The sequence below is a fragment of the Harpia harpyja genome, chromosome 2 (genome assembly GCF_026419915.1).
Source record: "Harpia harpyja isolate bHarHar1 chromosome 2, bHarHar1 primary haplotype, whole genome shotgun sequence".
Classification (NCBI taxonomy): domain Eukaryota; kingdom Metazoa; phylum Chordata; class Aves; order Accipitriformes; family Accipitridae; genus Harpia; species Harpia harpyja.
This window is the reverse complement of record NC_068941.1, coordinates 891,678-952,625: the sequence shown is the minus strand read 5'-3', so window position 1 is coordinate 952,625 and position 60,948 is coordinate 891,678. Positions and strand designations below refer to the sequence as shown.

General features: G+C 45.5%; 2 long non-coding RNA genes across 3 annotated transcripts; both read left to right on the top strand.

Moving 5' to 3' along the window:
- The first annotated feature begins 403 nt into the window (after positions 1–403).
- On the top strand, positions 404–27,469 carry LOC128139092 (uncharacterized). 2 transcript variants are annotated; one of them, XR_008234215.1, is made up of 4 exons: positions 404–571; positions 2,208–2,260; positions 2,360–2,522; positions 27,333–27,469. It is a non-coding gene; the product is annotated as an uncharacterized LOC128139092 (long non-coding RNA). The 2 variants fall into 2 exon arrangements; XR_008234216.1 differs by lacking the exon at positions 27,333–27,469 and adding an exon at positions 21,416–21,907.
- A 29,496-nt stretch (positions 27,470–56,965) lies between these two features.
- LOC128152454 (uncharacterized) lies at positions 56,966–58,722 on the top strand. Its single transcript, XR_008238659.1, has 3 exons — positions 56,966–57,142; positions 58,161–58,277; positions 58,638–58,722. It is a non-coding gene; the product is annotated as an uncharacterized LOC128152454 (long non-coding RNA).
- Positions 58,723–60,948: the final 2,226 nt, after the last annotated feature.

Below are 60,948 nucleotides of genomic sequence, written 5' to 3'. Positions count from 1 at the left end.
AAGTGCATTCTTTCTGCCTCTGCAGACCTGCTGACAGTTCCTGACGCCTTCTCCCTCCTTCTCAGCTGTTTGGCAGGCTGGGTACGTCCTTCTCCTTCGTGTACCGCAGGGCTTTGGAGAGCTACCCAGAGTAATTGTGTTCATAGTAAGAACTCAGCAGGCTCAGCTTTAAGAAACTTTCTCGTGTTCTCGCCTTTCCAGGATGTATCTGAAACCTGTCCCTGAATGGTTCGTTCCTGTTTTACTTACTTTCTGCCTTCCTTTCCATATGGCTTTTCTGCTTCCTTTTTTTCCTCTTTATCCAAGTGTGCTATTAGCGAAATTAATAGTTTAGGAAAGCCGCGCAGAGAAAATGCATTCCAATAAAAGATCCTTAGACATAGTTCTTTTGACAGCAGGGGCAAGACCCAGATTGTACTGTTGGCTATATTGAGGATGCAGCAGAGGATACCCCTTCAGCAGGCAGCAGGGTCACATTAGGTACGCAGGGAAACGCGGCATAATAAAACACCTTGTGGAGCAGTGCTGTGCTGAGAAGAGCTCGGCTGGCCAATACTCGGGAGATGGCTCGGTGAGTCTCACATGTAACAGGGTCACAGGGGGACCGAGAATTCAGATAGTAAAGTTTCCCCAAAACAAAATCTTAAAGAGACCACAAAGGTGATATGTGGTGGCTTGCTCAAAAGGGAAATAATTTATAGGCTGTCGATATTTCTGTTCTGTGGTGGAAGAACAGTGCAATTTCTAGCTGACCTGTATCAGCTGTGCTAAAAATAGGAAAGTGTCCTGTTTTGGTCAACTTAGTGTACTTGGAAGATAAAATCTCTGAACCAGACTAGTAGACTAAGCCAAGAAGAATGAAATCTACATGGTGGCAATCTTTTTTCCTCACAAGTGTCCCACTGGCTTTCCTCTTTGCAATGCTCACTTTGAGAATGAGGGAGATAATATATGTTTATGCAGACACATGCATTTAAAGGAATAAGAATACAGCTGCCTCGTTAATTCATTCAGGTGAGCAAACTCTGAACGTTGTGAGGAGCCTCTCGCTGCCACTGTGAAACTAAGCTGGGGAAATCATGTTCCTGCCAGCTCCCGCTGAGAAATGAAGAAACTCATTGTTTGCTGGAGTGGCGGCTCACTTCCGTCAAGCCTAATACTGCTTAGAAAGTTGCTATCAAGTTAAAACCTTAATTAGTCTTAACTGTCCATCGAATCATTAGCTCACTGAGAACATTACACCTGTAAAAACCACTTTGTTCACTTTGTTTCTGAAACCTCTACAATTTAAATGTAATCCCAAGTGCTTCAAAGAGTTCAGTCAGAAGGAATGGGAGCTGACAGAGCTTTTTTTTTTTTTTTTAAAAGAAGCTTTAATTGGCTGTTAAGTTGAAGCTTTGATAGGAGAAATGTTATAGGTTAAATTAATAGGGAAAATTGAGAAACAATTAGGGCAGCTTTAAATTAATTACTTACACTATATATTTTGAACCTATTGAACCTATTGAACAATTGTGTTGTATGCATAAGGGATTGAAATTAGCCATCTGTGCAAGATAGATTTGACCTAAATTGACCTTCTTGGGTAAGAAAGTAGCTTGCCCTAATTCCTATGCTGTATGCCTAATTCTACTGTACATAAGCTTAATTGGAAGCAAAGATGAACCTGCCTGAGAGGGTCCGTACTTTCCTGTTGAAACTAAAATCACCTGTGCAGACAAAGGTAGGGAAGGCTTTCCAAGAGATGGCTGAGGAGATCACAAATGAGCTAAACAGTTTCTCGTTAACCCTAACTGTGCCCTGCTGAGTTCCATTCTCCTACTGTCAGCAGTGTACCTGTACAATGCCCTATTCGGGGGCACGAGGTATCACCCCATAACTACCGTTTAGCTTCTGCTGTTTGAGGACAACCTAGGAAGGGACAGCAAGTTTATTTGAACTAAGTGGTATGGGCTCTTTAATCGCCATAGAGTCTTTTTACACCCTGCTCCGTTCTGCTGTGTATTTTTCAGGGAGCAACGGGGGGGCGGGGGGGGGGGCAAATCACTTGGAAGAAGAATTATGCAAACAAAATATCTCAAATGCTCGTGACAAAATGGGAGCAAAAAAAGTTGTTCAATTTTGAAACCAAAAGGGTGAAAATATTCTTGGTGCCGATTTTTTAGGCACTGAAACATTCCCCCGCCCCTACTTTTTTCTGTTTGTAGGAGGCCCATCCCAGAAGTGCTCCGGCTGGCCAAGAGGAGTCTCCTCGCAGCAGGTGGGTGGTAAGAGGACCCGAAGACTTCCCCAAAGGCAGGGGCATCCCTCTCCCGTGCGAGCATCCTTTCCCCGAGCTCATGCTTGGCTCTCCCTCCAGGTGTCAGTCTGGCACTGTGCTATCCGCCCAGCAGTCGGGTGTCCTCGCCAGCCCCGGGAGCTGCCTCTTCATCGGCTTCCTAATTAACAAAGAACCGATACCGGCGCTGGGGATCTCATCCCGGCAGTGCCGTCTCTTGCAGACCTGTAGCAGTGCCCATCAGGTCAGTGCTGGCATTTCTGAAGTAGCTGTGGTGCGGTGTTTGGTCCCTTTCTTCTGAAGTGCCTGGGGAAACACCTTCTCCTGACAGTTTTTGTTCGTGGGGAACTGGCTTTTCACATGTTTGTTGCAAGCAAAGACATGGGAGGTGCCCCGGGACTCCTTTTCCCACTATTGGAATCTGCTGCCATGGGAGGATCTGGCTTCCTCCGAGTCTTCCAGAAAAGGCAGTTTAGTGCCCAGGAATGAAATCTGTTACTAGTCTGACCTTAATTGAGAATGTACATTTGGGAATGTTGGTCGAAGGTATGGGGTGTCTTCCTCTGCGTTGTGCTTACAGCTGTGTCGGTGTACAGCTCACTTTTTCTTTGCCTGTGATTAAAAACAATTGTGTTTTCCCAGGGGACGGGAAGAAGGAGGTCTATTTCAGAATGCTGTGTTCAGGAGTGTGTTTCGATGCAAAGCATGTGAATAACATACAGGCACTGGTTTATGACCATAGAGACCATGTATTTATTTATGTGCATGCAGCACTTTTGGTTCTGTATCAGTGTGCAAAAAAAGCTTGCAAAGGGCCATGTATAGAATACCTGTTTACTGACAGTTACGTGAGGAGGTACAGATATTTAAAGCCCCCTGTCATGTAAAACGGAGAGACCCTGTCTCATCCTTTCTTGGAAGTAGCCAAAGCATCTGTGAGATTACCTACTTTATGTTGATATGCAGTGGAGTTACATGTAAGAAAGTAAGGTTCATAGCTTTGTGGAAGTCAAAGAGTTTTTGAAAGAGGGGGTGTGTGTGTAAGAATAAAAATCCCAGGACACCCCAGATCCACAAACTCCCTTCATGAGAGAGCATAAGGCACGCCAGTACCTTGTGTTTGATAATTAGAGTGACCTTAATACTAAGAAAGCTTGATTTCAAGGCCCTTTTCCTTGAAGATACATCTTTCTTCCTCGCACTGTCCCCGCTAGGATTTTTGTGGTGAAGTTCTTCGTGGTTTCCCGTAGCGCGCTCCTCAGCATAGAGCCTGAGCGGCTTCCAGGAGCACCCGAAACAGAACGCCTGACATCTGCCGTGGGGGGTTCAGGCTCTCTTTCCTCTCCCCGTGGAGAGGTGCATGTGCGATGTGTGCACTGAAGTGACTTGGTTTGGTAGGGCTCTTCGTTCTTTTTTTGTTTTGGTTTTTTTTTTTTGGCGGTTTTGTTTTCTGATTCAATCCCTTTGGCTTTCAGCTCCGGCTTCTGAATCTCAGCATCTGTCAGTGGTGCGATAAATTCTCTTTGGTGATAAGAGAACAGCTGCCAATAGCAAGAGCAAGGATGGCATTTGGGCTTTTTCCTGCCATGCGAGAGCTTACAGTCAGCAAAAATGCACTGTGCGCACAATGGAAGAAGGCACCTCTTCTGCCCAGCCTACTATTTTTTTTTTCCAATTTAGCAGCATCTTTTTCCCTCCATATTAAGCAGATGCACATGAACAATTGTGCAGCATAATAGAGTCCTGAACCTAAAGAACTGGAATTAATTGGCAAATGGCTTTTTTCTGGATAGGTTCTGAAGGTGAAAGTGGTGAGGGGACAAAAAAGCCATTTTTTTGAGAAACTAGGGGATTTTCAGGAAAAGAAAGAAGCGTCTGGAAAGCTGTTTAATCATGTGGGATGGTGTTTCCTAGCGCAACAACGTGCTCCCGGTGGAATTGGCAGGGAAAAAAATGAACTCCTTTCTGTGGATTCTTGACGTTTACGAGCATAGGGTTTAGGTTTGTTGGTGTTTTTTTCATATTTGAAGGTCTCTCGAACTCCAGCTTGCCTATAAAATTTTATCAGAGCTGGAATCCATGCTATGACAGAAGGCATTTCGAGACACACTCTTTTGACCACAGAGGTTGTGTTTCTCTAGTTGTGGTGAGTTTAGTTGATTTATTTGTAATGAGGGTGGAACTCCAGGAATTGTGGACAGCTTTGGTCGATACGGTAATTTCACTCTTGGACAACTGTGTGGGTTTCCGACTTTGCTGAGGAAGGAACCACACCATGCCTGTGGAAGACTGCGTCTCCCCTTGCCTGGTCGAAGTCTGATAGCCAATTTCCCAAAAGGGGGATCATGTTTCTAAGACACTGTTAAGTGTCAAAATAGCCTTTCTGTAAAGTAGTTGTCCAGTTGTAGTTTACACGACTGTAATTTCTTGAGTGGTTTCTCAATAGAGCATGAGAGAGAAGAGAGGCTGGACTTTCAGTTATGTTTAAGCATGTTTTGAGCTGTGCTGACACTCAGAATGATTTCTCGGTATCAGAAGGATTAGGTGCCCTTTCCTACACTTTTGTTGTAAATCCATACTGTTGCTGGCTGACCTCAGTAGGTATTTGAATGTCATTGTAAATGTGACAAGAGACACACGTTCTCATTTGGTTCTGATGAGGATTTGTATGCCTCAATCGATTTGACCTTTTTCAAAATCCTTTCCAAACTTTTAATGTGTTCTTAAATTTGATCTGTGACGTGCTGCTTTCATCCCAAACAAGCCCTGGGTCCTCGGCCTTTGGGATCATCTCGCTGTAGTTACTTTTGTCTTGTCTTTTCTTCATCTGCCAAGGTGAGTGTGTGTAAATCACGATTTTTTTCCTGACTGTGTTGCTAAATGCCAAAATCTCCGCTGCTAGCAGTGGTATAGTTTGAGAATTGGAGGTGTGAAAATAAAGGCTTGCCTTGCCTCCAAAAATGCTTTGGGACGGAAAGATCTGGGAAACAGGGAGGAAACAATTGTCTCGTTTCACTGACTGCGCTGTGGATATTGTTGCCTATATGCCAGGATTAGGTTTTTCCCCTTGCTCGTTAGTTTGTCTTAGGGGATTTTAGGTTTTCCTCCCTTAACTTGATTACTAAAATTGGAATCCCGTGATCTTCCAAAGGTACACAGTTCTCCTTCCCTCTCTCGTCCTCGTTGCCTGTCTAGCTTCTTTAAGTCATCGAGACCTTGAAGTGCAAAGATGTATGGAGAAGACAATGTATTAGGGAGCGCTGGGAAGTCAGTGAAGAATGAAGTACAGTATAACTAGCAAAATGCTGCCGTTGTTTTTAATGTATTATTTTGTAATGTCTTTTGTTTGTCTACTTTTTATGCCAGTAGCTGCCCCAGGCCCATCTTGATATGAGGCTGGGAGCCATAGAATGCTTCTTTTCAGCAATTATTTGGGCTAGAAACTCTCTGTGGAGGCTGGTATCCTGCTTTCCTGCCTAATTTTCCCCTTTTTTTTAGTCAAACTATTTGCCCGTTTCATCAGTTAATTCTACATATTTGAGCTACTGTGTTAATTTTTTTTTTTTTATTAGTTATCAAGCATTAAGCAAGGTCCATACAAGATCATTTCACAATCTTACAAGCATTGGTTAGAATTTTTCTCTGTTCTCCAGTTGCATCTTCCTTGCCATTTCCTTTGGTTCACAAAGCATGCTTCATACCGTATCTTGTCGGTCATACGAGACTCGTCAGCATATCCCAAAAGCGGCTGCAGAGCACTTGAATTTGACCAGCCTTGAGAACTCTGTTACGCTTCTGCCCCTTTTTCTGTGACCTTGGAATAAAGATAATACAGTTTCTTCTTGTGATGCCGTACGACGGTAAAATGAGGCAGTGATTGGACTCCCTATTTGTGACAAATTAGCCATAAGGAGTTAGAGTTCTGTTACTCTTGCCCAAAGCCCATCTTTATTCTTCTTCATGTTTTCCTACAGCCTGCAAAACTGACGGATGCCTTCTGACGGTATTCCTGCCTTCGGAGTGACTGGTGGATTGAAAGCTTTTTGCTCCGCTACAGACGTATCGCTCTTTTGCTACTATTTTGTCAGCTTCTGCTGCGTCACTAGGAAGTGATGGTACAAACATTTGAAGTGTGCCTCTTCCCCTTCTAACATCTTTTGATTGTCGTAGACGTGCTGAATGATATGAGTTATGAAAGCTTACAGCTAACCAGCTGATCTGTGCTGCCGGGGAGGGATTTTGAGTGGTAATCGGAGTGCAGCATGGATGGATAGTGCGGAGCGATAGGAAGTGAGCAGAGCTCAACAGCTCTCTTGCTTGTCCTACGGCCATGTGTCATGGAGAACAGTCAGGCTTGGCTATTACGGGTGTTTCTGGCAAGTTAGGATTTTTTCCGGCAGCCTTGCAAGGAGTTGAACAGGCACAGATGCTTTCTCCTGACGAGAGCTGGAAGTTTGAAGGGCAGCTGAATTTGCTAATGTTCGTGCTTTGATACAGAGTGTGGGAAATGTTCATGAGGCATGAGGCAGAACAGCTTGCTCTATTGCTGCTGTATTGACTCTGCAGTGCTGACAGTAGTTAAAAAAATGGCTTTTGTACATAAGCTTAGTTAATATATAGAACTTGGAAGACAGCTAGGAACAGCTATGGGCAATGGCCACGGTCTCTCTCTGTCTCTCTCTTTTTAATAGAGTCGCTTCCCTGCCCAGAAAGGCACTTTAATTTTCAATCACTTTAGTATCATTAGAAAAGGCTGACATTTTGGGAACATTTGTACAGTGTAAGTATGAATAACAGTATCCATGCTTTGTCATACAAGGGGATGCGCAATTAGGTCAGGGTTATTTTCCCGATTGTTAGCAATGGTGACATTTTTGTTTCAAGTATAAAACATGGTGTCCTTTTTGCTGAAGAGTTAGTCCAAAGCAAAGGCTCAGCTGGGGTCTTTTAAAACCAAGACCTGCTGGATGGGCTGTGCTCTCTTGGGTCCCCAGGACATACTTGTGTTGAACTTCCCAGAGGAATTCTCTGCTGTGGTAGGAGAGCCATTGTAACAGCTGTTGAGTGAGTTCTGTCTGTTCTCTGCTTGGAAGAACAGGTAACTCTACCAACTGTGAGAAGACTGGCTTGGCATTACAGGGCAAAGACCAAACAGAAAACGGTTGCCACCTCTGATCTGGGGACCCGCCAGACTGCTTGTATTCAGGTGGTCCAGTCTGCGCTCATTCTCACACCCCCGAGCTGCCTTTTGGTACCCAGAAGCCATGTTGGCGGTTCAGGGAGCGAGACCTCTTAGTTCCTGCCTGGCCTTGTTGGCTGTGCTGCTGCAGAAGGGAAAAGCTCATGAAAACTGGGATCCTTCCTGTGGAGTACCAAAGGTTGTCCTTACACCGTGCAGATGGGTGAATGGGAGAAGAGACAGCGGTTTTGATTTTTTTTGTGTAGCCTCAGAGTGTTCATCCTTGTGTCCTCCAAGTGAAGACATGCATCAACTCGTGGAATTGGACGCCAAATACCCATGGAATTGCTGAAAGAATATTTATCAGCGTTTCTCTCCACACCGTCTTTCAAAAAAAAAAAAAAACCAAAAAAACCCGACCTGCAGCCTCATTATTATTTCAGTGTAACTTCTGACATGAGGGGATCAAGCAATTACCTCCTTTTTGAATGTCAATCTCAGACTGTCAGCGTGAAGAGACCAACTGGGGTTGTATGTAAGAGCAAGTTTCTGGGCATGCTATGTGAGGGGCACTGGTGAGTTTCTTTCAGGCTGCTGAAATGTTTGTTTTTTTTTTTTTTTTTTGTCCTGATGGACTAGTAAATTATTACGATGTGGACTTGTCAAACAGGCTTGCCAGGTTTTCAGCAGTCATCCCAAGTGGACTGCCTAAAAAAGGGCTGGCACTGCATCACATGGAATGACCAATGATATGTCATATATTTTTAATGGGCAAAATGTTTTAATAAACATTCTCCTTCCTAAAACAGTGGATTTTAAAATAGGTTTTAGCCTTGAGCCATGTAGCTACCCAGCTGTGAATTTTATAAGGCAACAATCTCCACATCATTAGATGTTATGACTGATACACCAGCAATTGCAATAGTAAGTATTTCCACACATGAAAAAAGTTTCCGTTAACAGTTAAAGGAAGTATGGCTCTACTTGGAAGATTTTCTCAGCTCAAAATTAAAGGCATTTTCTAAAATTATGGAGACAGGCACGTATTGTCTTTTAGTGAACTGCAAGTATCTGTTTATTCAAGCCATGCAGATTTTTGCACCTGACAGCTTTAGTCACATTGCCTGGTACTTTTGAAAATCAAAATTATTTTTCTTTTTGTGCGATATCTGCATATTCGGCCAATCGAAATTCAGCTGAAATGTTGCACAAAGAGGCTGATTAGACCCTAGCTTTATCTACCACCGTTGTACTGGTTCATTGGAAAAGCCTGCTTGGTCTTTTGTTTCTAGGTTACAACAGTTATCTTGTTTTATTTAGAAGCATGTGGGACCAAATCTTGCGTTGAAAGATGATCCTGAGAGCCCTCTTTGGACAACCCAAGTCCCTCCTCTGAAATGACTGCTGTGCAGTGGTCAGTAAATCATGTAGCCATTTTGAGACCTGTTCTCCTCAGCCTAAACCTGCTACCAAGTTGAACACTGTTCCTCTCCAAAACGGCTCACCTCTTACTATGTCTTACACGTCGCTGAACTACAGAGAGTGAAATCACAGTGTCTTCGTGCCTGAAAGACAGAGTTAGTAGAGCTGAGGTTCTGCTTTATCTTGTACTTTCTTGCATCCTCTGTGAACTGTAATGGTCCTTTACACATGGGCTAAGAGTTAAAAAAGTTGAAGTGTTGTTTCTTAGCTTTTTGCTTTTTGTAGTGCGATGGAACAGATGTATTTTCTGTGATTGTTTTTAATTATTTAAGTTCACTGCTGGGGCGTTCATTTACTTCACAGAAGATCACCTTTTTTTCAAACAGAAGGCATTCTGTTACAATTCCAATAGTCATTCAGAAATTCTCCACAAAGTGATTCTTTTAATATTTTACAATTATTCTCAAGTTGCAGAAGGCGGCAACAGGCTTTCCATCCTGTTTCTATAGGACAGAAAGAGAAGCACAAACATTGCTTGAAAAATCTGACCAGAATTAATTTCAGAGCAGTGTTCATCTTTTACAGAGCGCATAGTTTCATTCACCATTGGCACTGCCAGCTAACTAATGAAGTGGATCTATAGGTATATTGAACAGTATAATTGTTTAGTTGCATAATGTCAGTTTTTTCTTTTGGTGTCAGTAAAAGTTACTTGCATTTCTAGCTATGCAGGAAGAAACTTTTCATTACTGGTCACACGGTGATTTGTTTTACCGGCAGTTAGGTATTCCAGATAGTTAGATTTTTCTTTTCAGGTTTGTTATGTCTCTATTTTTGGTGGCTAGACTGAATAAAGAGATCTTACTTTCACAAGTAGGAATGTTTGCTCTGTGAGTATCAGTTCTTACAGAACAAGTTATCTGTCATGAAGACTCACACTGCTCCATCTTTGCCCCTATGAACGGGGCAACTCTGATGACACATTGCTTTCTATCTGAGGGGTTCAAATATACAAGCACTGAATAACAGCTTTGGGGAGTGGGCTCCTAGAGGGAACACTGTGACCAGTCTGTGTTACAGCAGTTGCTTGGTACGGTCATGCTCACGTGAAGAAACGTACCTTTAGCTCAGTGTCTCAAAACAATTCTGAAAGAAGCTAAACCAGAAGAGCCTGGAAGAGAAGTTGTTTGAAAATGTATCGTGCAGATTCACTTCTTTATTGCATTTAGACGGATGGTGGCCTCCCTTCCAGAGGTGAATGAGTTGCTGTTAATCCATAGTTTTGGCATTTTCTATTTCTGGCAGTGATGACCAGACAGAAAAGAGACCAGGGATCCTGAGTGCTAGCTTCTGTAAGGCCAAATAGCAAACAGGAGCCTCTCTTCCACTGGGCTTTGAGTCCAAAAGACGAACGACGACAAGAGCATTCGAAGAGCCCCATTAAAAGACGTGAGAGACAAAGTCAGTGAATTGGGTCCCCGCTCAGGAGAAGACGGTTCATTTCACCCGCTGGTCTCATGCTGCCCTTAACAAAGGTGTGAAAATAACTTTGCCTTATGCTGTGGTACAGGGGAAGACTTTGCAAAAGCATGTCGGCATGTGCCTGTTGGTTTCGGGTTCTTTTTCAGGTAATTATTGTTTCTCGTATTTCAGAGGTAGTGACAGCACCTCCACAGACCTCAAGCAGTGTGGTCTCTAAAGCCCTCCCGGGGATTCATGCGGCCTTATCACCTGAAATCATGAGACAGCTTAGCGCTTTATAGGACTGGATTTGGTTTTAAAGGACTGGATTTGGTACTGACCAGCATAAAGCCTTCCTGCAGGTTCTCTCTTACGATGGGATCTTGTTTCTTGCCACTTGCCAGGTTTCACTCAGTCCCATACCGCTCCTCTCCCCGTTCCTCGTGTGATGTCTGTAAGGAATAGTTAGTTAAATGGCAAATAAATCTGATTACTCTTAGATGAAAAAACGAGTCTGGTAAGTTGCCACTTGTTTTTGCTTTGATGGCTGTGTCTATTAGGCAGTGATTTCTAGCACTTTCTTCTTGCTGCTGTCACCCCTCATAAACTCTATTCCCAGGGGCCTGACAAACTTGCATGGCACTCGCGAGCAGTGTGGCCTCTCTGCCGCAGGAGGGTATTCCTGCCCCGGCTGCCTGGCCTTGCTGTGTTCCCCCTCTGGAGCTTTGGGCCCGGGGAAGAGCTGAAGAGCCGGTTGCTGTGCCCTGGCATTGCATGGAGGGCTCCAGCGGCTGGTGGGGGAGCACGGCATCCCAGCGGTGGGGAGCGAGCGGGCAGCGGTGGGGAGGAGAGGCTGTGCTTTTCCTTCTGCCGTGTTAATGCCGAAACCAGCTTGGGGGTGGAGGCGGAGAGGGAAGGGGCAGCATGGCGGGCGAGACAGAGGGTGACGTCCCTGCGTGTGTCGTTGTGCGGTCAAACATCCCTATGGGTTGAGGAGACCCATTTGGTCTTGAAGACAAGGGCAGAGGGACCCCGTGGTTTGGTAAGTGTTTGTAAGCGACCGTCTCTTCCTCCCTAGCACGTAAAGTAGGGATGGCTGAATTCACTTACTCCCTGGAGGAAGAAGGGCTGTGCAGGCGCCTCTTCTACCTTCCGTTTTACGGCGTGTGAATACCCAAGTTCCAGGGTGAAAGCGGGGTGGCATATGCTTCCTAGCGCACTGTTTTGATACCAGGAGGGGAGCACTGCAAACCGTAGCACAATATTTGCACAGCCTGTGCGTGGATTCAGTTAAGTCTTGAAAGACTTTGTGGGTTATGACATTCCCCTAAATGTGCTGAGCTTTCTTTAACCTTTCATAAAACATTGTGATCTTTATGGACTGTATCATATTGTGCAGTAATGTGCTTTATTGTCCACAGAATAAGCTTTTCTTAAAGATAATTGGAAAGCTGGAAATGGCTGCTATCGGCTGATTTTTTTTTTTAATACATTATTTCTGAAATGGGCCTGGTGTAATAATGACCCTATCTGTTCAAGATTTAAGATTTGTCTTGGCAGAGAAAATTGATCCATTTCACCTTTGTCTAATGGAAAATTTTATCTGGGATTATCTGTTTATGTAAATGAATGTTCCTCTGAAAAGAGAACTTGAGGGGGCTGTAAATCTCAGTGACACTTTAGTTTCATGGGGGGAAAATTGGAAAGGATTCTAGTATTTATCTGACTGAAATTGGTTATAAAAACAAAATTATCTTCATGTACCTGCTGCATCTGATGTTTCTTGGAATTTCATTACCTTTTTGAATAATGCAACGTTACACTATATACAGGATTCTCTGTGATTAGCCCCGAAATTGTTGGGGGGTCGCTTCCTAGCGTTATAATTATCAGGAAAAGGCCGCCTGTTTGGGGCAGCGGGATTCTGATTCAGTGCCCTAATGGGTACCAATTAGCACAGCCACATTATTCATAGCGCTCTGTGTAGAGCAGTGAAAATATACTGCATGACTTTTTTCCCCTTACGAGTTGTTTGGTTTTTGTTTGTTGTTTTGTTTTTTTGTTTTTTTTTAAACCAAGGAGTGAATCTAATTACAGGGGAAAATGTCTCTGGCTAATCAGCTTTTGTTTACAGTTTGCAGAGCAGGACTGTGAATGTAGCATTTAAACTAATATTTTAAACATCATCTTTAAAAGCAGTTTCACTGTTAAAGAGACAGACTAGGGTTTTTTTTGCCAAATTTCCTCTTGAGATCTAGATGACACAGAACCGACCAGGCTAGATTCTTGCTGGAGTAGCCATCGCGAAACGCAACGTTTGGCCTCTGCGTGCTAGCGGCAAACACGGTGGTCTAACATAACTGCTGTAAATACTCCCTCTTTTCTGACACGCGGTGGGACTCGCAATGAATAGAGAGCTGAGTTGATTTTGTACCTATTGTTGTATTAAAAAAGGCACTACACAAGAGGATGCAACTTTTTTGGTTATTTAAAATTAAATGAGATCAAAACCCCATGTATTTTCACATGAAGCAAAGCTACTTTGTAGATATCTAATCCTTGCTACCTTTGGCAAACCAGAAAGGATTTTGATGGTACAATGACACGTTAGTGTCAATTGTACATGCCCAGAGGGAGCAGAAGAACACACGCTAGACATAAACATGCATTTAACGTGGGAAACTTCTGGTTGCTCTCGCTTACGATCAAATTGCTGCTTTCCTGGAGTGGAGGAAAAGCAGTTTGTATCTTCAAGCCATGAAAGAAATGACATGTACTTCAGAGTACTCTTCAAGGTATGAAACAGTGCCCTGTATTTTTACACCTAATTAAGTGGCCTAGTTTTCAAGCGTCTTTCAGAGCTGCTGGTTGCTCAGAGGCTTCAGAGATCAACCCCCTCGTCTAGCTGCCCAAGTGAAAGACAGGAGCCTAACTTTGGAGCCTCATGATCTGAGTCTTCCTAGGCTGATTTCAATGAGAGTTGGGCCAAAGGCTTTAATGAAGAGGGGATTTCCCCTCTGCTGTTAGAAATCATAGGTGTAATTGGTGCCGTACTGAGGTGCATCAAGACTTCTTCAGTCGTCCAGCCGAGCATGGCAATTAGTACTAAAAATAATGGGGGGGGGGGGGGGGAAAGTATTAAAAAAGGAAAGTCAGCACTTTAACCATGGCTTTCACTCTGTGCTATCTGGGAGATTTCTCTTGAATCTTCCGTGTCTTAATGTTGCTTAATTTTATTTCCATAAAACTTCAGGCAGCAATGTTCCCTCCCCAAGTTCTTTACTTTTGTGACTTTCTGCTCCACATTTCAGGCAGTCATTTCAGCTGGAAATATACATTATTACCAGCTCATTAAATCCAAAATAAATGAAGTGGAAAATTACAGAACTCCATGGATTACAGTGCACCCAACTCAAAATAGAAGTGTGTGATTAAAAACAAAATGGTCTGCATTTTAAAAATGGATTAATAGTTTTGGGCCCAGCTGGCAAAATATCATATGAAATGTGTTTTCAGAGTTGGACTAATGTAAATTAAATCTTACTGAGGGTGCTCAAGGTGGGCCTTTACAACTGCAGGACTTCCCAGTATATACAGTCTAGAAAAAAAAAGGAAAAGATATATTTGTAGTGTAAAGGAATGTAATATGAGGAAGCCACTTGAAAAATGTAGCTCAGTAATGATGGTGGCACCGTGCACTAAGAAGTACACACAGAGATGATTGTGAATCAGCCTGCTCGAGTGTGAAAGGGGGGCAAGTGTGTAGCAAGGCAGGGCTGGTCCTGGAAAACGCACTGTCCGAATCAAACTGCCGGGAAACAAAATCTGTGGCATAGCCTTACCTGCCAATATGGGAAGTGATCGGGTGATCTGTGTAACTCAGAAGGTCTCACAAAAGCTGTTGTGGACCCCCACGGCGAGCTGGGGTCAGGACTGCGGGGGGGTACTTTTCCCTTGAAGCGTGACTATGCACAGGGCTCAGTGCCTCTGAGCAGAGACACAGGGTGTGCAATCAGTTTGTAGAGAAAAAAAAAAAACCCAAACATCTACGCCATGCCTGGTGCTACTTCCCTGACACTGAAGCGTTTAGATACTGCAGTCCCAGACATTGTAGAAAAACCTTAACGAGTCCAGAGGTCACAATCCTCTGTATATCTGCTCACATGCTTGGCTTTGTGCAGGGTGGAGCATTTAAAGCTAATACGGGAGCCCAGCTGAAAGTTGAGGGAGGACAACACTTTCCTTTGCCTCTGTTAAAATGTAAATGCCCATCTAGTTCTTTGCAAAACTGGAGCATGGTTAGGCTCTGAACCCTTATTTGTTTTCTTTGAATTTAACAATAATCATAACAATGAAAAATAACAAACTCCTAGGCAAAAGCCCTGGGTCTTGCGAACAGTTTGGTAGACAGCACTAACAGCCCAGCATTCCATACTAACATACAGATAAATTAACTCCTCCTTTCAGATGAAGTAGTTTGAAAGAAGCAGCGTATGTGTGAGTATATGTGTATGCAGAAAAGGTTTCTTTAATTTTCTCTATTTGACTTGTTTCTCCTGGTTTTGGTCCGGTTTCACTAGAGCTTAAGCAAAATGAAACTGGATGAGTGGTGAAACAGTTCTTTTACATCTTCTGTGTGTCACTGTTTAATAGTGAAGAAGAGAGTGAGGAATGGGGAAATGTGAGAAGACAGGTAGCTGTTTTGCAGCACAATTAAAACTGGAGCTCGATTTTCTTGTGGCATTTCACCAGATCTTCCAGGCTTCGTAAAGTATTCCCAGGTTTGGGTAAACCTTATCGTTCCTGGTAAGGTGCAGAAAAAGAGACTACTTTACCAAGTCTGGAATAAAGTATATTAAACACTAAAGTAAAAACAAAGATCATATAGTTAAAACCTCCGCAGGATTTTTTTTCTGCTTTGTCCTGCAACAAATGTATGTCGGTGTTTAAATGCTGCTGTGAGGCTGTGCTTTGTGTTAGAGCTTGAGCTGGAGAAACAGGTTTTTGACAGCGCAGAGTGGGCAGTATTGCAGACTCAGAATTTGGGGTTTCCTTACTTCTGTTGAATTTAATATTTACCTGGCTTCTGCAGCAGAACACAGTAAACTCGCATCTCTGCCTCTCTTCTCTGCAACCTCGAAGAGCTGTTACACACAATGGAGAAAGGAAGGAAAAAAAAAAAGGTGGACCATCTGTAGATGCAGATGGGGATTTGTGGACGGTGTACAAGTTGCAGTCACAGAGTAAGCAGAGATGCCCAAAATATGTCATCCAAATTGACCAATCAGGCTGGTAAGGGGAACATTAGCCTGTTTGGATGCGTGGTCTTACAGGCCCTCCCCAGCAACTGTGCAGCTTGCGCAGGCAGTCAGGCACTCCATCAGCTTTTCTTTCCCGCTGCTGCTCAGCAGCCGGAAATCAGAGCTGCTTTTACCTGTCAGCTTAGCTCAAACCTCCTAAGATTAGCAAGCTTCATTTTGCTTTTTTCAGAACATGTTGCAAGAAACCTCTTCTTTTCCTTTTTACTTGTGTTGGTTTTTTTAAGGGATGATGCTAGATCTTTTACAATATTTGTATGCTCTGAGATGTAGTTTGATTACCAAGTGTTGTTGTGACGCTGCAGTTAGTGAATGGATTGTGTTTTGTTTGGCCAGGGGACAGTTAGATTTCCTTGAATTACTTAGATTGCTTTTCCGTTCTGAAAGGCGACAAAAACCCCACAACCCTTCATTTGTTGGGGAAATTAATTCTGAGGGGAAGAGATACCCTGTGTCTGTCGTATTCTTGGGAAAGACACTCTTAAGTTGGAAGATGTAAGCTTTCCTGTATACCAAATCAGTTGAATATTCTGACCTTATTGGATGCCAAGTTAACCTTTTTTTGCTTTCACTTCAAAAAGCGCTCATCACACCCAGTCTGTTTTGCATAGAAAGTTTTTATTTCTCTTGAGCGTTCCAGGTACGTGCTGTCCTGCTTCAGGAGAGGGAAGAGCCTTGCACAGCTCTGCAGTGCTGGGAGGCGATGGTTTGGCAATGCTTTCTCTCAAAACACGTTCAACTGGTGCTGAAGGGGCAGGTTGCTTTCCTGCACACTGAAGGGCTAGTATGGGTAGACAGAAGTTGGGTAAGAGGAAGAGTTAACTGCTGGAGTATGAGTTGCCTATATCAGGAGAACCTCAGTGAGAGTGATGAGCTCATGGAGTGGTCTCTCAGGTGGAAATTTTGCTATCAGGACCTTTTAAAACCTGAGCAGTACTCCAGGGTACTTCCCATGAGGATCAGGCCTGGGCTGGCAAGAAGATGGAAATTCATCCCTTAGCTCGTCTTGCTTGCAATGGCTTATGCTCATGTAAAAAAAGACAACCTGCGTTCACTTGTCGGATAATCTGTGGAAGCCATCGAGTGTTAAACACCCAGGACGGAAGGTGGCACGAGGCTTGTAACATGTGAAGAGCGCTGTCCGGGACTGTTAGTCAGTTGCTGCGTCAAAGTATGCGTCAGTTCATCAACTATAGCCAAACCTGATCGCTGACCCATCAGCTCTGCCGTGAGGTATCTAAATCTACTTCAGTGGATTAGCTCTAGACTTACATCAGCATAAATGAGATGGCAGTTTTTCTAAGCAGGCCATAAAACGCAGCGAGTTGTACAGCTAGTCCAATACATTGTTCGTTGCCAAGTCCCCGAGAGGTTTTTAGGGTGTCTGAGTATCTGATATCTTTCCTAGTGAACTCCGGAGATCAGTAAAAGAAACGGTGTGGAGAGGAGGGCGGAAAGGCAGGAGAGGGGAGAGGTGCGGACTGCTTTTGCTGGTTTTCCTCAGAAACCGTGGGCAGGCACTTGGCAAATGCAGCTGTAAAGAAGCAGCAAGGGGAGGTTTGGCCACAGGCTGGGGTTCCCTCAGAACAACTTTTCTTCAGATGCGGGTTGAGATTCAAACACCCGTGACTGCTGTTCAAAAGGTCCATTTGGATTTTCAGATCTCAACTAACAGAAATCACGGCTCAGGCGCCTGCATGGCGTGCCGAGACTGTACTTAGGCATACTGCATTTGTTTGCCCAAGTATCCAAAGCCAGTTTTTATTTCACAGAGGGCAGTTGTGACCGTGGCAGTTCAGCCTTGCAAACATTTTCTCCGTTTGTATTTCATGCCACTTTTTCTTTTAAATGGGCCTGGTGTTTTGTGAGCTGTAAAGAGTCTCTGAGCCTGCTTGTGCAGGACTGCAGAGCAACAAGCCTCCTTGTAATGCCTTTCAGGATGGCTCCATTTATATTAATTGTGTCACTAAAAATATTCCCTTTTACTTAGGGGAGCGTAGTCTGCCTCACAAATCATCCAGATAAGAAGAACTGTATCCATAGCAGGTAGCATTTTCTTGAGGGTGTGAAATTTTTCTCTGGCAGCTTTAAAATAACACCCACTCTTCACTCTCTTGCAGGAGCTGGTGCAGAAAGCTGGTGCATGTTACTGTCTAGCTCCCATGTTTGACAGCAGAAGCGACTGCATTTCTGTGGTTAGAAACAAAACTGTGATTGTGGCCCAGAGTCAGTCAAAGCTTTATCCTTAAGTAATATAATAGGAGTGAAAAGAGTAACTCGGGTACCGCTGCGCTTGGTGAAATATGTCACAATGATACCAGTGCGTTTGGTTATGTTAGTGTTACTTCTTGTCTGTTAACTAAGCCCACTGAAAATGCAAGGGCCATGACTGAAACGTGTAGCGGGGTTACAAAAGCTAAGCTTTCGCTTCAGCTTAGCAAGCGTTTTGCGTGTGGGATATCAGTGGCTGACAGCCATGGGGAGGTGCTGTCTGGATCAGTGTCTCTCCTGATCGCCCAGCCTCCTAGTAGGGAAACGGAGGCAGCGAGGTGAGGGGACTGATGGAGGGTGCCCAGTGAGGGCTGGTGCTGGCAGAGCCGTACCCGACCCTTGGGGCTGCCAGTTCACGGCAGCAGCTTTTTGCTTTCCTGGACATTTTTCCATCGTCACGGGACCCGCGATTCCCAAGAGGGCTGGCGCAGCCGCCGAGCCGTCTTGCCTGGCCCCCCCGCATGGCACTTTGACCGCCCAGCTGTGGTTTGGCCCTGCTGTCTGTTCTTCACCCGCTGACTTCAAGTGGAGGTTCTTCCTCCCGGCCTTGCTCTGTTTCCAGCTCCCCGCACTCAGTATGCGTCTTCACCGCTCCCTCCAACCTCTGGCTTTGGGCCCCGTTCTGCGTTCGGTGACAGGCTGTAGAGCAGTACCCGTGCCGACAGGCTGCATCAGCCTCTGGGTGTTGCTCTCCCCTCCCGCTCTTTCCTCCTTCTTTGCTACTCACTCCACCTTCCCCGACTCTGCGCTTTCCCCCCTGCCTACTCCGAATCCCTCCTCCTCTTCCTCCCTCCACCCCTCCCTCACCCAACGAAGTCTTAAGTTCTTCCCGCTTGTAATTTGTCGCTAATCAGCTGTCAGTGTTGGAGCAATGATGAGAGGTTCATCTCTTGCTGAGGGTAATGGCCTTAAAAGTCACAGAGTCAATGTCAATGGGATCGCTCCAATTCAATCAGAGACCTGAATGAGAAATGGCCCCCGCTGACATTAGCACTCATTTTGAGCCCAAGCATCTGGGCCCTAGTAAATAACCATCAGTGGGTGGGTCCGGGGGACAGGTCATTAGCCCCACGAAAAATAAATATCGTTTCCCTTGATGGCTGCGAGTAATTTAGCTCAGACGAGGAAATTTCACCCTAGATTAAGTATGATGAGCCAATATCAGTCAGAGGAGGCCAAACAGTGAGAGCTTGATGAGATAGAGGGAAATTTATATGCAGCTGGCTGAATGCAAGATGAGTTTAAAGAAATGATGTTCTCTTCCACTCTTTAGCCATGTGCAATGCCAGGCAGCGCGTTCCCTGCCACTGACACCCCCTCCCCACGCTCCTGGGGGCTCCCCCGGCCCGTGGGCACGCATTCGTGCGCTGCACGGCCCATCCGCGGCCATCCCCACCCCCTCCACCAGCACCAGACTCCGCTTTGAAACAACGGGCTCTCGCTCTGACAGCTTTCGCCTGCGATGCCTCGGAGTCAGAGCAGCGGCGGCAGCGGCCAGCAGCTTCCAGAGAGCAGCTTGCCATGTCCGCGGGCTTGCACTCAAGTCACAGCCGCGGCCAGCCCTGCCTATCCGAAAACGGTGAGGGGCCTTGATTGCTCTCGAGGCCCTCAAGACCCATCGCCCGCTCCCTTTCTCTTACGCAAGGAACGTAATAAGCCTCGCCCTGTATGTTTGCTCTGCGTGCTTGGTTTTTTTTTTTGGTTACATATTTAACCCATCAATCTAGTACACGATATGCTTGATGGCTATTAATTCCACCTCCCCCCCCAGCCCCTCTTTACTGGGAGCACACATTGGGAATCACGTTTTATGTCTGCTGGAAACAGTAAGCAGGCAGCTTCTCTCTCCCTCATTGGCCCAGCTTTATATCCTAAAGCTGCGGCTGGAGGCTGGGGTCTGTCCCCCGTTTGTGCTCTGAATACAAATCAGGCACGCTGTAGTAACCACTTCGGCTCTCCCTCTTTGTCAGGTCTTTCAAACGGACCCCATGGGTGACTCGGACAGGAGCGTGGGATGAACCCGATGAGCTGGGGTGCCAGAGGAAAACTGAAGCAGGCCGAGAGCAGACAGAAATCAACAGAAACCACGTGGAGAAGTAGGTTATTTTAGCGTAGGCATGAAGGAGGGAACTGCGAATGGAAGGAAGCAAGAGGCCTTGCTACAGCTAGTGCATGCTTTGGCTGTCTCTTGGGAGGCCAATTTCTTGGTGTTAGAGCTCATTAATTGTGCTAAGAACAGAAGTCGGACTAGTTACGTGGGAGACCCGAGCGGCTTTGTCCTTTATTTCTACCTACCTGGTGCATTTCCTTGTGCCTGAGTATTTGTCTCACCTCGCTTACGTTCTCTGTTGCCCCAGTACAATATATCAGCCACGAAAGACCAGGCAGTTAGCAGGTTTGACAGAGGGAAAAAAAAAAAAAAAAAAAGGTTGAAATCTGCTGGGAATGCAGTTGTTCTTTTAGAGAATGTTCCTATTAGAAGCTAGCGATTTCTTTCTACCAGCTCACCCATTTGCACACTGTACTCGCAAGTAATGACAAAGCACGATTATCCCATATCTCTGTGAACCTATTCTGTCATTGTGCTTGAGTTCACCACAAGCAGCTTCTAGTGGGTCACTTAGTGATCAGCAGCAGATGTGTATCACTTACGGCAATTTTAATTTTTTTATTTTTGTTTTTAAAACAGTGCTAACGGTTCATATATGTCAGCCTTTTTTTTATGCCTGACTGAGCAGAAGCAAAAATATCTTTGTAAATATTCTGCCCTCCCTTGCAAAATCTGTGCTGAAGGCTGAGTCTTGCCGTTGTGCTGAAGGGCTACCCAAACTATGCAGAGCAAGAGACTGAAGTGCCAGAATAACTACACGAGGCATTTAACATTTCTCCTGGCCTGATAACATCTGACCAGCATCTCAGAAGTATTCCTTCTCCAAAGTAAATCCTGTGCAGGTATGGTCCGCGGAGTTACGATAGTTTCTTCAAAACAAAGGTCTGGCCAGGACAGAGGGTCTGAACCCGAGAAAAGAGCGGAAGGCAAAGCTTGTACACAGGGGCACTCCGTTTCCAGCCACCCTGGTTTTGAACAGTCTTTGGATTACATCCCCGATGCCCAGGAGATGCAGCAAGCATAGCCAAATTATGGGGCTACCGAGTCCCTCGGGACCAGCTGCTTACTCAGCTTTCCTGTGAAACAGCAGCGTTCACCGGGAGCTGACAATATCTCCCCCTTTGGAGCGTGTTCCCCTCCTGAGCTCACCTCTCCCCTTGACTTCCAGCTTCACAGGTTAGGCCTTTCTTGGCACCCGAAGGTTTCCTTGCAATTTGCAGGGGGACGGGAGGCTGATGCCCCTCCTCCAGGATAATGGCGAGAGAGTGCTTACTCACTCTGTGTGAGCTCTGAGCTAGAGGTGGAATTACTGAGGCCGTACCAGAAAGCTGTGTAAAAGGAAGGAGGACGTGTTTGGCCTTTGGCTGGTTTTACAGGTGAGAACGTTTTGGCTGCTGTACGGTTTAAAATGTCCTAGCCCTGTGGAGGATGCTCAAGAGAAATAGGAGCTGGACTGGGAATGCCACAGGACTTCTATCGTGTCATTTACATCTCTCAGGGTTTCAACGCTCCATGTCTGAGGCTAGAAAACCCCATATATGACTGTCAAACGTTTACATAATTCGCTTCATGCAGAGGAGTATCAAAGAGAGTTTTGTGGTAGCTGGCTCTATCTCCCATTCTTATGTCTTCTGCTTCCCACAGGTCATTCTTGTGGAGGAACATCCCAGCTCACACAGCAGAGCCGTTGTGGATTTTTAAGGTTGTTTAGATGCGCGCATGGTCTTGTTAGGGCTGGCGTAAAGTCGCATTCTTAACGACGGAAGGAGTCTTTACCTGACTCGTGGCAACTTCTGTGGGGAGCAATTGAAATGTGTTTGGTTTGTTAATTTATTCCAGTTTACGACATGTTACTTTTTGATAAAAAATGGAATCAAGTATTTCGTTCTGGAAAATGTTCTGAGATCTTAGCTTTTTATCCCAAATCAAGGTAAAAAACTATCAATCTATCTGTCTGTCTATCTGACTATTTTTATATAAACTTTTTTTTTAATATTGGAAATTCCTGAGTAATGAAAATTCGGAATTTTCACTTTTTCTGCTTCTTTCCTGGTGATAGGATATTGTTAGCTGAAGAGAGAGGCTGCTTATAGTGCAGGGAGCAGAGGTGATTTTTCCGTCAAGGTGAGGCAGTATAGCCAACAGAAATAAATGCAGTGACTGACCTAGCACCTGTTTTTAAAGGTGTGGAAATCTTTGTATCTTTCTACCAGCAAATGGAGCTGACGAGTCAGTCCCAGAACATAGAGGGTGTGATTTTAACATACAGAGATTCTTCCTGATGAAGTGACTGTGAGCCTCTCTTCTCTCTAATGCTTGTTTTGCATGTTCTTTTCCTCTGTCTCTTGAACTTGTCTTGGTCTTAATGTAGCAGGGCTGCAGGTTCTGTTGCTATCACAGTAAAAAAAAAAAAAAAAAAAAAAAGGCAATAATAATTTTATGTGTAGTTTATACAGAATAGCTTTTCCTTTCTCTCCTCCCTGTTTTGAAAAAATCAGTTGGCAGGACTTGTTGGGCCTAGGCATGGATCCCTTTGGAGGGTGATGATCTGTTTGGAACTACTGACAACAACTGTATTTGTGTCTAAGAACCAGTGCCTGGGGTGGGTCGTAGTTTTGTGGCCTGTCCAGCAGTCAGGAGCACTGCAGCGGAGGTAGAGAGATGTGTCTGTCGGCTCTTAGCGAGGCCAGAATTGTACTTTCTGTACAGTGGGATACATATAGCAGAATTTGGAGCTCTTTGCTGCATTTTCCTACAACAAATGGTCTTTTCCTTATTATTGCCTTTTTCTGGGGTGTTTCAATCTTAAATTTTTTTTTTTTCTTGTGCATTAAGCTACAGCATACCCTGCTGGGTAGTGTGGGCTGAATTCTGGCCTAACATAAGCAGGTGTAAAGTTAGCAGAGTTATAGCCGCTTAGGCTAAACCTGACTTTGGCCCTGTGCCTGCCCTGCTCCCTTGCCAAAGCAGAAGCCGCCATTCCTGGTTTTTTATCTCAGCCCCCCCGCACCCCCCCCCCCCCCTTCCTGGTCTGTGATCATTCTCTACCATGCAGTTATCTGTCTCCTGGTCTCTTGTGTTGGTACACAAGCAAATTGATGAGCAAACCATTGACAAAGTCCTGATGGTAGAGGGGCTGATGATGAAGTGGGGGCCATTATAGCAGGTATTGTGCGCATTCTACCAGCTGACACCAAACTTCCCGTCTAATGCCAGTTGCCTTCTATCATCTGGTAAACGGATTGGATGCAGGCTTCTCCCAATTAAAGCCAGTGAGGTCATATACTTCCTAATTACAGGCTAGCCCATTGTGTCTAAATGTGACAGGCATGTGCTTGGAAAATTGCTTTTAATGCCTAAATAAACATGATGAACTAAATGGCAGATTTGAATCGTAATTGAAAGTGCTCAGCCTCTTGAATTTTGCACTGACTTTCTGATAGCCACTTGTACTGCCGACCACCCCCATTTGACGATGCTTTGTTCTTGGCATAGCAATGCTATTATGTCGCCTGTGAGCCCTCGCCCTTTCCCTTTCTCTGGGACATTAGAGTTTTACAAACATATGCAGCAGGATTGCACAATGGAGAGCAATACATCCCTCCTAGAAGAGGAGAAAAGGATTGCGGAAAGAGAGACAGATTGAGTTTACACCAACAGCAAGAGTGGGTGAGGGAGTAGGTCTAGGACAATGCAAGTATGACGGTACAACACGGGGCGGTTAAATAGAAGAAACTCGGAGTATTCCTAAGAAATCACAAGTGACTGCCGTCACCATCCGGGCTGGGAGATGTCTTCACGTGGGCAAATTCTGCTCCCAGGTACTTGGGGAGAAATCTGGACTGTTTCCAAACAGCAAAACCAGTCACTTTTAATTGAGACCACAAACTAAATGTTGCCCTCCTGTGCTAAAACTTTGAACGGGAGAGGATAAGATCTGTGTAGATATTCAGGAGCAATCTTTTGGGGATACATATATATATATATATATATAAAATAATATACTTAATGCTGGACCAAAGGCAATTTATGTGTTGCATTTTATCTGACACCAAAGGCAAAATGCTCAGTTTCCCAGGCAGCTTGCTATTGCTTGCATATGTATTAGTTTCTATTGGTAGTATTCCCTGCAGGATTATCTAAACTGGCTAAAGCCTCGCTTCCTATTTTCCTGTGTTTTATAATGGTTGGCAATATTCAGTGCTCACTAACAGTCACAAATGCCTGCTGTGCCTGGCTCTGCTCTGCTTCTACTCCATTCGTTCCCTAGGGCTAAGTCTGTGTCTGAAGCTTTGAATCCGAGTAAAGCAGCTGGGATTATCTGTGAAAATCAATAACGTTCCTAATGGTGTCCAGAATAGATGGTGCCTCTGCAGAACGAATATGGAGAAGTTGTGACCGTAGTCACAACTTGTTCTCTAGCTCTTGTGATCTCGGGTCATGATTCAGCCAGTTGCTTAGGTGCGTGCCAGGCTTTAGCGTGATGGCCAACGTGCTTGAGGCTGGGCCTGTGATGGTGTACTCTCCTAACGTACAACCTGAACTCTTTAAACCGGTTTAGATTGACATCCCACAAAGTGCTGTAGCTTTAGCTTGAAGGCGGCATGCAGTCTTGTTGGGTCCTTCCGAACCCAGGGATCCCAAAGTCCTTCCTGGCGCCCAGATGCAGGCAAGCGCTCTGCCCAGGTACGTGTCAGAAGGGGAGCTGAATGTACGTTTGTCTCCCGCCCTGTTTTTCCAGAAACATCTCTCGCTTAGCGTGCAGATGCCACCAATGACCTCAACAGAATCGCGCAGGTACCTTGAGTTAAACCTGAGCAGAAGGATTTTCTCACAGCAGGACGGGGGAAAAGTTTTGGGGTTCTAAAGCGAGGAATAGCTGAGAGCCAAGAGTTTCTGTTAGGTCAAAGCCCCATAAAAAAATCAGGACTTTATATAAGGAGTGTTGACTGTGGCTTGTATCACTCATTTCCAGTGTCCGATTGTCACGTGAGCCTTCACTATTATGCCCTATTTGCTGGCTGCACATATTTGCTGGCTTTAAAGCAATATATAATCTAATCAAGCCTTCTGTTGTTCAGAAGTAAGCAGCCTTCCCATTGGGAGTGGGGAGGTGATGTTTTTAAATCAGTGGAGCTGGTAATGGGCATGGTGAAGTCTGTGGTGAAGTGAAGACCGGGTCCCAAGATGGCTCAAGCAAGGAATATCGCTTACTCTGTTTGAAATGCTGTGGCGAGGTAGCATCTGGTAGATCCTGTTTTAGGATGCCCTAGTATACGGATACAGCGTAAGTATGTGCATAACTTGTGAGATTGCAAGCAGCTCTCTTCAAATCGGTGCTTGAGGTTATATGCCAGCATAAGCACCCAGCTGGACTGAGACTTATCTTGACAGGTATTTTCCTGTAGAACAGATCAGCATATTTGCCTCGTGCTTCGTTGCCTGAATCTTTTAATGCTGCCCGATCAGAGAGTGCTGTCTTCCTGCCCCGTCATAGGGATGAGCTCTCTGATGCAGGGCCAAAACGATTCCCTTTGCAAGCTGTATTTTATCTTTTGAACTGACAGGTGTCAAACTTACGATGGTGTCAAGACAGATGTGAAGTGCTTGGGGCTCGCAGTAATATATTGTGCCCTGTTGTTTTATGTTGATAGCACGCTGGTACAATTTACGTCAGCTATTCTGTCTTACCTTGAACTGTAAGGCACAGCAGCTGTTTACTTTAGATTTACAGCACTGTAACTGTTTAGGCTATGCTTTCGACAAGCGTGCCCATATTTCATGGTGCTCTGCATCCTCTTGGACTCCGGTAGACCAATCTCATGGACTGATGATGAGAGACTTGGCAAGCAGCAGGTAGCTTGAGATAGTCAGAGAAGGGGTCAACTCTGAAGATGTGGTATAAACTGGTGTTGAAGTAAAATGTTTGTTCTCTCCAACCAGCCACCTATTTTCATGACACTTGCAGGAGCTTAACTGTCTTAAAGAATGTCAGTGTTCTTTCAGATTTCGTTACAGTAGACTAGTATGCGCAAAAGTTATCGGAGAAGTTGAAGGTTCAGAGTCTGAAGGTTTTTTGTTTTCTTTTTCCCATGGGAAACCAGATTAAAAGTTAGAAGTGTGAATAAAATATGGGGGCATTCGTAGCGAAGCTAGGTGGGAGCTGATGTTGAATCCGAGCTGTAGTTGAATACGTTGCTGAATCTGAGCCTTAGATCAGGTGTGCTGAAGCATGAAATGAAGGCTTTATTACCCCAAGATGTGTGCTACATACTGGCATGGGAGAAGGGCTGTTTGTTGCAGCTCTGCAGAGGATTTCTGTCCTTTGCAAATGATGTGACATCAACGCTGTTCATTTGGCACAAGGTAAGGACATTAGAGGAAAAAACAGGTTTTGCCAGTAAGGGCTTCATTCCTAGGGTGTAGATTTAATAGCACCAGCCAATCCATTTTAAATGACCTGGCTGCTGCAGGCACAGGGTTTTCTGGGAGAGGAGGAATGCTCAGGCAGCCAAAATAACAGCTTTGATCTCTCTCTCTCTAACTTTTTGTAAGGCTAGGTGAGTGCCATGCAAATGCAGGATGCTCCTGTCCATGGTGGTGGTATTTCTCTTAGCCAGAATGAAATTAAGATTTCTCTGAGAACATTGGAGGTAAATCTCCTGCTCTGCTGCAGACTCCTTGTGTGAGCTTGGGTTAGTCACTTAGGTCAAAATCCTCAGATGTATTTGCACATTGACTTCCAAGTGATTTTCTGTGGGAGATAGAGGCTGAAGCGTCTTTGTCAGTCTGGGTCCTACTCTTTCTGGCTTCACTGACGCTGTTTTCCCTGCCGTACTTGAAATGTACCCAGGCGAACCGGCTCCTGTCTGTGAGAATGGTGTTTTCCTCCCTCATCAGGGTGTTGTGACGATAAACACAGCAATGATTGCGAAGTGCTTACTTGATAATAGGAGCCATATAACTGCCTGACATGGATAAGCTGCTCTTTTGTGCATGTGTCTGGTAAGGAAAAGTGTTATTTATCCTTGCAGCATCCTCGGAGAATCAAGAGCTCCCTCTGGGCTTCACCTGACGCCTTTAGGCTGATTACTGCCAGCCCTGCAGTCTTTCCTTACCTTATTCCCACACACAATAACCCACCCGTTATCTCTTTTCCTCACTAGAATTTATTTACAGTGGCCACCACCTCCTCTGCTGCATCATGTGTAGTACCATTCTTTCTATCTCTGCAGAGCCCTATTGCACAAAAGCGAGTTTATGGCTGGAATTTGCTGTTTCTTTTCTGTACAGATGGTCACTCTGAGCCCCACTTGACCTCTCAAGTACAGGCTCTGGACTCAAAAGCAGGAATTAGCAGGCTTCATCTTCTCCTTCGCAACAAACTGTGAAGAGCTTCAGCAGGAGGTTGGCTTCGGGGAGAGGCAATGTATCGGAACACATTGCAAAAGACACTTCATGCAAGAAAACATGGGTAAGTAAATGAATTACTGTTTTTCTGCCTGTAGCTGGAACTTGCTTTCCAGCAGGCTTGGAGGGCCTGAAGACCACTGCTGAAAAAGAGAACTCCCTCGGGTGTCTCATGCAAATGTTTTCATTCACCAGGGTCCCTTTCTCCTTGAGTGGGCGAGGTGTGGCAGTCGTTCAGTCTGTTTCACTCTGCCCTGCCTGCCCCTTCCGAGTCTGTCCCTGAGAGCCCCTTACCTGGGGTGGGTGGAACAGTGGATAGCACTTGTTGTGACTCTTTGGTTCACGCCAGCAATGAACGGTGGCGATGGACATGGTGGTGATGAAATGCTGATGGAATGGGTAGCACTTGCACCTCCGGACTAAACGACGAAAGCAAGCGGCTACAGTTTTAGCAGTAAAGGCAAAACTTGGCCTGTGTATAACAGCAGACTCTTGTGCAGGGAGTTGAGATGAGTTGTCTGTAAAGTCTTCTGGCACTGTATGTGTTTGAGACTGGACTCAACGGCTTGGAGCGTACCTGCATAGTGGCACATAAAACTCATTATTGACATCACCATCGGTGTGTGGATGCTGGAAGAGGGTCTACGTGATATTAATTCTACCTAATTAGCGTAAGGCTACATTACAGTTTGGTACTCATCTGCTTTGTTTCCGCATTTTCTCCTGTATGGGATCTTTCTTTTCGAAATGCTTTCACATACTGGAGTAAATAAATTTGTCTTATGTTTATCACCCTGTGCGCATGTGCATATGTGTTGTTTGTTCCGTTACCTATTTTGGGCTTGCTACAGAACACGGTAAGTTTACTCTGTCCTTTGAGGGGAGTGATTTCAAACAGCCGGTGCAAAGTTAAAGTACGTGCTCTTGAGTATCAGTGATGCTTTTGGCATCTGGAAAGCTAGGACAAGGTCAACAAGTGTAAAAAGTCTTCAGGTGGCCTAAGGAAGCACAGCCACTTGATATTCCTCGTTGCTTCTTGTTCCCTTTGACTCCTTCTGCGTCACAACTTTTGTTTTGTTTTGTTTTTGTTTTGTTTTGGGTTTTTTTCAGTGCAGAAGGTAGCATTTAAAACAGATGACCTCCTGGGCGTTTTTATAAAAATAGTCTTTATAGTCACCGTTATATATTGCAGCCCTAGTTCTGTGCTGGTGGAACCAGTTCAGAGTCAATTTCTGTTTGCTTTGTTTGTTTGTTTATCTTCTATCATCATAGCAGAGTTTTGGATCTTGCAATATCTGCTTTTCCTCCTCCTGCTTGATGATAGTGTAAAAGCAGCTGTGCACCTCAGCAAATCTTAATCAGCTCCAAGTTTTGAAAGTAATGGGTCAGAGCCTGCTGTCAGTTTTAGGGCATATAGTTCCAGTGACAACTTTATGGCTTGCTCGTCACTAGAAACAGAAAGGTTTCAAATAGGTGTGGGTGTAAACCCCAAATTTGACAAGTTTCCCTGTAAACCTCCAGGCTGGATTCTGGAATCGGATACAAACGTTTTACTAAAACTGTACCTGCCGTTTTCCCCAGGCCAAGATTTTACCTAAGCAGGTGCTACGCAAAATCTGAGGGTTTCAACGCTTGGTCCGACAGCCAGCAGCTTTCTCAAAATGCAGGTTATCAAACATAGAAGCCAGCAGCCAGTATGGAGAAAAGCATACTGCGGAAGTCAAAAGGTTTCAGATGAGACATTCTTAAATTTAAAGTGTCACTACCAGCAAGAGAGAATGGTAGTGCTGTCTGTGTGTGTCAGGTTTAGGAAGAGAACGCCTGTCTCCTGAATTGCTGTCCAATGTAACAGCGAGATCATCCTGTTTTTGAAATGATGGCATTTTAATCAATTGGAAAAGGCAGCTTGAGCTGGCAAAGTTCCTCTTCTTTCTCCCCCTTTTTTTCTCCCCTTTCCAACACTCATTCAGTGCAGCTAAACTGTGGCCAGAAAGATTTTGCAGAGAGCAGTTCCAACAATATTCTCTCCAGAACTGAGACACCCTCCGCTCCTTATTTCTGCCAGCAGCAAATTTTTAGGAGTGATTTATAAAGTCCCGGGCCTGGGGGCTTTGTAATGGAAATGCTGACAGACCCTTAACTGTAGCATTGTGAAATGCAATGCTGTAATACAATGAATAATATTCATGAATCTGCCATAATGCTGCATATTATCACTCATTACCATTGTAAGAAAGGGGTGATTAAACTAATAGTTACTGAGAGACATTTCTGGTGACAGGAGGCAATGATTAGAATGAACTGACTTCAATATACATTTAGAACTGGGAATAATGGGATGTGGCAGGAAGCCAATAAGTGAACATGGCCCACAGCTCTGATCAATGAATTACTTTTTTTCCGCTTTACAGCAGTACATGGTGTTTAATGAAAAATCAATAGCCCCCTGTAATTCAAAACCGTAATCAATCGTTTGACCTGAAGCTTTCCCTTTTTTTCTTTTTTCCTTTCCCCGCCTCCCCTACCGGGGAAGATGTCTTCGGCTGACGACGCAGTTCAATTGCAAGGCGCAGTACTTGATGAGGCTCGCGGAAGGAACCTGAGACAGGTCTGCTGCCATCTGTACCAGCTGCAACGTGTATATTTATATGGAAAATGTGGGGATGGACTCGGTCAGATGTTGCTGCAGGCTCGCCATCCTTCTGCCACAGCCGAGATCGGAAGGTGAAATGAGACCTCTTTGCTCCTGCTTTACTCTCTCATTGCTAGCCGCAGGGAGTTTTATGGCAATCGGTCCTGTTCAGATCGGGCATGAAGGCATCTGTGGCCCAAGGCAAGTTGAGAATGGTTGGCCCCTTTCTTCAGGCTGCAGCGGCTCCTGCAACCCGAGTCGAGAAACACTTTTGCTGCCCCAGGCAGCTGCCTTCCCTGCCTGTGTGAGAGACAGCCTGTGTCTGCCCCTGCAGCTGGTCAGAAGAACTCTCTAGTTAGCAAACCGGCCCTCCGGAGAGTTCTGTTGGGGTGTCCCCCAGGTCCTTTCAAAACTGCAGATGATAGTTCGTAGGTGTTCAGTGATGCTGCAAGCATTGCACTGTTCCTCAAAGGGAAGGTCTTCCCACCAGGAAATACTCGGGCAAAGTAGGTCCTTTGGATTCAGCGGAGCTCTGTCAGTTGACGCCATTGGATCTGACCTGTTAAACCTTTGCTTTATGTAGGCGTGAATTAATTCGGCTTTGTTTTGAGCACAGCGACAGAGGCACAAGTGAGAGAAAAATAACGCAATTGAGTGTCTTTCTCTCAGAAAAGTCAGAGCCATGCTTTTGGCATGTAGGTAGATGATGTCGTCAGTGCCTTAGGCCTCCTGTGCCTGTCAAGGCTGTCAGAGGGGTTTATTTTTAACAACAGGGGCAGGGAGGAACTCGGTGTCGGAAATAGGTGGGAAATCCACCTGGGCCATTAGTGCCTGTTGACTTAGGAAGAAAGATACATAACTCTGGGTGTTGGGGCAGGTTCTGTTACGTATTACAGGGGAAAGTTTTCCATCTGACTTTTGCGGTGAAGTTGAAGAGATGTTGTTGGGAACGCTATCTATCCGGGGTCTTACTGGGCTAAACTGATAGCAGGTGTGACGTTGGGCTTATGTGCAATTGCTCCTGATTTGGGTCAGTGAGAATAGGAAGAAAAATAAGCCTGGCGTGTCTCAGCAGCACCTTGTTAAAAAGGTTAGTGAAGCTGATGAGCAGCATTCTCATCCCAAGGATGACCCATTTCTATGAACCAATCACAAACCCCTACCCTCAGCAAGTTCCCAGCAAGGACAGATTTTGGAAAGCTAAGGTTTTACTTGAGAGCTACTTGAGTGGGTTTTTTTTCTTCTTTTTTTTTGCGTGTCTTCCCTCTCCCTAGCTGGCTTCTTGCTGTAGTCTTGTCACCAACTACCGGAATCAAACATCGTCTCCAAGGGAAGAAAATGAAGCATCGACAATGGCAAAGACCTGCCTACTGCAGGATTGTTCCTAACAGCCTGTTCCTGACTGTTTTACTCAGCCTTCTTCTAAATGATTCAGTGACAAAACGTCACCCTTTTCCATTCCAAGACAGCTCGTAAATGGGAAGGTTTTTGCTCATAACCTAAGCTCTAAGATACCGTCTCAGCATGTTGGTTTTGGTCCCTCCTTAACCACTGAGTAACCAGTTTTCTTCCTTGATGCATTAGAAAGATAAATGGGTTAAGCTAAAATTTACAGCATCTCTCCGGCTCCTCGCTCCCCACACCCACCCCTACCCCCCTGCTATTTGTTGTAGCGCATGAAGAGAAGAGAGCAAGCATGTCTCTTGGGTTTGACGGCTCCCTTCTGCTTCTCTGTCTTCTGTGTCCGCTGCTTTGCCTGTTAGCTGAATGGCTGATTTCCTGGCACAGAGACAACGCCGGTCCCTTGGCGGGAAGCTGAGCACACGCAGTATTGCCAAGCAACACTTTCCCATGGATTGTGTGTGCCACAACTCTTGCTTGGTGTCATGTGCTGCAGTCTTCTGATTTTTCTTTCCATCCGGCGAAAATGCGTACGCCTCGGGATGCGGGAGTGAGTGCGTAGGAATGGAATCTTAGCGGGCTGGGGGAAATACTAGGGTGGAGGGTCCAGGTTTCCTTACAGGCACAGATTTAGACAGAAAAGCGTGTGTATTTTGGTCTGTTTCAGAGCTTTGGGTGGAAGCTGGACTGTGAAAGAATATCCCATGGCATAGCTGCACACATGCCTATATGCCTTTCTCATGAGAGTGTCGATTGCTTCCCTGTCCACTGACACGCTGGGCTGGCATCTGTCGTTGCACTCTACGAACCTCGGCTAGACGTGGCAGGTATGGGCCCGGAGGCAGGCTAATCTGAGGTGAAAACAAAGTGCTTTGAGCAGGTCTTCCACACTGCTGATCTAGGTTCTCGCTCTTTCTCCTTCGTTCTCTCAACAGCGCTCTACCTTAAACGACTGGTATTGCCTGTGTAACATCTTACTGGCTTCTTTGCTTTGAAAACACTACTCTTGGTTTGAGGAAAAGCTCAATGTATTTTTAGATTGCTCTTGAGATGTATTGGTGGAGGGAAAAGGAGTTCGTTGGAACGTGGGGAAAATTGAGGCGGTCCTTGCGGGACTGCACAGCAAACAAGCTGCACGAGGAAAACCAGAAGATCCCCTGTGCTGAGTATTTACCAGTGGCCTATGCGTTTGTTAATTGTTCTGTTCTCATATGGAAAATATGTCCCATCCTGTAATAGCTTGTTTGGAGTTAGACCTTGCTCTCTACTTGGAACACGTTGCAGGTGTGCGTGCTGATATAACCAAGGACTTACTATCCTGTGTAGGAATGAGTTTGGGTTCTGGACTTCTCTGGTCCAAAAGGGCTAAAAAGATGATTCCTTGTCCTGTCCTAAAGCTATTGAGACTTGGAACAAGGGGAGTGGATTTCACCCAGAAAGAACATGTTCTGGGATAGCTGAGCAGCAGTAATTTGGGGTCTGTTCCTGAAACTGTTCCCGAACTGGGAGAGAGAACTGAACGCAGCACTCAGAACATTCACGCTAGTTTTACGTGTCCCGTTCGGCGCTGAAGACACACTTAACGGCTTTTATTCCTCTTCGATTCCGGTAGCCTGAGTAGCGACACTGTTGTGCTGCTGCGGGCGCAAGCCAAGCGGTCTCTGCTGTGGCTCCTTTTCTGTCCTGTGGTTCCCAGACCTTCACTGATGTTTAGTCTGAAAGAGGGCTGGACGAGGGCTTTGGGATTTGGCTTCAGGAGAGATGATCTCTTAAATGCAAGGAAAACGGAAGGAATGAAACCACCTTTCCTCGAGGGCTCGCTCCCCACTGCCACAGCTGAGCCTGCCAACGGAGCCACATCCGTGGCTCTGAGCCGTCCACCCGGTCACTGGAACGGTGGGTACCAGGTACCACCTCAAATACAGCAGGGAAGCAATAATGCTACTAATAACAGTGTTGTGAGTCAGAGAGGCAATGAAACTCTCAATCTGCATGTTGCAAACCTCATCCCACCAACAGAGTGAGTGAATTTGCAGTATCACTGCACTTGCTGCAATGGCAGCTTGTCAGGCGGCTACTGGAGCAACGAGAAGCTCTCAAGCTGTGGTAAATACACTCTGCATCGCAATTATGTAACAGACCACGTCCTGTCCCCAGCTCGTTTGCTAAACAAAAAGGGCCAGCTCCTCCACTGGTGTAAATTGGGGTGGCACCGCTGTGACTTGGGTGGACGAGGGCTTAACCCTGGGATGATTCCCTGAAGTCTCTCTATCAATCTTTTCATCTAATCTCATGCCATTGAGAGAGGAACCTGTATTTTTACCTTCTGCTGCATGACTTAATTGATTTCTGGTTTTTTTTAAATACTATTTGTTAATTCACATTGTGTATTTGGGCGACCAATTATATGCATGGCCATATTGTGTGACTGCAGCAGTCTGGTGCAGTGCAAGGAATGCCACATCATGTGAGACGTTTCATCTCCATGAGTAACCTAGTCACTGTGGTAAATGAATACATGAATACAGTACATCCAGGAGAGATTAAACGTATTGACCGGTGCCTCTAGTCACCATACAAATGTCATTGTTTTTTAATCCCCCCCCCCCCCTCCCCCCTCCTCCTCTTGTTTTCCCGACACATTTTGGTCCCCTTTTCGCTTCTCCCCTTTTCCCTTAAGTAGAGATGACACAGATCAATACCTTTGATGGAAAGTAATAATCAGGCCTATTAAGTGACAAAGGTTTACTCTGTAACAGCTGTGCTGGCGGGAGAGGAGAGCTTGTCTGACTAATGAATCATGAAACAATCAGGCAGTAGCCATTTGTGTTTAGATCTGTAAATATGGTGTGGTTCAAGTGCCAGACCATCTCCAGCACTCCAGCTGGGGGCACAGATGGTCCACATTCAGAACAGCACAAGTGTAAAGAAAAGCTTTCCCCCCCTTCCCCGTCTCCCTCTCTGTCCCATACTGCCCCTCTCAAAGGAACAGATCAGCTAGCTTGAGGATAAACTTGTGTCGTGGACAGGAGTCGTAACATTGGCCTTTCAGACTGAGCAGCTCCCAGCAAAATGCGTGCTCCCTTGCTTGTCCAAGGCGGGGAAAAAAGCCAGGAAAACCCTCCTGTCCTATATGCTGTGCAAGTCCTACGTTTTGGACTAAAAATTGGGGTTTGTTCCTTGCTTTCTACCCCTTTGATTTCTTTTACTGACAGATTTCCTCCTGAAAGGCACGATGACGTCGACTTGTTAGCTCCTAAAGGGCAAGCGAGTGACACGTCAGGAATTCAAAGCTGAAGCGCAGGAGCTCAGGCCCAGCGAGAGAGGGAGAGAAATAAAGTTGTCAGGGAGTTCAAGCTGTTTCCACTCTCCTGACTTCAGCTGAGAGTGCTGCCCCCGGTACTGGTGGTTGATGCAGCTTTTCCCTTTGCCTCCTACGGGAGGCCGGGATCCCAGCTGACACTGAAGGTGCTTCTGATTCTTCCCCCCGCCATCCCCGTGCCCCTCGCAAGAGCTGGTACCGCGATAATGAATACGTGTTGAGTGCTTTCTCACCTGCAAGGAAAACAGCAAATCAAGTAGCCCTGTTTATGCAAAGTGTAAGGAAGTAAAATTTTGACAAGTTTCGCTGTTTTAAATACGGACTTCAGTGCAGTGAATTAGAGACCTGCTTTTTCTGCTTTTTTTTTTCCCACTGATGGAACTCCAGAGAGTACACACAATGGGAGAAGGTGTAATACAGAAATAATAACAATTTCAGGCCACAAAGGTCTCCCTTTAATCCGTGTGTGCCGTTGGATGCTTAATTGCCCATTGCAAGTCAGCTTACTATTCTGGAACATTTATTTTTTTTCACAGCATGTATACATGTTTGTATGTATGTGTGTGCATTTATAAATACATGCAATACATTTGCTTTCTGCGAGCTCCTTAATCCAAGCCTTTTGGAGCCGTACCTCAGTTTGGCTTAGGGGAAGAGGCTATTGCTGCAGTGGGGCAGTTGCTATTGCAAATACGTATTCTTTGGACGTGGTTCGGATTTCTTTTGCTGCAAATGGGTAATTTAGCACAAGATGAAACAAAGGAATAGCTTTGTGTATGGCATACCAAAATTCACTTGCTGGCCGAAGCGTGGAAGTGACAAAGGCAGAAACAGGTGAGTTTGCAGCGCACCGATTGCCTGGGATTAGTGCTTTTTGGAGTAGCGAGGCTGTGTTGCTGAGACGATGTTTGCATAAATATATGCCTGTCTCTACCCTGCTAGAATTATAGGGTGTATTTGAAAGCATTTAAAAAATATTTTCATTGTCTTTTTGCTGTCTTCTAACAGGGGAGATGGTGGTGAGATACCATTGTCCGGATTGGTCAGTGGGAGGAAATGATGAATTATTAGCACTGTGATCTGCTCTTTGAACCTCGCTGAAGAAGGTAGTACTGGCAGAAGTGAGGGTATGACTTGCCGTTCTTATTTGAGTATTTATTTATTTTAGGAGTATCGGGTTAGCTAACATATCTGCTCATTGTTGTTGATTCCTTTTACAGACTGCCACTCCCTCAGCAGCTTCCTGGCAGCTGTGAGGAACTGTTACCTTCGAGGAGATGTCTTTCCAGCGGGTCTTGCCTGAGGCTCCAGCTCCGCCTGGGCAATCCTGTATGCTTTTGCTCTTGTTCTGTGCTGCATCTTCTGTGATGATTCCTGCTCAGACAGCAACACGCTGCAAACGTAAGTCAGTGAAGGCATTTCACCTGTTGGTAGTTTATGCTTATTTTACTCTTGCTGTATAAAAAACCGTACAGGGCACGAGCCAGTGAAAAGACGCATCCCCATTGTCATTCGAAAAACAGATAGGTTTCTGTGCCTGCATTCTAGCTGCTCTGGCAGCCTACAAAGGCCAGAAACATGTAAAGCCGTGTGGTGTCCAAAACCTCCCGGGTAAGTCACCCCATCAGCTGCTTGAAGGTTGAAACATGTGCAAAGAATGGAGCAGACTGTGGACACTTGTCCTGTAAAGTCTGCTTTCTGTTACACAGAAGAAAAAAATCGGAGGGGGCTCTGTGAACGGATCTCTGCTGGCAGGCCCAAGAGTTGAAGTTGGTCTTTTCCTCTTCCTTACAAAGGGTCAGAATACAGATCTCATCATGAGCACTCCCTGCTCAGTACAAATGACCTAAAATGTTGTGGGATTCAGTCACCTGCGTTTCGGACTGTATGAAGTGCGCTCTGTGAGTTTAGTTATGCTAAAGAACTATACGGACCTGTTTGAATTGCAGAAATGGTGGCACTGTCAACAGGAGAGGGTGATGGTTGGCTTGACTCGAGATGGTTTTTCATTGCTCAGTGTCCTAGCGGAAGGCTGGTTTTGACTCTGATCCTCACTCTCCCTCTGTTGGGTGAAAAGGGCTTCGGGGCTGAGGTTACTACAGACCAGCGCATCTCAGTGCAATTCATTCACAGAAAGAAAGTTCCTGAACCTGGAAGAAAATGTCTGATTTCTGTTTCTCAACTGAATTGGAGAGGAGTGCGTGGCACTGGGAAAAATACTTTTATTCGGATGACTTTAAGAAGAAGGCTGTTTAAGGTGTGAAACGAAGCCAAGGTGAGCAAAAGCGCTGAAGAGACGCGTGAAGTCTGCCTAACGCCAGCCACAGCACAGTCCTTCAGTGGCCGTAGGTTGCTGGGTCGTCCTCCTGACGTACAGGAAAGGTTTGGCTTCTTGTCCGTCGAGGGCTCGGCCCACGATGTTTACCCTTGCAGAGCTTTTGCACGAGTGTTTCAAAGTCCTTCAGCCTTGATAACTCAGGATGACATAGTCTGAAATAGGGATAAAGGGCAAAAGGGAAGAGGGAGCGGACTTTTCTCTTTTTCCTTTCTTTTTTTAAGCCATTATTTTGTGCGGACAAAGGAGCAAGTTTGCCAAAACCCTAAGAAATACAGATTTTGTGGACTTTGACAATAGTACCATTCTTTCCAAAAATCACATTATGTCCCACCTCATTTGAGCTGTTGAATGGTTATGTCATGCAAAAAGGTGGATGAGAGAGAAAAGCCCCCAAACTCTTTCAGCTAGATCAGTGCAATCAATAAAGCTCACAAAGGTAATTATTCTCTGATTTAAGACCTGCTCTTCTGTTTGTAGTATTATTTGCTTGCACTGACCAAAATGCTTTTGGGAACAAAAAGAAGTTTAAACTCATGTAAAAATAATTTCTCCAGGAAGTGTTTTTCATCCTTCTCTTGTCCAATAACCCTTCTTTCTTTTCTTCTTCTTCTTTTGGGGAGGGAAATAATTTCTTTTTTTCTCACGAGCAAGGCTTAATTTTGCTTTTTGAAGGCATCTTCTTAGAAAAAGCGACTGGGGCCGTGCACAGCTGGCTTTTGAAAATGAGTTTCTACTGAAACTTCCCTGCTATTATCTTGACAATCTTATTATTATCAAAGCCTGCAAATATTAGGTATGACAATGAATGCTCACGGCAGGGAGGAACATAGCTTGGCCATCAGAGGAAGGGGGCCGCTAACAATTGTGCCCCCTGTTGCAAAAGCCGTAATAATTTAATATTCTCATACTGGGAGTCTCCATTTTCTTTGGCGTGCATAGAGCCGCTGAGTGCGTTGTTTCCTTTTGGCCAAATCACAAGGGCCGTTCCTTGAACATTTTGCAAGACTTCAAATAGAGGATCATGCTGATAATGACTTCAGGGCAGGATTTTTTAATTTTTTTTTTTTTTTTTTTTTTTTTAGCCTAGGAATAAATGATTTAACTATTAAACTGAGTCAGGCCTCTAGCTTTTGAATATAATTTATTTCAAGGTTGTGTTAAACTTGTTAGTAGATCAACCGTTTTTCTTCTTTTGCCAACCTGCTTAGCAAAAAATAGGGAAGACAAATCAGCTAAATGTCATCGCCTTGGTGTATTTGAAGTGTCACATATTGTAATCATTAACTACCAGCTGCATTATCTGGATATGGGTTTTATTTTTTAGGACTGTGTTTATTCTCCACTACTAAAATTCATCAGCATGTAGCAGGACGTGTTAAATGTCTCATTTTAAAGACAAATAACTTGGCAAATTGGTCAATTAGGTGATTTTAATGGATGTTCTCGCTTCTTTGCACAAATCTGCTAGCTCATATAGAAGTCAAACATCAGGACTTCCATCTTCCTGGAAGACTGGCCCTTCAAAACCAATTTGTTCCATATCCACTTTTAGTCCTGTTCTGATGCGTAGAGGAGGAACTGTACAGAGAGTGAGCTAAGCCTGGCAAAACTGGCGACTTAAGATGAATTCGCTGTAGCACGCGAATCAACGGTTCAGTCGCTTCCAGCCATCAGAAACCACTTTGCGGTTTTTAAGTAGAATACCTAGGAAACACAGCCCTGGGCCAGGAGTGTTGTCCTCAATAGGGCATAGGTTTACCTGTTTGTCGTATAAGAAGGCTCAGTAGTAAATTGTTATTTATCAACCGAACTAAAGGAGCCGGGGCGATACGTGAAAAATTGCAGGCAGTAACTGCCGCTAACTGGTCATTTAAAAGCTGTTACGAGGAGTTATCTCTTTCTCTTCCTCACCTTATGCTTGTGTGTGCGTGTCTGCGCGCATACAGAGCGCATAAAATTTTGCAAGTAGGTACGCACCTGAAAAATGTTAAAGATAGCTTAGGCAAAGTTCACCAATAAATATAGTGTTACAGTTTTAAACACATGCTGGGGATTCCCATGACCACAGGGGTCCTGCCTCTTGTTTAACAGCCTGGTGGTCTGAAACATCAAGGTCAGAGTGCATCTATTGGTCTGTGTGTCTATTGTCTGCACTTCTAACTTAGGCTGGTGAAAAGGATAATCATGTCTGAGCCAACCTCCGCTTCCAAGCCTGCACCATTTGAAGCCTGTTCGTGAATTATTATGGGGAGATACTTATGCTGGGTGGCCATTTAGAGACAAGGCAGAGAGGCCTCTTTCTCCAAATGTGGGTACCGGGAACAAGGTTTGGGTTAAGTCAGCTGGGGCATCAGGGTTAACACCCTTGATCTTCCTTTGTTGAAAGTTGTGGGATTTTTGGCACGCAGAAAGCCAGGGTAGGGAATTCCTGCATTTCCCTGGGGTTTACCAGTGTCCTGGCAGCAGAGACGCAAGCCTGCGTGCATACAAGGTTGCCATTCATTTTTATCGAGAAGGTAAGACCTCTTCTCCTGCAGCAGCTATGTATCACACAGACCGTGGTGAACGCGGACTTGCAGGACGCAGGGAGATGGAGAGCATATGGAGAAGCCCTTGGAGAGATTTATCTTTTTGATATGCCTGTTGTCGTGGAGACTAGGAAAACATTTAGCTTGTTGTTCTTGTGAGTTGCTGCATTCATCCATCCCCATTTGCCTTTGGAAGTCAGTGAAGCTACTGCTAGGTACAACTGGAGAAAAGAAGAGAAGAGCAGGGGTTGTTGCTGCCAAATAAGGGGACGCTTGAGGAAATTGAAAAGCAACATATGGCTTACAGGAAGAGATAATATGCCCTTTTATACTACTGACCTCAAGCCCCTTGTTACAGTCTGTAACTGAAAACAGGGCTTCAGGCAGCAAGTAGATTTTCAGCTATGGATATTTAACATAGCTCCAGTGAAGTCACCGTGACCGTCTGCAGTATCCCCATATTGCCCAGTTCTGCAGGGGTTTGTTTGTTTGTTTGTTTGTTTGTTTCCCCTGTGCGTAAGCTGTTCACCACTCAATGGGGATAAGGAAGGCGTTCCTTCTGGGGACAGCTTTCTCTTGCAAACCATCACAAGGGATAACTGTACCTTCCGAACCAGTGGTTTCTGGCTCCCCTTGTTGGCGGGACAGCAGGCCGAAAGGACCTCTGCTCAGCGCCAGCTCGCCCATTCCCAAATCCCCACAGCGTGGAACAGCAGGTTAAACGTATATTAAACTTCCCACGGAGACTGTCAGAGTTGCATTCAAAATGAGACTTGCCCAGGTATGTTGGAGATTAGCTGCATTCCCATTACTGCCTTTGCAGGTCGTAGCGCTGTGAAGGCTTAGCAGCTGTGAACAGGGCATACTCTCTGACATTCCCCGTGGCTTTACGCTCAGCCAGTGATTTCTCTGGCCCAGTGTTGGAAGTCACCCACGAGAACAGGAAGACCTCGCGTTAGTGAATACCCATTGCAAGAGACAGCTAAATACCACTGGCAAAGTCCCTGTAAGAGGGTGTATGTCCTTATAGGATCTCTTATTTGAATACTTACAGAGTTGCTAGTGTCTTTCTTCTTTTTAACCTTATGGATATAGGTGTCTCCAAGAGTACCGGTATCCTGGGATAACTTCAAGATGCCACCTTCTGCAAATGGCTGCCGTGATGTCTTAGTTAAAACTGACATTGTACGTACGTTTATCCACTCCCAAGGGAGTTATACTGGGTCCTCACTCCGGTTTTGCCTCATTTTCATAACTTGTCTGAGGATCCATGGCCCCAGATCTGTGGAGTGCTTGGAGGGGTAATGCTGGGCGCAGGCGCTGTCTTTAATTCAGTGTGTACTGGCATCGCCAGTAACAAAGTGGGCTAGGGAGAACCACAGAGCGGGGAAATACTACCTTTACCTTGAAAAGAGAAAGCATTGAAAGAGGGCTGTAGAGCTCCTGAGGAGCCCGGGGAGTCAGCGGGAGGCATTCACAGAGCAGCCCATCCGCAGGGACACGAACGCTTTTTTGTTCGTTTGTTGCAGAAATGTTATTTCCCGACTCGGAATCAAAGCAGTCTCAGCAACGGTGACTGAGGGGATCGTTGTTGCTCTCTCTCCTGACAGCGACATGCCACCAGCCTCCCCTCAGCTAGAGGATGTAGTTTAATTACTTGCCCTTTAGCACGTCCATGAGACCCACCGCAGGGAGCTGGTTTGCTGCTGAAGGGACGTTGTCTCTGCTCGCTCCCTGCAGCTCGCTGAGAATGGTTTGGGGAAAGTGCTCTTGCATTTGCTAGGTGAGCAGCCTTTGCCAACTTCCGAGGGGAAGACTTGCCGGATAGACAAAGGTTGGATTTGGTCCATGGGTTGGATTTGCCCCGTGGCTGGCCTATGGGGTGAGTGGCCTCTGGTTCAAGGCTCAGGAGAGATCTCTGTGTAGTGCTCCACAGGAAGGACAACGTGGGTCCACTTCAAATGAGCAGCACAGTGTCACGGCACGACAGTACGTTACCGACTGGACCTCCGAGCTGCAATGACTGTATACTGATAAAGGGCACAAAACCATGGTAAATGTAGTACTTTGTACCGATCGCAGTATGCACGTCGGGGAGCAGTTTGGTCTGTTGGGTCAGGGGACCAATGGGTTAATCCCGTAGCGGTGAAAATTATGATGGTCGATCTCACTGTAGAGTAGTGGCCTTATGGTGCATGGCAAGAGGAGCCCAAGAAGGCTTACTAAGGGCTTTCTGTTTGATTTATGCCCCCCGCCCCCCCCCCCCCCCCCCCAAGTAATGCTGGACAACAGCTAGTTTGAAAAGTATTTCACGCACTTAGACACTATAGTGATGAATTTGGTATAAGCGTCAGTGGAGAACAATGGGCAGAGTGTGGAGAAAGGCACCCTGGGCCTTAGATGCAGCTGACTCACATTAAACTGAAAGAAAGTCTGTCCTAGTGGTTGAAACGTAGACCTGGGTGGAGGGAGACGAGAACTGCAGCAAGTCTGACAGAGGTGCCTAACTTTGCGAATATCTTCCAGTGCTTTGCTGAGTATTGCTGGGGTTTGGAATACGTGCCGCTCTGCCACGAGCACGTGAGAGTGAATGAAAATGCTTTAAACGCTTCTCAGTCTGCAGATGGAGTCTGCTTCGTAAATCATGGGAATGGTTTAAAAATCCTGAGCAGATGCCTAATGCGCTGCTGGCATTGTAGGGGTTAACTGGGACATCACCTCCTGGTCCCGCTAATTGGGCTCATTTGCCATGGTGTGGCTTCCAACACCATTTCAGAAACTCAAGGATGTGAAAAAGATGGAGCGAAACCAATGCAAAGTGGGCTTAAAGTGACTGCTCTACTAAATGTCAACTGCACAACTAAATATAACCCCGAAAGTAGAATTTATGCTTTGCACTCCTTCGCTTTTTTTATTGTGGTGAGAAAAAAGCCAGGAACTCAACGGGCTGTAACTTTAATAGGTCATTCCAGCCAGTGCTTACCTTTACAAAATCCTGATAATACTGAGAAGACAATACAGTGATCAAAAGCAGTGATGAGATTTTTTAGCAGCATTAACCGTCATGACCTAGCAAAATGAAAGAAAATGGTTTAACGGAACTGTCAGATCCAATATAGCTAATAAAGGCATGGATAAATGTTTATTACATACCGGAGACAGATCATTTCTGTACAGAAATTGAGGATGACCTTTACTGATAACTCTTATCTGCCTGATATCCTGAATAAGAAAAAGAGAGGGGGAGAGAGGGCTGCACTATTGCTGATATTTATGAAAGGTGGAGAAAAATTACAATTTGCAGATGATTGTTTTTAGACAAGGGCTCTCAGGAAAATAAAGATATTGAACTGTTCATTCTGCGCAAGAGATTCCAGGCTCTGACTTGGCTGCGTCAAATGTAGTGAGCGTGTCCAACCAGGGGACTTTTTGCGAGACTTGATTTTCATACTTTTTACCTGTATTTGTGTGTTTGTGTATATGTCTGTGTTCAGCGGAGTACCAGTTGAGTTCACACCGATTTTTCTCTCTGTTTAGGAAGTGCCAAAGTTACTCGAGTAGTGCTGCCGTGAGCCATCTTCCAGCCAGCCAGGTTTCTAAGCTGAGCACCCATAGTTGAAAGCAGACTTCCAAGAGAAGCCAGCTCCCAAAAGCTCCTGCCAAGACTCAATGGTCAGACCTACGGAAGAAAACTGGGAATTCAAGCTATTTATTTTGGACTGTAAATGCGATGTAAGCTTTTGGAGGAAATCTGTCTGCTCTGTTCCAGTTCTGTACAAAGTGGCACGTGAGCATTTGAAACACAGGTAATGCCGGTGCTGAACCCGTCAAATGAGGCTGCAGCGGTCCCGCCATACCTGACAGCCACGTACATATGGGAGTCAAGAGACAGACAAGCCACCAGGCTGCCTGAAGCACCAGGGGCGGGCAGTGACCTGCCCGGTGGGCTAGTAGAGTTCTGCCGACAGGGAAATCAAAGAACAAGTTAAACGCAGACTTTTTTCCGCTCGGTCTGGCGTGCAAGCACCGCAGACCTTACTTGCCTGATGTTCTCAGCATGATGTAGATCTTCATACGCTGAAAACACAGCTGTAGCCCTGAGGGCTGGCCTCTTCCAGAAGCTGGGCACACAGGAAACGTCACCAGCTACCTGTCAAAAAACTGACTGGAAGGAGATGCGAGTGAAATCAGAATCAGGCCTACTACATGCAGTTAATCATAAATAACACTGTCTCGGTAATGGTTGCAATTAGTTATGAACTTCAATCATTTCTAACGTTTCCATGTTGGCCAATTATGCGGCAGAAATTATCAAGTAACCCATAGCACATTAGCTTTCTGTAATGCCATTGTTTGGACGTGCTCAGGTCACCAGATCCTCGCCAGGATGGATTAGCGTAGCTCTCCGAAGTACAATGGTGCTGGGCTGATTTACATTGGCTGAAAAGCTGTCCCTTTGTCTGCTGGCGTTGTAGCAGGAGCAAGTTTAAATCACAGCTTTGCAGTAGAGACTCTTAGGACCCCGCCTTATAGAAACAATGGTAGGTGTGTTTTCTCTCTCGGCTGCGCAGATGACTTATTAGATGCCAACAGTAATTCTTAGGTCTGGTGGTAATTCAACAGTAAGCTGAAATCGTACTTTAATGGTGCAGTTTGAAGCTGGGAAAAGGAACACATAATTAATGGGCTCGTCTGACTTCTTAGGAGAGAAGCCTATCAGATAAGACGTCTTGAACTGATGAAGTGGTTGTGCTGACGAGCGGCTTACAACTTCCTTATGCACTTGCCCAACAGCTTATTAAAATGACTTTTGTTTTGATTTTACAGGAGCCCGGAGGTGTGTTAGGACTGATGTTTTCTGATGGCAGGTACGCTTATTTTATTATGGAAGAGTCACTTTGTTGTAAGCTTCTGCAAAACAAAGCGGTACAATTTGTTACAGTCCCACCCCTGAATGCTCTGTGTCTGTTGCTTTGTTTCCTCAGAGAACAACTGACTTTTCTGTTTATGTGAACTTTTGTTTGTCAAGTTATATGGGAAATGATATCCTTGAATGCTAAAAGGCATTTCTGTGTTGGTTACCTTAAAATCCACGGTAGCTGAAGCGCTTGAATACTTCGAAGCTTCCAGACCAGGCCCACAGACACACCGCATAATGTTGAGTGAGAACAGCGCTCTCTACACTCTCTTTGATGAGATCTCAAGCTCTGTATTTGTTAATTGTCGTAAGGCAGTCTGACTTCCTATTTCCCTGAGAATAAAATGAGTCGGCAGTCTCGGTGCTTTTGCCTTGCGCATGGATCCCGAGCCTGTAGTTTGAAGATCTCGTAGCTGCTTCTGGGCTGTGTGGTTTCAGAGAGAATTATTTTAAAGCAAAAAAATCTTGGGGAAATTAGTTGCAGTTTTAAAACAGAATATTTTGTCAAAATCAAATTTATTTCAATGAGGAACAATCACTCTAATGGCTGAGAAGAATGCAAAGATTAAATGAGGTATGAATAGCTGTAAGATGGTACAATTACCACCTCAGAAACAATATATTTGTAAAGTTAATTCCTCTTGAACATGAACAATCTCCTTACACTTGACCCCTCTCTATTGCCTCTTCCATGCTTGAACTCTCCTTGAACTTTGAAGATCCATCTTGAGAGTATGATATGGCCATCTCTTTTGCATCTGGTTATTTTAGCTCCAATTTGCAGCCCTAAAATGGCAATTATGGTGATATATTGCTCAAGTCACCCGACATGGATTAGTATCGGGATCAGCGCGTTTATGCACAGGAGTAGTGAATGGAGACTACAGCTATGATTTTAAATGACTTGATTAATTCTGAAACAACACTTCAGAGTCCATTACATCCAGCAGGTGTTGGGGTTCAGGCTGCACTTCCGTTGCATATTCAGGCTGCCTTCCCTTAAACAGCACAAGCATGTCATATTTATTGCCCTTTTTTTTTTATTTTTTTTTTTGTGTGTGTGTGTGCATGTGCGTCCAGCATTCCTTTCCTCCCCCTCGCCCCTCCTTTCTGTAGAAGTTCAGTGGCCTTTGGGGGCAACCTGGACAACACTCCCTTTTCATAAATCACATGGCGGGATTCAGGTTGCCGAACTGTAATATGTGCCTGTATAAACTCTGGGGACACAGCCTGACCGGTATCGGAGCGAGGACTGTGACTTGTTGGACAGCAGGGCTGGTTTTTGGCTCACGGTCAGTTAAATAATGCCAAGCCTGCATAAAATATCTGACCACGTTAGTATAAATATCGCTGTCCTCTCAGAACTAACCTTGTTTGCTGGATATGGATTTCTTCTCTCTTAATTCAGTGGTATAGATGCTGGAACCCCTCTCTCACCTTTCCCCTCTGTGTTACCTGCCGTCGCTCCTTTGGGGGCAGCCCGACTGCTCTTATGAAGTTGGGAACTCGTCTGGGATACGGCTACGTGTGGGGGGTTAGGTTTTCAGCTGCGGTGCAGTGCTGTGGTTCCCACCTGACACTGGGGTTGTCCTTAAAAGAAAGAGAATAAAATGACTGGCCTAATCAAGGGGTTTAATGCGCTTTTGATCTTTGAGCTGTTATCACACTACCTGATACTGCGAATGTTGGTGTCTACCTGTGATCTTCACTGACTTTAAAGCGGGACGAGGAGACGCAGGCTGAGGCTGCTGGGCGCCGCGACTGGACTCTGTATCAGTCTGCTCCTTGTCCTGTGGTCGATACTGCAGGGAGGGAGAAAACAACGGCAAACCACAGAAATTGTCTGAACTTGAGGGATGACTGGATTTGGATAAAGCAGGGAGAACCGTGATGAAAACTCTTGCAATACATCACTCCGGTTGTAGGGACAGCCTTTTGTTATGATCAGTTGTCATGTGGCTTTATTATGTGCTTGTTGCCTTTATTTAAGTCTTTGTGGCCTGATCCTGACGCTCTCTGTGTCTTGTTGCAGCTAGAATAATTCTTTCAGTTTGCCAGAGTTCAGCCGAACAGAGCTGCAGGCCAGGCAGGCACCACACATATAAATAAAGTGCTATTCAGTGAGGCGCCACTGAAATGACTGCTTGATGGCCAAGGTACTCCTTCCCATGAATAAGGGGACAAAAGTTTGGGGCTAATGAGAAGCACAGCATTTGAGTGTTTGTTTTAAAGACAGTGGCTCATTCTGCAGGCTGTGGTACGGAGGCGAGGGAAATTCTGTCTGGGGTCAAGAGTGTCTCCCGAAGGAAGCGGCTTCTGTTTGCACTGAATGCGTAACTCCTCGTAGCAGAGGTGACAGTACGTGAGCCTGTTCCGCAGTCCATTGAAATCAGCGCGAGACTGTCTATGTACATGGAGTATGCCTTCACAGGACAAGCACAACACTTGGCTGAAGTACCTAGATGGATCTACTCGGAGGAATTTACAGGGAAGGAAAAGGAAGCGGAACTTGTCCTAAGGCTCTGCTGGAAAGCGCTGCCCGGCTTAGACCTGCCGAACGAGCGGAGGGGTGATTTGTACAGTGCTCTGTAGGGAGTGTGCTTCTTGGGGATCGGATAGGAAGTAGTCATATAGAGTTACGAGGGTTTAAACCTCTGTGAACAAGTTGTCAGGGAAATATCTGGCATGGCTTGGAAATGCAAAGGATTGCTTTTGGGTTGTGGGTTTGGGGTTTCATTCCTATGGGAAGATATCTAGTGAAAGGTTTGTTTTTTCCTTCGATGCTTCATCAGACTTCTATTTCGTTTTTAGGGTAGATGGGAAATACCATAGGCTGTTCGTCTGTGAAAACAGTGTATTTCCTATGGGAAGTTTAATTGCAGTGAGAAAGAAAACGGCTTTAAAAAAACGTGGCGCCGTAAATCTTTGCAAGTGTTTGAACCTTTTCTCTGGGTGAAGGCAATGGTCTTTTTTCCTAGGGCAATGGTGGTATTTCTTTTAAGCTGAGGATAGAGTTTGATTGAAAACTGAAATCCAAATGTGCCTAAACATTTGGATTGCTTGAAATGTAACCCTAGAAAGCTGTGAAGAGCTAGGAGCAAACCTGGGCTGGATCTCAGGAGCACAGAGCTCAATTCTTGTCCAGTCTCACATACCTCTGTTAGTATCAACTCCTCTCTGTAATAACTTTTCTTTGCTTAAGTGTTAGGTCAGACACCGAGTTCCCCGAACAGCTGCCTGGGGCTGTGTGTACTGTAATGACACAGGTCCTTATCTTAGCAGATCTTTCTGTTTCCAGCAAGTGTTTATGTAACGTGTTGTCTGACCAAGAACCCGTTGGACAGCAGTGGATCAGTGCAAGACAATCTTTTACCTTAGGGCTTCGTGGTGAATGTCCTGGTGCTTCTTGGGCTCACAGTCTGGGAGTTTGCCTGTGTTTGAAAAAGGGACCTTAAGGTCCACCTTCTTCAGATTGAGGGAAAAATCTTGCAGGCTGGGGGCTTATTCCCTTATTTACCTCCATCTGAAATGGAAGAGGGAGAAACTTCTGTTCTTCATTATACATGGCACAGGTGGGGCTAGAGGGAGGCCACAACGGGCTCGGATGACCCTTTAGCTATGCAATATTCTATTCACGCGTTTTCAGACTACTCGCTATCTTCAGTCGTTCCTCTTCCTGGTGGGGTCAATGCCCTACAGGCACTTTTAGTCTGTTAAAATACTCTCCTTCATCCATGGGCTAGCAGTGCCATAACTGTGGGGAAAGCCTTGGGCTGAAATCCAGGAGGCTCGAGTTGAATTTCTGTCCCTGCAGTTTCCACCGGTTCACTTAATCTCTCTTTGATTGCATCTTCTGACTTCAGACATTAGAATGGGGAGAGAAGATAAACAGGTTTTGTCCTGTAGCCGGTACTGCGGTACTGCGTACCTGTCCAGATTTCTTTTTCCCTCTTTAAAGTAACATTTTCCTGCGTATGTATATGTGTGTGTGTGTGTTCCCTTCCTGCTTTAAAACACACTGACTGAAAACCTCCAGCTGCTGCTTCAGCATCTTTCTGATTCTTCTCAGAGCTCACACTGATGTTTTCTGGTGACAAGGGGCCCAGAGCTCAATCCTGATCGAGAGGTTTTCCTGCGGGGGCCCTTGACAGCCCACAGCAGAAGCTCAGCAAACCAGGACCTTGGTGTTTCTTACCTGTGGCACCAGGGAGATGGCTGAAGGGCTTGAGGACACGTCACGTGGGCGATACGTGCAGATGGAGGGCAGGGAACGGCCTGCAGGATAAATGTCTACGATGAGAACGGAGTCCTAACCACCTGGCTGCTCTCAGCAGTAGCCAGCTGGGGTGCCGGGCTCGACTGCCATGGGAGCTTCTGTTCAGCCACCGCCTGGATCGCCCATTTTAGCAAGTAACCTTTTCTGCCTGTAAAGCAGTAAAGTCCCTCAGAAGACCCACATCCTTCACAGCAGGGTTTTTTTCTGAGCAAAGACGACTGCGCTGTGTAACGCGCGGCATGGCTTGCAAGCAGACACGACAACCTACCCGGAAAACAAACCTTTGGTACAGAAGCGTGACAGCCAGCAGCAGAGGCGGTGATTGACAGGGTCTTCTGTCTAACGCCTGCTCCATTTGGGGGAAACCACTGCTTTTGAAGCTGCTCCTGACCTCAGGCGTGTTTCTGTGCAAACTCCCTGTCAGGCGACGCTCGGCCCAGCCTGCCTCTTCTCTCACCCTCACTGAATGAGGAGACTTCTGCACGCAGGCATAGGCCAACTGCAGGCATTCAGTGCAATACCCAAATCAGGATTTTATTTATATCCCAAATCCCATTTCTCAGCACTGTCAATTTTTTCCCTTGCGGAGAAGTGAAAAGACAGTTAAAGGGACTTTCGGTGACATCCCCCCTGTTTAATGAAGCTTGGAGTTACGGGCAAGTGACTCGAACTGCCGTTATTATCTGCATGAGTGACTGAAGGCCGAGGGTCTAGCAGTGTGCAAAGAGCTCCACCGCAAATGTGCACATTGATCATTCCTAATCAGACCAACCAGGTCAGGGGTGCTGGAGAGATGGAGAGCGCTGAAAAAGCTGACAAATGAAGCAGCGGAGCTTGGGGGTTAATGTAATATTCAAACAGAATGAGATATTCATTTTCTTATAAGCTTGTCACTTTTCCCTTCCTCTGACATTTTGCCAGAGACTACAATGAGGAGGCAGAGAGAGTCTGAGAGTATATGAGGGAGAAATGTCCTAACTGAGGGGGGCGGGGGGGGGGGCAGAAAAATCCGACAAGTGTATCTAAAGAGCACAAGGGAAAAAGGCGTGGGGAAAAGGCGCAATTATTCTGCGTCCTTCTCGTTTTCCCATGCTTTGCACTCTTTTGTAGTAGAACGCTTTTTTTCTTCTTTTAAAAGGTGATGCTGCTTTGGGACCTTTTAAGTTGCTGCAGCCAACATTGTTCTGTTACTCTGCAAAAAAACTGCACAGGCTGGATCGTCTCTAAAATAGACAGGTTTGGGGTGCTTCTCTGGCCAGAACTCTATTCTTCTCAAGTAAAACGGACTATGTGTAGCATGGTCAGAGGCGAGGAGCTGTGCGGTGTGCTGGTATAGTTGTTGGGTTTTTTCCAGAACCACCGTATTGAAGGCTGTGGGCAAAACATACGGCGCGTGTCAGAAGCATCATTATTGCCTTACTTGGGCTTCTTGTGACTTTCTGGCTTCTTAACAGTAAATGCCTCACCTGAGGAATTTTAAGTATCTGCTAAAAATTCACTCTACTTCCCAGTGCTTCGCGTGCTGGAAGCCAGGCCCGAGTAACGACTATTGTAATTTAAGTGGCATAAATTGTATCTACCCAGCTCCCTTTGTATTACTGGGCAAACTAGAGCACAAAAGGTTTGGTCAGTGATTCCAGTCATCCGTGCAGGGCGGGAGAAGGACTTGAGAAGTCGCTCTTGTCCGTCTGGGCTCTCACCAGATGAGTGGTCGGGTTATGGCACAGTTGAGGCTTTTGTACTATCTGAGGGAGGTAGGCACCTTATGCTTCAGGGAACTCTTAGGAAAAGCCTGCCTGGAATTAACGATTTGAGAGATTTATTTGGCACTCTATAGGTTAGAGGGACTTAATGCTCTAAAGAATGAGAGAGGCTTGAGAAATTAAGGGTCAGGGCGCCTGTAAGATCTTTGCCGAGTCAATAATTATCCCGCGTTGCAACGTCGTCTACAGTGCTGAGGTCAGCTGTTGCCAAGGGAGGACTTCACGAGGAGACCCAGAATGCTCGAGAGCTGGAGATATTGTGCAGTGCAGCAGAACCCCAGGGTCTGAGATTTAGCAAGGACCAAGCGCTTGCCCTTGGTAAATTTGCTCGTTCCTCGTCTATGCAGCTGTTGAGCAGGAAATCATTCTTGAAAAATCAATCCCGTTTTCTTTTTTTTTAGCAGAGTTTCCTGCCCATCAGAGAACTTTCAGTTCTCACATTTTATTTTATCTCTCCCCGCTCTGTTTCCTAAGCATTTTCTTACTCATGTAAAATCTGCAAGTTATTTTCTTTTCCAACTAGCAGTTACTTCCGAGTTTACAAGGAGGCTGTGAATTGATTTTGGTTGTTTCATCGCAGATGCAAATAACTCTCTGAGTCCGTCTAGCGAGACGCTACAGGTCTGGACCAGGAGTCTACATGGGGGTGGCAAGAGGAAAGCTGCGTTACATTGGCACTACAGGAATCGGGAAATTTCTCGTTTTCAGGCTGCTCTCTGTAATAGTTCCATGATGAAGTTGGAGGAAGAAGTGGAAGGTGAGAGTAGGAGGAAAGGAAGCGTGTTGCCATTTGTCTTGGACCTTTCGAGTGCATTACACCTCCAGTTCAACAATAATGAAATTACCCTATTAACTTTAGCAGACTTCAGACTGCAGCCTCCAAAGTTTTGGAAAGCATAGGTCAAATCATCACGTCAGAGCTGACAGGAATGTGTAATAGCAACAGCAACAACATAAAACATAGCAAAACCCCCGAATTTCCCCCCCCCCCCCCCCCCCCCCCCATACTGCGAAAAGCACAAAAGACGGAAGGAAGGCCTTTGGGGGAACAGTCACCGGGCCGGGTCTTGGGAGATGTGAATTCAGCTCTCTTCTTTCCCGCTGGGGTGGTACAAGACCCGGGATAAGCAGCTGATTTGTTGGTTGGGTTTTCTGTGTTTTGTTTTGTTTTTTTTTTAACTTCTCCTTTGTTCTACAGATTATTTCAAGATGTTCTTTTTTTCCCTTCTGTTTTGACTATCAGTTCTTCAAGGCTGGCATGATTTCTTATTATGTTCCTTTTACAGAGGGGCTTTCTTCCAGCAAGAGCCTGTCCTGAAGTACAGAAGAATAATACTGAATGTTTGTTAATGCCGACAAGCAGAATTATTTAATCTTCCTGCTCCTTTAGCCAGTACTGCAGTCTGCTGGCTGCCTGCGATGTTAGGTAGTTGGCAACATTTTTCTAAGACAAGCTCGCTCTCTCCTCATCAAGCTTCTGTCTCAGAGATTCATGTGAAGCATTTCAGTTTATTCAACCTTTAATCAGATGCCTGACCTATTCTGAACAGTGCTCAGCTTATGACCTCTTCCCAATAAACAAGTTTTAAACAAGCTGCCACATCACATTTTTTGCAGAAAATGAACGTGAGACAGCAAGGAGAGCTAATCATGCCAAATATCGCTCTCTTTGCCAGGCCACTTTCTCTTCTTCCCTGCAAGAATTAATTTACATTTTTGGAAAAGCACGACCGTCTCTCTGAAAAGAAATGATATAATTTCTCTAGCGTTGAGAGTTCTGCTGTTCTATGGGGAGTGAAGTGTATTTAATTAGGCAAAATGCTCTTAGTGAGTTGTTCTGAAATAAACACAGTCCAGGGTACTTTCTCCTGCTAGAGTTACACGTGATTTAAAAGGTGAAGGCAAACACCATAGTTGTCTGGACCACTGATCCTTTGGACATCAAGTACTTAAGAACTCATCAGTTACCGTGAGAGACAAGGAGGGTGTTTAGAGAACCCCCTGCCACACTGCTAGGGCTGTAGGCGCTGCTTCTCAAAATAGCGTAGTGTGCAAGTCGTTTTGGGGATCTCAGTAGCTTAGAGCTGGGTCTTGATGTTGAAATTATTCTGGTTTGGGTTTTTTTTTTCCTTCGATCTTTCTTTCCTTCTTTCTTTCATCTTAATAAGCAGTGGAACCGGAAAGGAAAATTGGAAGAAAATGGTGGTTTTTCAGTGACTGCAGTCATCTTGACCAAAACTACTACTATCTTTGGAACACTTACTGGCAGCTGCAACAACAGATGATAAAGATCAGATGGGTAAATGACTGGATTCCACTCGCCGTGAGGGCGATTGCTTCAACGGCAGGTAGCACAGACAGGATGCTGTGCCTAATGTCCCCTTTTCAGGCTACGGTCTCCATTTCCAACTAATAACTCCTTTTACTGCTTCTAAATGCATGTTGTGTCATTTTCCCTGTCAAACAAGGGGGAAGGCATCTTGAGGCTTTGCGATGCCATTCTCTGCAAGCGGTGGCGTGCTAGAAGAGGGCACCTGGGTGCCAGCTTGGGGCAAAGCGTTATAAATATTGGCAATGAGGACACCAGTTCACAGGTGTTAGAACACAGGCACTTGCCTGGAATATCCTCTGCTGCGTAAGTCGACCACCTACTTAGTACCTGCGTCACCTTGGCCTGCTAAGAGCAGAAAGTGGAAACGAGCAGAGGTGAGCATTGCAAATTCTGTTATAGCTGGTTGTTGGCATCGCTATGCAGTTGAGCACTGCAGTTACTGCGGGGGAAACATTAACAAATATTGACAAGACTTTGTCTCTGTACTAAACAGTACAATCTCCAGGACACCATTGTTTGCTGATAATGTTGATTTTTCAAACATAGTTTCTTACGGCTCTGTTCCCTAACGTTTCTGTGAGAGAGGTTTAAATTAGCTTAGACTAGAGGTGCCATCACAAATGTTGTCAAGCAAGTAATGTAATTTTTCTCGTTTAGGCCTGGCCTTGATGACACATGGACCTTGTCCATTGGTGAGGCTTAGTGCCAATAAACATGACTGGCAATAACAGTGCCCGCTTGCTTTCCTTTCTAGTCCCTTTGGATTGTAAATGTTGCGAGATGATTTGGTAATAGCTGAACTTGGCCCTTTCCTCTGGCTCCTCCTGTGATGTTGAAGTCCCAACAGTGGAAAATTGATTTTCGATTAGTACATTTGTTTGTGTTCTGTAACATTTCGAGGACGCTATTGAAGTTGGAGTGCATCCCCTAACTTCTGGTCAGTAGCTTGTCGGACAGGCTGAAAACGTGCAAAGGGAAGGTTGGAGTTGTGTATTTTTCTCTTGGAAAAGGCAATAGGTGAGGGGACTGACCTTGGGCAAATTACCCCTGCTCCAGCATTACTTGCGGTCTCTTTTTTGGCAATTCTCTGTGGAGGAAGGTGTCTACAATGTTCCTGTAGCGCTTAGCACACTCGAGCCTCCCCAGACACTCCAGAGTCACAATAAAATTTTAAACACGACTTAATTTTTTTTAATTAATTATGATGGATGTGTGGTTTCTGGTGTATCTCGAACACCTTGGACTGTGTTTGGCTCTTGGTCAGATTAGAAAAGGATAAAACAATTTTGTCAGACTTCATAGGGTTTAAGAAAGCTTTGTCTGTGGTTTCCCTTAACTGGACTTTGGTCGAGAGTTTAAAAGGGGGAAAATGCCTCAAACCGCCTAGTAGTTTTCCCTCTTTCCCACTAGATGGCCAATTGTGTTAAGGCCAAGAACCATTTTCTGTCTGGACATCTGGGAGGCCCTTGGTGAGAAGCATATGTCTCTCTCTGCCAAAGCCCGGATGCAAAACCTAGACACAAAATGTGCTATTTAGGCAGGACGCTTTCAGGCAATACCCTGCTGGGTCATAAATAATTTTTTCCATCACTTATGAGTTTCATAATCTCTCATTCCCAATAGAAATAATATTCAACAGTAAAAGCGAGGGACAACACATCTGTTAAGAGGTCAGGAACTATAATGAGCAGCGTCCCTTGAAACTGTATTTGAGACAGGAGAGCAGTATATAGCAATGTTTTCTTGTTTGGTCAGTTTCCATTTTTTTTTTTCCCCCTTAAAATGGCTTGGCACCGGTTTATGCTTCATATGAAATATTTATTATTGTCTTATTTACATTAATTTTGAATGCTTGATCAGAAATCTGATCTCTCTCTAGTTTATATGCTCACTTCCCAATAAACCAATTAAAACCCAGCTGCTATGCAGGAGAGAGAGAGTATGAGTCAGATCCTCTTTCCAAGGATTGTTCTTTTATAGATTGCTCTTGTGTCCTATTTGCCTGGCAGGAATTTAATTCTACTGAAGGAAAAGACAAACATCTAATATTTCACTTGGGGATGGCAAAATCTAAGAATCCTTACGGTTTCCCAGAAACAGTTCTGGGAAATGCTTTTAGGGAAAGCAATAGCTGCGCTTGTTATCCACCTGCTCTTCTCAGTATGTACAGAGCCAGATACTTGGTCATCTTGTATTATCTGATCCCTCTCACGGATTTGACTTCACAACAGGTGCTGTTTGTGTATTCACAGAGGTTCAATTAAGTTGGCTGTCCAAGCTCATCCTGGAGGCCTGTGTTTGTGCAGAGAGATTAGGTTTGAGCTGAGGACTCCCTTTCTGGTTGTGGCCAGATGTTAACAAATTTCAGTGCCTCAAGATGCATCTTGGACACTTGTGGCATTGTGTTCTGGTTTCAGCTGGGATAGAGTTAACTGTCTTCCTAGTCGCTGGTACAGTGCTATGTTTTGAGTTCAGTATGCGAAGAATGTTGATAACACTGATGTTTTCAGTTTTTGCTCAGTAGTGTTTAGACTCAAGTCAAGGATTTTTCAGCTTCTCATGCCCAGCCAGCGAGAAAGCTGGAGGGGCACGAGAAATTGGCACAGGACACAGCCAGGGCACCTGGCCCAAACTGGCCAACGGTGTATTCCATACCATGGGACGTCCCATCTAGTATAGGAACTGGGGGGAGTGGGGGCGGGGAATCGCCGCTCGGGGGACTGGCTGGGTGTCGGTCGGCGGGTGGTGAGCAATTGCACTGCGCATCGTTTGTACGTTCCAGTGCTTTTATTATTTCTGTTGTCATTTTATTAGTGTTATCATTATCATTATTAGTTTCTTCTTTTCTGTTCTATTAAACCGTTCTTATCTCAACCCACGGGTTTTGCTTCTTTTCCCGATTTTCTCCCCCATCCCACTGGGTGGGGGGGAGTGAGCGAGCGGCTGCGTGGTGTTTAGTTGCTGGCTGGGGTTAAACCACGACACATTGCCACAAGTAATGAGGGCGCCGATTCCCACAACTTAGGTTTTTTGCTGTAGAACTGCATTTTCGTAGTTTTTAGTCTAGGAAGATCGCAGTTTCGGCAAAAGCGATGGTTTCTGTTGTCCTCCTCCGCAGCTTTGCAGTCCTTTGTACCCCCTAGCGACCACATTCCCTTCCTTTCAGTGGACTGTCTTCTCCGCAAACTCCAGCCAGCTTGGTTGTCTCAGGGAACGTATTTTGTCTACGTTTCCCCTTACTTGCCCTCACCCTTGACATCAAAGTGCAAACACACTCTCCATGGGAGATGCACATAAATGAGGGTTCCCTGTACAGTGCAAGCTGAAGAGCAAAAGGCCTTACAGCTGGGAGCAGTCCATGAGAGTGGGCCTTTCGCTTAAACAAACACTGAGCTTTTCTGACGACGCCCGAGCCAAGCAAGGAATAAACTGGTGTGAGCAGGCACGGGGCTGGGTCTGCCGAGTGGTGTGTTTATGACAAAATGGTACCAAGGAGCCAGCTTGCTGCTACTTAAGAGACTGCTGCAGAATGTAATCTGGTTTTTGAAATCAGACAGAGAACGGGACTGTGACTCTGGGTAGATGCCATTCTTAAATAAATAAATAAGTTCAGTCTGAACAGAAAGAAAAAGCTGAAATTTTCCATGGTAGAAGACCCCCCCAAAATGTCAGTACTGGCTCATCATTTATTTCCCAAGCTATCTTCTTCCTGCCCCACTGGGCACTTACAGACTGCTGCTTTGCAGTCTCGATCGTCCCTGTGTGTCTAGTTGCCAACCACGAGGACTCGGGGATCCAAGTGTCCCGTGAGGCTGTTGCGTTTTTGTTACATCTCTTACTTGGAGCTGAGTGTTGTTTTGCTGATTCAGGCTTTCTCGGGTGTCATTCCAACTGTTCTACTGATGACAAAGAGCAGTCTCTCTTCTAGCAGATGTAACTGTAAACACCACCAGGAAAACAGACTCCTGAACGTGGTGATGTTTATTGTGGAGTAACACATGCTGAGCGTGGGTGCCTTGGTAACAGCCTTGTGTTTCTGTTTCAGGCTCTGCTCATGGAAGAGAGACTTCCGTGGGAAATCCTGTGGGGCGAACCTGTTTGGTCCCATCCTGATCGCAGTCTCCTTTTTCAGCTTTTTGTCATCTGAGGAAACATGCTGTCAGAGAAGCCTTAAAGCAACCATGTGAGTTCAGCATGGAAGATGTCCCTTATTCTAGCTATGTGTGAACATGCAAGCTGCAAATTATGCCTCCATCCCAGGTCTCCGTTGACCACAGGGGCTCAGAATTTTTAAAAGCTCAGCTAAGAATCCTCTCAGTTGGGGCAGATCCAGTTAGCATCATGGCAATGAAAACATGTTTTGGGTATGTTTAGGACCGAATACTAGTCTCAGCTAAGGCAGCAGCAGTTTTGCTATTTAGTTCAGTGGGACTCTACGCTTTACCCATGTCGCTCCCCTTTTTTTTCCAATAAGAATTGAAGTCTAGCTGTAAGTCTTACTATGAGGTAGCAAAACCAAAGTGAGCTGAACGGTCTTCTCCATGCCTTTTTATGTTAATACAATTGTACATCTTGTAAGTGACTATTTAAACATAGCCCTGTATTGATGTAAGGCGGAGTCAGAAGCTCCCAGGGCAGTGGTTTTCAAACTGGGATCTGCGTCCTGCTGTCTTGTCTGTACACATCAATCTGTGGAAGGTATTTTAAAAAAAAAAAAAAAAAGGCTACTCCAGTGAAATGTTGAGGGGTCTGCAAAAAGGCAGACATTTTTATAGAGCAGATAGTGCTGAGTTTCATGGGGGTTACAGTAAAAAAATTTCATGGGTCCTTTTGAAAAGTATCGTGTAAAGAATCTATTGTCTAATTACACAAAACAAGTGCCTGGCTCCACAAAGGCCTACTCACATGAGCGGTCTCTTGACAAGATCCATTTTAAGTCAAGAGAATCACAGGACTTGAAGGTTTTAATGATTTTCCAAAAACTACTTAAACAGTACAATTAAATACATATTCATATTCCAAGAACAAAATTGTTGTTCAAGTTAAATATTAATTCATCTAAAATTGACATCTTGATTATTTTTTCTCATAATTGGACAGGTTTAGGCAGCGGGCATTTGAATGTCTTGACTGCCCAGATGCAGCTACATCATATGGTCTTAGTGCTTGCTCAAACAATGATCTCGTTTCTGTCATTTCAGAAAAATCCTGGATAATTTTAAAGATGAAAAACCGCCAGCAATCCCCTACTGCAATTTAACTTAACCCCAAACTTCTTCCTTTACAAAATACTACAAAGAATGAAGAGCACACAGGAGGTAAGCAACCACAAAACAAAACCCCAAAACCTACAACAGTAGTTCAGGGTAAAAATTTTCTTTTTATGTTTAAAGGGTGCTGTTAAGTGTTTTGAATTAAACTTTCTATCAACCGTTAAATTTTGAGCGGTATTTCCACAAGTTATTTTTTCACGTAAGTTATTACCATGTCCTTGAACAGGCCCGCGTATTGTCGTTCAAATATAAATGGTGTGTTCCCATACCCAATGCACCCGTGCGTTTGCAGCAGTGTTGTGGCTGTGACAGTGTACAGTGCTCATGTGTAAAAGCAATTGAAAGGACTCACAAGCAGGAGAAAAAAAAAAAAAAATCATACACGTGACCATCATTTTATTTTAGGTTTCTTCATTGCATTTCCCACTGGACCCGAAGGAAACTTAATCTGCATTTTCTGTCTGACATGATGGAAGCTATGGAATCTTAAACTTTCTTGACAGCCTGCAAGACAGGGGTAAGGCTAAGGAAAACCACCCTGGCTGTGGTTGTTGGCATGCTTTTATACTGTATGCAAAACTTTGCTTTTCTTGTTTGAGAGGAAAGAGAAAGATCTTTTCCACGTACTTTTAATCATAAAAGGCCACTTTCATTAAGGGCTTGTCTCCGCTTAGCATCCTTGATGGGAAGAGCATATCCTGCTTGAGTAGGTTTAAGAAATGTGCTCGGAGGCTCGGACTCGCTCCCGTGTGGGGTTGACACTCGCTGTGCTGCTGTTTCCCCCGGCTAGTCTGCATTGAGTCAGCTAGGCTTTTCAGAGAGCAAGCAGTTGAAAGCACCAAACAGCTAAGATGCTGTGACAGGATCAGTGAACTTTGGGGGACTGGCCCTAAATGAGAAAGCTGAAAACCAGAACTGAATGCCCCTCTTGTCCATTTCAGAATAGGGGGTCAGAACTGGAAATAAGCGATGGAGCCAATAGCCTTCCTCAAAAAACCCCCCAACCAAACAAAACCCTGTGCAACCCCTGGTGTTCCCCTATCCATCCCTTCCCCTTGCTTCCCTCTGTCAGTCCTCCGCCACCCCCCCTCCTCTGCACGCACGCTTCTGTCTCTGTATTTTCCATCAAAGGTGGCAATGCCTCCTGCCTGCCAGAACGACAAGATGGCTCAGTCGCCCTGCAGTCAATCAGACAGCTTGGCTTGCACGGGAGAGCCGGGCCAGCCGAGTCACATTTTGACCTCCTTCATCTGCTCCTCTGAAAAGTTTTGGATCCACACAAACTCCTGATAGCATTCTGCTCCAGAGCCCCCGCACAGCTCCAGGAGCTCCAGGCGGGGAACGGCGGCCTTAGCCCCCAGACGCCCGGCACGGCTAGTCGAAGGGCCCCTCGGCTCCTCTGAAACGCCGCCTTTCTTGGCCGAAACCGCACGCCGCCAGCAGCCCGATTTGTCCTCGCAAGCCTTTTTGACGTGACCTTTGTTTTGGAAGCGGGTAGCCCGCTTCTCTCTTGTTAAATCCTTTTCCTCCCGCCTGAATCATTTTTGGCCAGTGCTCCCGGCGAAGACCCATCCTAAACCTACCACAGCTGTAGGCTCTGTCAGTCGGGGACAGCTCAATATGAAGGCCTGGCGGATTTGGGGCAGGAGTGGAGCATTCGGCCGAGCCTGTAATCAGCGTTTGTTTTTTTTTTTTTTTTTTTCCTTAAAGCGCAAGAAAACGGGCCGCGTGTCCCTCCTTTCAGCTTCCTCAGGGGAAGCAGCCCTTTCCCGCCCTTTCCCGCCTCCTGGCTTTCGATGCGCGCGGCCCCTCCCTCGCAGCGGCCGCCTCGAACGTTCCCCCGCTGCGGGGCGGCGCCGCGCCCGCCCGGCCGCGCGCGCCTCGTTTAAACTGAGGCGGCCGTTGGCCGCGGGGGGGGCCAGCTGCGCGGCGCTGATTCCCCTCAGGGGGGCAGCGGGCGGGAGCCGTTAGCGTGAGGTGAGGTGAGGTGAGGGAGGGGTCGCTCCCCTTCGCTGTGAGGCGGTGTCCTCAGCGCTGGCCGCCCGCGCAGCATGTTCTGGAAGCGGTCCGAGGGGAGGGTGGGCAGCCCGGTAGCCCCGTTCCCGCGTGTCCCGATGAGTCCGACGAGACTTTCTGGGTAAGAAAGCTGCAGCTGCTTGGGAGATGAGTCCTTTTCACCACCTTAGGGTGGGGGGTGGGCTGGGTGTCCTGGGAGGTTAAGTCCTGGTCACAGCTTCTTATTCCCAAATAAGTCTAATGGCCCCATTTCCTTCCCGCTGCTTCTGGGAGCACAGGCTTATAGGTTGCGTTTGAGGAAAGTGGGGTTTTAGCCCTATTGGAAGCCATATGTTTGGAAACAAAGGGTGCTGAAAGGGGAGCAGGCTGTGTCCCGCTGTGAGAGGCTGGAAGCATTTCTGTATTTTATGGTCTGGCTAATAAAGAATGGATTTAGCTCAAGTTTTGTGTTTTTGCAAAACGGGTTAACTCTGCCCAATATTGTGCAGTGGCTCTGCTTATACTAAGAGGCCTTAAATCTCCTTTTCTGCAGTAGTAGCTTTTCTTTTTTTTGGGCTTACCTGCTGTGCTTTCAGGTAGGTGAGGAAGGTGTGTGCCAAGGAACTTTCCCTCTAAACCTGCTCTTCAGATACTTCATTTTATTAATTGGGTTTTTCTCTTATTATTTTCCATTTTATAAATGTTACTTGTATAAGAGCAC